Source organism: Miniopterus schreibersii (genome assembly GCF_964146895.1).
Source record: "Miniopterus schreibersii genome assembly, chromosome: 14".
Classification (NCBI taxonomy): Eukaryota; Metazoa; Chordata; class Mammalia; order Chiroptera; family Miniopteridae; genus Miniopterus; species Miniopterus schreibersii.
In genome coordinates, this window is record NC_138114.1 from 1,685,568 (window position 1) to 1,755,328 (window position 69,761).

At 49.8% G+C, this 69,761-nt stretch overlaps 4 protein-coding genes across 5 annotated transcripts; 2 read left to right on the plus strand and 2 right to left on the minus strand.

Moving 5' to 3' along the window:
* Window positions 1–1,503: 1,503 nt before the first annotated feature.
* On the plus strand, window positions 1,504–17,658 carry CDHR1 (cadherin related family member 1). 2 transcript variants are annotated; one of them, XM_081157874.1, is made up of 15 exons: window positions 1,504–1,578; window positions 2,017–2,112; window positions 3,084–3,229; window positions 4,019–4,069; window positions 5,378–5,467; window positions 6,649–6,735; window positions 7,972–8,088; window positions 9,082–9,225; window positions 10,257–10,460; window positions 10,910–11,062; window positions 12,510–12,674; window positions 13,168–13,235; window positions 13,769–13,997; window positions 14,670–14,927; window positions 15,580–17,658. In XM_081157874.1, exons 1-15 carry the CDS (start codon window positions 1,533–1,535, stop codon window positions 16,111–16,113), a joined length of 2,388 nt encoding a protein of 795 aa, XP_081014000.1. In that variant the 5' UTR covers window positions 1,504–1,532; the 3' UTR covers window positions 16,114–17,658. The 2 variants fall into 2 exon arrangements, with proteins under 2 accessions (XP_081014000.1, XP_081014001.1); XM_081157875.1 differs by lacking the exon at window positions 4,019–4,069.
* A 1,212-nt stretch (window positions 17,659–18,870) lies between these two features.
* LRIT2 (leucine rich repeat, Ig-like and transmembrane domains 2) lies at window positions 18,871–25,920 on the minus strand (the record flags this gene model as incomplete). Its single annotated transcript, XM_081158574.1, is given in 10 exon segments — window positions 18,871–18,876; window positions 22,029–22,287; window positions 22,289–22,371; window positions 22,374–22,486; window positions 22,489–22,701; window positions 24,734–25,442; window positions 25,446–25,499; window positions 25,502–25,517; window positions 25,811–25,857; window positions 25,861–25,920. Coding segments are annotated over 10 exon segments (1,560 nt in total).
* Window positions 25,921–30,123: 4,203 nt separating this feature from the next.
* On the minus strand, window positions 30,124–37,684 carry LRIT1 (leucine rich repeat, Ig-like and transmembrane domains 1). Its single transcript, XM_081157876.1, has 3 exons — window positions 37,203–37,684; window positions 34,565–34,870; window positions 30,124–33,325 (listed from the first exon to the last, which is right to left on the minus strand). Exons 1-3 carry the CDS (start codon window positions 37,639–37,641, stop codon window positions 32,352–32,354), a joined length of 1,719 nt encoding a protein of 572 aa, XP_081014002.1. The 5' UTR covers window positions 37,642–37,684; the 3' UTR covers window positions 30,124–32,351.
* A 19,131-nt stretch (window positions 37,685–56,815) lies between these two features.
* RGR (retinal G protein coupled receptor) lies at window positions 56,816–62,113 on the plus strand (the record flags this gene model as incomplete). The annotated part of the gene is given in 5 exon segments (XM_081158481.1): window positions 56,816–56,894; window positions 58,585–58,618; window positions 58,620–58,739; window positions 59,706–59,877; window positions 61,973–62,113. Coding segments are annotated over 5 exon segments (546 nt in total).
* Between the last annotated feature and the right edge of the window lie 7,648 nt (window positions 62,114–69,761).

Here is a 69,761-nt window from a genome sequence, read left to right on the forward strand (position 1 = left end):
TTGGAACCAGCCCAAACTGGATGTGACTCCAGGCTCTGTCCCCTCACTGACTGTGTGAGCCTAAGCAAGTGACTTGCCCTCTCTGCGCTCTAATTTCCTCCTTTCTCAAGCAGGGACAGTCATCCCAGGAGAGGCCGTGCCGGCTACAGGAGATGACATGAGTGACAGCCACGCACACGCACACGCACACGCACACGCACACGCACACGCACACGCACACGCTGCGTGGGGCACCCCTCTAGCCCTCTCCGTGCAAGTCTGTTGGCTGAATGAACGGAGAGGAGTCAGACTGCAGACCCCGACTGGGTCTTCTCAGCACCTGGCGAGACCCCCGCCTCAGGAAACTGGCTGCGCCCCCCGTTCCCGGGCGGCCGCGGGGCCCGTCTTCGCCTCTCCGCGGGACTGCGGGACGGTGGCCTCGGCTTTGTCCCGCACTTAGTGACACAAAGACGCAGAAGTGTCTGTGCCATTGAAAGTGCAGCTTCCCAGCGAAAGGGCCAAGCCCAAGGGTTCGGCAGGAGGAGTCATGGCTGCGCATGAACGCGGCCAGGCTCTGGGCCCCGGCTCGTCGTTCCGGGGGAGCCCCTAGCTCTGCAGCGCCCCGCGGGCGGCGGGGGGCGCCCGCGCCCTGAGCTCCGGCCGCCCGCCCGCCTCCGCGGCGCCTCGACCGCCCCCTGCTGCCCAACGCGCGCGGACCCGCTGGGGACGGGAGTGGTGGCGGCACCCCTGGGCGCCCCTCCTGCGGCGGGCGGGCGGCCCGAGGGGCAGTGCCCGGGCCCACCCTCCGCCTCCCGGGCCTCGCCCTCCTCTCCCCTCCGCCTCCGGGGCGCCACCCCGAAGCCTAGTGTTTGTCTGGAGGGCAGCCCGCCCGAGCCCCCGCGTTTCTCCCCAGGGAGGGGCCTCTGTTTGGGGCCGGCGGACAGTCCCGACCGCTCAGGCCCCGAGGGGCATCGACCTCCCTGGAAGTCACGGGCGTCCCTTAAGGGGAAGCGCGAGGGGAGCCCGCCCCACAGGGGCTTGGGGACTCCGGGAAGCCCCAATTTTCCAGCCTCCTCCTCGCGGAACCCTTGGGGAAAGACTCCTGCCCCCCCACAGCGCTTCCACCTGGCACCTCTGGGCCCCCGCTCCCGCTGCAGCCCAAGCAAGGGGTGGGCGCCCCGCCCCCCTCCCCTCCCCGCCCCTCCCCCACCCTCCCTCCCCGCCCCTCCCCCACCCTCCCTCCCCCTCCCTCCCTTCCCCCGCCCCCTCCCCCGCCCCCACCCCGCCCCTCCCACACCCTCCCCTCCCACACCCCGCCCCTACCCTCCCCCCCTCCCCCCCCACCCCGCCCCTACCCTCCCCCTCCCGGAGCGGGCCCGGCCCCCGCGCACTAATCCGTCTCCTCGGGCGCCGACCGGCGCGCAGCGCCAGACCCGAGCCCGGCTCCGCTGGGCGCCCTCCGCCCGCCCGCGCCCCCCGCCCCCCGCGTCGCCTCCGCGCTCCCGCCGGCCCTGCGCTCTCGGGGCCCCGGGGCGCTGCCCGCCCGCGGAGACATGGGGCGCGGCGCCCTGGCCCTGGGGCTGCTGCGCCTCTGCCTGGGTGAGCGCCGCGCCGGGCCGGGGAGCGGGGGCGGGGGCAGCTCTGGCCGCCCCTGCGGAGGGGGCTCGGCCACGCGAGGGCGGGGCGGGGGGTCGGGCTCTGCCCGCGGCCCCGCGCGGCCGGTCCACTCCCGGGGCGCTTCCCCAAGCCCGGACGCTGGAGACCCGGGGCGGCCCGGGACCCGCCCCCCGCGGCCCCGCGGGCTGCTGCGCCCGGTGCGGCCTGGGCCGGGGCACCCCCCCTTTCGGGCTCGGGTTCCCCATTACCCGCGGGTGGGTTTTGTTTGGCCGCTACCTGAGTGCGGCCGGAGCCGGCGGGGCGGGGGCGGGGAGACCCCTGAGGCCCCGGGGCCCGGGAGCGCGGCGGGCGCGCATCGCGCGGGGGAGGCTGCCCCCTCCCGCGCCGGGGTGTCCATCTGTCTGTCTGTTTTCTTCCTAGCCCAGACCAACTTCGCCCCCCACTTCTTCGACACATGGGTCGGCAGCACTGATGGGAACATGGCTCTATTCAGCCTCCCAGAGGACACCCCTGTCGGTGAGGAGCCCTGGCACCGGCCTTCATTCCCCTGGGCATGGCACCTGGTTCCCCTGGGCGTGGCACCTGGTTCCCCTGGGCGTGGCACCTGGTTCCCCTGGACATGGCACTCAACCATGATCTCCCAAATCTAGGGAGACCGGAGCACCAGGTTGCCTGGGGGGGGGGCGGGCGGGCGCCGGCTGTGCCCCGAATTCCCCAGGGGTGTTGCTGGCACCTCAGGGCTGCCAGGGAGACCTGAGCTGGGCCAGTCCCAGAAGACTCGCTGGGGGCGCAAAGACAGAGCTGGCTCTAGGCGGCAGCAGGGCTGGGCAGCATGGCGGTTCCTGCTGGGCTTTGGTGCCCAGCACCCACTGCTGTGACCTTGAGCAAAGGTACTGACTCCCAGAGTCGCAGATCTTCAGGCTTAAAAATGGCCCAAGAACAGCAACTGCCTGGGATAGGCAGAAAGAGAGGAGAGGAGAAAGGGGAGAGATTTGCACTCCCCTCTCTCCGGTGGCTTGCGGAGCCCGAGCGGAGAGGTGGCAGTGTAAGGAGCCACCTGCTGGGAAGTCCCGAGGGACTAATCTGGGTGTGGGGACACCTGCCCCTGCTGCCCCAGGAGCCACCCCTCCCGCCTTAATGGTGCATCCCTTTCCCACCCCCACCTGGAGCGTTCAGCTTTGGGCTCCTGGAGTCATTACCAGCCATTACCAGCCGGCCCAGCAGCCTGAGGCTCCTCTGCAGTCTGTCCCTAGCCGAGGATCTGCAGAGTGGCTGACCTAGTGCCTCACTGACCGCAGTAAGAATGCGGGTGGAGGGGAGGCAGCCAGCAGGGCTGAGGCCAGCAGCCGGCACCAGCTCAGGGCTGTACCTTAGGCACTGAATTGCATGTTTGCTGTTTAAACAGTCAAATCCTTGGTTCTAAGCAGCTGCCACTTCTAGGAGAATTTGGGTCCCAGATTCTAGGTCTCCCCTGTGTCTCCTTCCAGGTTCTCATGTGTACACCCTGAATGGGACAGACCCCGAGGGAGACCCTGTCTCCTACAACATCCGCTTTGACTCCAGCGCTAGAAGCATCTTTTCCATTGACCCCAATTTTGGAAACATCACACTGGTTGAAGAGCTGGACAGGGAGGTAGGGGCAGTGTGAGGCGTATGGCCTGTTGCCCTGCAGACCAGCATCTGTGGGCTGGAAGGTCCCCTCAAGATCGGCCCTCGAGAAGTCCCATAAGCAAAACCTCAGAGGGCAGAGCAGGGCTGGTAAGCATGGTTTAGAGTAGGTCTGAGTCTGGTAAGACTCTACCCTTCTGCACTCTTGCACCTGCGAGGTGACAGGGCACGGCCCCCACACTAGGCTGGTGGGCGTGGCTGTCCATGTAACTGCACCTCAGCTGTGGGGCTGCTGCCAGCTCGGGTCTGATGGCTGGCTGCCCAGCCATTGGCCAGGGTGGAGAAGGAAGGTGTGGGTCTCAGAGACTGCAGGGAAAGTGTGACTGGGCTGTGCCTACCTGGGGAACTGGGGACCTCAACACCTTTCCTCACTGAAGCCCTGCTGTGTCCTGGGGAGTGATTGAGATGCCACAGACCTGGACCTCTGCAGAACTGTGGAATAGGGAGAGGCATGGGGGAGAGGCAGAGAAAAAGAAAGAAAAGGGAATAAAACCTGCTTCCTGGGACCTCCAGCACACTAGCGTCTCTACTCGTTCTAGCCAGGGGGCACTCTCCTGGCTCCTCAGCAATCCCTCTGGGTTTAGGAGAACCCAGGTGTGCAGAGCACTGAAGGAAGGCATGGCCAGAGGTGGCTTTTGGGCACCCCGCCCTACTCCTTGCCTTCTCTCCGGCTCAATGGAGCTGGGAGAGCTCCCTGGCCTTGGGACTCTAAGGTAGGTCACTCGTGGACACTCACTCGGTCCTTGCTTCGCAGAGGGAGGATGAGATTGAAGCCATCATCAGCATTTCTGACGGCCTCAATCTGGTGAGTGCAGAGCTGAGCTGGCTCCCGGGCAGCACAGCCTGAGCAGCATTTCCTCCCCCAACCTCCTGCGAGTGTGGGGACTCCCTGGCAATCCCAAGCTGAGGCCCAGCAAGACCTGCCCCAAGGTGCCCACAGGAGGGTCCACCGGAGAGGGCTGCAGTGAGTGAGACCAGTGGGAAAGGGAGGGAAAGAGAGAGAACAGGGAGAGAATGGAGAGAGCGAGACCTGCCAGCTGCACTTCCAATGGAGGACACCCATGTTCCACAGCATCTCCTCAAGTTTGCTTTCCCATCTGCCTCCTCCAGCCTGGTTCTTGGCTCTGCCATCCAGTCACCCAAGCTGAATTCCTGGGCACCCAGATCCAGCTCCTTCCTTACCTCCTTCCCCACGGCCACCACTCTCCCCAGCCCTCATCAGTGCTTCCCTGGCAGCCACAGAGCTTCCTGCTTGCAGTCTTCTAGACCCAATCCACCCCAGAATGGGGCCAGAGCCCTCACTGTAGAAACAGGCCTGGCCACAGCCTGCTCAGAAGCACTAACAGCTGCCCCCACTACACTCAGGATGAAACCCCAGCTTCAGTCTGGCATTCAGGGCCTCCCCGTTGGGCCCTATTGGCCTTACCCACTTTTTCTCCCAGATTCATCCCACCAACATCTAGTCATAAATCTACTTACATTTTCTGAACACATCCTGTGGCTCATTCCTCTTTGCATTTGCACATGTTGCTTCTTTACCTCTTCCCCTCTCACATGACAAACTGCTGCAGAGCTTAATTCTCACCCTACAAAGCCTCCCTGCTGTCCACCACCACAGGCTGGTTAGATGCCTCTTCTGGGGCCTCTGAATGCAGCCTCCTGCATTGTGCATCCACAGTCACAGGGATGCATGTACCTGGGCCATGGTGTACATGGTGCTCCTGGAGTCATCAGAATTGCGCCATGCAGGCAGTGCCTGGCATGCCACTGTCATCACCCCGAATGATATCACTACCCGTCTTTTAGATGCTGATCTTTGCTCTGCCATCTCATCTTGCAAAATACACACCACCAGACTATCTTCTGCTTCTGAGGGGAACACAGTGCTTGGCACCAAGCAGTTGCTTAATAATATTGTTGCATGAATGAATAAAAGAAAGAAAAGGGAGGGAGGGAGGGAGGGAGGGAGGGAGGGAGGGAGGGAGGGAGGGAGGGAGGGAGGGAGGGAGGGAGGATGGCTAGAGACATATACCTGGGACATTAGGGGCCACTGTCCCTTTATCTCCCAGAAGGTCTCACTGCCCCAATTCCTGTCCCGTTTGCCTCTTCTCAGGTGTCAGAAAAAGTCATGATCCTAGTGACGGATGCCAATGATGAGGCACCCAGGTTCATCCAGGAGCCTTACACTGTCCAGGTTCCTGAGGTGAGCTAGGAGCCGCTTGGCAGGGCCCATGCATTCCCACCCTAGACCCATGGCCTGCCCTCTTGGACTGCCCTGTGGCTTGGCCAAGGCGACGTGACATCAGTGTGCAGAGCACCTCTCCATCCCTCACTGCCCTCTGGAGAGCCCTTCCCTCTGTCCTCCCCCCACCTCCATTGCCATGCCTCACACATTCATTTTTTTTCCCAAAGGAATGCTTATTTACCATTTCCCAAATCATAATGTATGTTTATTGTGGAAATGTAAAATATGTAGAAAAGTAGAGTAAAAAAGTTTCAAGATCACTCAAAACCCTTCCTGGTTGAAACAGCATTGTTAAATTTTAGTGTCTTTCTTTCTAGTCATTTTTGTGATTATTGGATTTATTTTCTGCATGTTTTACATAGTTGGGACTACACTAAACCTGCTCTGTATACTTTTTTCATTTAATTTACAAGCATTTCTCTCATTACTTTTAAAATTTGCATAATTATTTTAAGTAGCTTCCATTAGTGAGCATATAAATGGTGGCATTTATGGGACTGCTCCCCTATATTTAGATATTTAAGATACTTTAAATTTTTGCTGTCATAAGAAACATCAAATTCTGAACATAACAGTTCTTTCTCTCTAATTAGAATTGTTTCCTTAAGAAACAGTCCAAGATTTGAAGTTACTAGGTGGAAAGCATGAATGCCTGCAGGTGTTATTGCTTTTCCAGAATAGCCTGATAAGGTCTTTCCCCCAGGACGTGGGAGAGGGCTGGTTTCCCTGTCACCTGTCAACACTGGGAATTTTCAGATATTTATGTTTGTTTTAGTAGGAGAAAAATATTTTACTCTGATTCTAAATTGTCCATATTTTATTCCTAGTGATGCTGAGTATGTGTGTGTTTATTAACCCTTTTCTCAGTTCATGTTTAAACAGTTTATCTCCCTGAAGTCTTAGTTTTCCTCTCTCCTGGAAGCCATCCTCAGGGGAACACATCTGTCCCTCCCTTGCTCTTCTTTCCTGCACTCTGGGCTGTGTCCCTCCCCTGCGGAGGCTCCCTGGGTTAATCCCCACCTTCTCACCTCTTCTTAGCCCTTCACTCCCTTGACCCCACTTTTCCATGGCCCTCCGTACCTGCTCCCTGAGCATTCTGCCACTGCCCAGGGCTGACCTCTGTGGCCACAACCCCTCAGGACACACCTGCTGGGAGCAGCATCTTCAAGGTTCATGCTGTGGACAGGGACACAGGTTCCGGAGGAAGCGTCACCTACTTCCTACAGGTGAGGCAGCGCACACAAGGCATAACCAGAGGCATGGGCCAGGAGGGACGTCGAGCTGGCTCCACCTCCATCACCAAGGCCCTAGGTCAGTGCCTGTACTATTTCCCAAAATTGTCAGAGATGCCACATCAGGTCCCAAGGAGAACTCAGTAAATGCAGGGGAAGGACAGACAGGTGAGGACATGGGAAGGGCTTGGGCGGAAGCTGTCTTCCCCTGGCTGGCCCACCCTGGCTTCCTCTGAGTTGGTCTGCCTACCTTTCCCCAGATCTCCAGGGCCCTTAATTCTCCACCCCCAAACACTTTGCAACCATACAAGGTGGAAGAAAGCTGCCTATAGAAAAGGGGGTAGAAGGGGCAGCTCTCAGGAGCAGAGCTATGATGCCCCAGCCCTGTGCCTGTCCATCCATCCCACCCTGTCAGAGGTGAGACCCTCCTTGCCCCCCACCTCCCTGGGCACCCAGGCACCGACCAGCTGCCCTCCTGCGCATGCTACTGTTTCCATAACATTCTTTACACATTTACTCTCTTGCTCTCACGGTTTTCAAGGCAATACAACTTGGTGGTTAAAAACACAGGTTATAGAGAAATCTCTTGGGATCCACAGATACTGAAAAAATCTAACCACTTCCCACCCATGAGGCCTTCAAACGTAATATAATGTTCCCAGCTAGTTCCCTTGCCTGTAAAATGGGAAAGATAAAAGTGCATCGTCAATGGGTCGCTGTGAGGATTAAATCCATGCAAAGCTCAGTAACAGCTTCTGACACACAGTTACCCTCTTTTAGATTGTGGATCATCTAATTCCCTCCTCACTCCCCCACCCCAAATGCTGCCTAGGACTGGCCTACACTCACTCACTTGCAGGGTTTGAAGAGCCCCCCCCCCCCCCCCCCCCCCCCCCCCGCCCCAGGTTAGAGCACTATGCTGACATTTCTATCTGCTGGAACCTGCAGGCAGAGTTCAGCCCAAAGCTGGACCTAGCTGTTTTCTAGATGAGTGGAAGGGAGAGCTAAGGCCCTCTGGAAGGGGCCTTCTTGGTTCTGACTGAGGGAGACCAAAGGGAACCTAGAACTCTAACAAGGGGGACCTTGGAGGCCAGAAACATGAACTTTAGCCTTGAGGCTGGAGGTCCTATGACCAAGGACAGTGAGGACCCCCCTGTCAGTAAGCAGAATAGGCATTCTGGGCCTGGCCTGGGTTCCTCCCCAGGCCAAGCTTGCCCCTCACTCTTACAGAACATGCAGCCCACCAGATTTTCCGTGGACCGCCACAGTGGCGTGCTGCGCCTCCAAGCTGGGGCCACCCTGGACTATGAGAAGGCCCAGGCCCATTTCATCACCTTGGTTGCCAAGGTAATGGGGAGGGATGGAGGGCACTCAGTCTTTCCTCAGCCTTTGTCAGGGGAAACTGCACTTGGGTGACTACAGAGTTGGACTCTACAGTAGAGTGGGGCAGTTTGGAGAGCAGATGGTTGGGTCGGGGTTGAGGGTGGCAGGGTGTAGCTGTGATGTCTGTTTTCAGTGGACCCTGCCCAGACATGGACATATTCTCCAGGGTGGCTGCTGTGGGCTGCTATCGTCATGTTCCTTCCCGGGGACTGACAGGCCATGTCCCCCTCAATAGGCCTGGAGACTCATGTCCCATCACATCCCCCACAGCCTGGCCTCTGCCCATCTCCTAGGTTTGCTCACCCCACCTCTTCCGCTCTGAGTGACCAGTTACCCTCTTTGAGCCTCAGTTTCCTCATCAGCCCATCCCTGAGGCTTAACTAAGTTCCTCTTATTTCTAAAGTGTGTGGTGTGGGGCCTGCAACTCAGCAAGTGCTTCGTCAAAGTTGCTACTCCTTGAGGGAAGTAAACCCCAACCTTCTAGGCCCAGAGTTTAATTTCCAGGAAGGCCCCTGCTGGTCACTTGTGGGCTACGGCTATCCTGGTCCAGCTGTGCCAGGAGACCAGAGCTGGCCCCACCTGCAGTTTCTCCATCAGGGCTGGGCTCGGCACACAGCTCCATTCCACACTGGGTGCAGCCGAGCCACACTTGGGGGTCCTCGAGGTGTTGAGGTTTGGTTCCTGGCTGGGAGAAGAGTTGACTTGGATTCCTTCCTTTGCCACTTGTCTGACATGATTTCCCTGGAGAGAAAACTAACCCTGTTTCCAAAAGAACCTTTTTGAGTGTCTACTGCATACCAGACATGGACTGAAGACCATGCATCACCTCAGTTCATGTTCCCAACACTCCTGAAGGGGGAGTGATCTCAGCTGTCTCTTGTAAGCAGCAGGAGCCCTATTCCACCGAAGCCGGTGCAGCTCCAGAGCCAACCTCTCCTGATGCCGATTCCTCTGCAGGATGGCGGAGGGAGGCTGCGAGGGGCTGAGGTGGTGTTCTCTGCCACCACCACGGTCACAGTCAGCGTGCAGGACATGCAGGACATGGTCCCTGTCTTCGTGGGCACACCCTTCTATGACTATGTGTATGAGGACACCATTCCGGTGGGTGACTGTGCCCCTCAGCCCAGGTCCCCTCCTGGTGCTTCCTGCCCTGTCTTCAAGCTGCCCTGGGGCCCTTGCTGATGTGAAGTAGGAAATGGAGAGGTGTAGGCATCAGAGCTCAGAGAGTTAAGAGGCAGGTACGGTGTGAGAAAGCAGGGCCCAAGGAGGGAACTGTTACGACAACTGAGACCAGGCGCGCTCACAGAACAAGGGGAGGGGTCCTTGAAGGGTCTCCTGAGATGTTTGCCATGTGGTTCACGAGGTGCTTATGGACTCTTGGCCCTGGCTTTGCAGCCTGTGTTAGGTACCTGTTGCTGTGTCTCCACACTTCCCTCCCCGCCGCCTACCCCTGGCCAAGGGACCCGGGACAGAGCGGGTAAAGCTAGGGTTTGAACCCATGTCCTGCTGCAGAGCGAGTAGTGCAGTGAGGTGGAAAGAGTCCTAAGGATCAGACGCATCTGCTGCTCACTGGCTGTGGCTCCAGGTGCTGCCTCAGCCCTCTGGGTTAGTAGTAGCACTGTGTTAGTCTCTGATGGCTGTTGTAATAGATTATCACAGACCTAATGGCTTTAAAAAACACACATTTCTGTCCTGCAGTTTCTGTGGGTCAGGCGTCCAGGCTGAGCTTAGCCGGGTCCTCAGTTTTACAGTCTCGCAAGTGGCTGCCTAGTATTGGCAGGGTTTGGCAGGATTTATTCCTTTAGGCTGATTGGCTCAGAGCCTCAGGTTCTTTCTGGCTGTTGACTAAAGGTCACTACTAGTTTTTTGAGACATGGGCCTCTCTGTAGGTGCTGCTTGCTTCATCAAAGCCAGCGAGAGAGTTGTTAGAAGACGGTAGTTATAATCTCTTGTAATCTGATCGCCAAGTAGTCTCTCATCACCTTTGCCACATTCTGTAAGTCAGAAGCAAGTCACCAGGCCAGACCACACTCCAGGAGAGGGGACCACTTAAAAATAAGTACCAGGAGGTGGGGTCACTGGAGCCTGGAGTTATCCTATCACACAGCCATGGTCACTTGCTCCCATCCTAGGTGACTGAGGTCAGCTCTGCAGGGAGCCCAGCTGCCCCGGCCACAGTCCCTGTCACCATAAGGACTGTGGACTTCAACAACCACCCACCTACATTCTATGGAGAGAGTGGACCCCAGACCAGATTCAAGCTGTCCATGTATGAGCACCCGCCACAGGGGGAAATCCTGCAGGGCCTCAGGATCACTGTCCATGACTCAGACGAGGTTTGTGACTCTGCCCTTCACCTTGTCTTCTTGAAAATCATATGGGGTCAAGGTCCCAAAGCTGAGTCTGCAGCAGCCTTCACTGTTTATGTCACAGGGGCCTGGTGGGAGAGTAATCAAAGACTGCTTGGCCTAAAGACACTCACAATCAATTAAAAAGTAAAAGTCAGTCAAACAAAAGCACCTCTGCATCTGACCGGCCAGACAGGCATTTGTGGATGTGTCCTGTCGCCTCCCATGCCCAGCACAGGGTGAGGCCTCTGCACTTCTCTCCTTTGTGGTCCTCGTTGTCTGTCAACCCTTCCTGATCCTTGATGGCCTCACCTTCACAAGGAAGGAAATGCTTACCTCCCGAGGTTCAGGGCCTAGGGAGGCTCCTCGCTCGGCACTGCTGTACATGAGTCTCTCTTCTCACCCATCTTCCTTGTTCCCTCTCCAAACTACTGCAGGAAGCCAATGCCACATTCAACCTGCAGCTGGTGGGAATCGGGCATGTCTTCCGAGTGGTACCACAGACAGTCCTGAATAAAGCCCAAGTCAGAATCATCGTGGAGAATTCAGCTGCCATTGACTTTGAAAAGTTCCAGGTGTTAACCTTCAAGGTATGTGATGCTTTGCATTGTCCTGAATGGGGCCTGGGCCCCAGCAGCTCACAGCAGCACCTGGGTTCCTTCCTGAGGGGTCCCTTATCACTCCTGCCCCTCCTAGTCCTACTACTCCCTTTCTCTCAGTCCCTGTGCCCCAGCTGCTGATTCGGGGAGAGAGCGGGGCAGGGAGAGAGGGTGATAGAGAGCCTTCCCTGACTGCTCACGTAGCCTCTCTGAGCTCCAGCTTCTGAACGACAGCTGTCCCGGGACTGCAGGGAGGTTCAGAGGGAAACTACAGTGTGCAAGCTGCTGTGTTAATAGGCAGAGAAAGAAGCTATTTGTCAGGACAAATCCTTTTCTCATGTGCATTTGACATGTCATCTATTCTGATAAAAACTTTAGCAGAACATAAAAAATACTCTTTGTATTTGTAATTATTAGAAGTTATCAACATATAAACAATGCCTATTGTACATAAACATATAAATATTAATAAAAAGGAAAAAATAAACATTTGTTGATGTTATTTAAATTGTTAAAATTACTTATAATTATACATGTATACAGAGTGAACATCATTCTTAAACATGGACTTCTAAAGCATTCTGTGAAGCCAGGAACAAAATGTGGACACCTGCTATGACCACTGTTATTTTGCACTATTGCAGGGATAATGGTATTCCTGGATACGTAAAGGAAATAAGGGGTATAAACATTAGAAAGGAAAACTTGAATTATCATTATTTTTAAGTGATGTGATTGTTTGCTTAGAAAAACCTAAGGGGAATTGAAAAATAGTTAGAAACATAGCAAAGTTGTTAACATGATTGGTTACAAAATTAATACACGAAATCCAGTAGTTTTCCTACATACAAAAAATATCAGTGAAAATAATAGAATAAAATAGTTTCTTTTATAATGACAACTAACAGAAAAAGTTCTTAGGAATTACTATAACAAGAAATGGGCAACATCTAAATGACAAAAAATGCAAAAATTTTACAAAAGGATATGAAGAAGGGACCCCTATTAAAAATGCCAATTCTCATTAATAAAGAATCCAGTGCCATCTCAATTAAGTCTTACCTAGAATTTCCTTCAGAGAGCTGGTGAGGGGACTCAACACATCTCGACACAACCTGTAAGAGTAGTCAGGAAAATTCAGGAAAAAGAACGAGGCAGGAACTTGCTCTAACAAATATTAAATTATATCATAAAGCACAATACATTTAAAAATTGGAACTAAGGAGTATGCAAATCAGTGGAACAAAAGAAATGGGCAGCAATGCAGGTGGAACTATAAGAAAGCTGGCATTTCAAGTTGGCGGGGTGCCCCCTGTGGATGGTCGCAGGAAGAGCAGCTGACAGTAAGAACTGAGAAGAGGCAGGTGGGTCCTGAGCCAGGGCTGGGACAGGGAGTGATTGCCACCTAGACAAGTCCTTGCTTTTCTGCCTCCCCCAGCTCCTGGCCATTGAAGCAAACACTCCGGAGAAGTTCAGCTCCACAGCAGATGTCGTGATTCAGCTCCTGGACACCAATGACAATGTCCCCAAGTTCACCTCTCACTACTATATTGCCAGGATTCCTGAGGATGCCCCAGGGGGCTCCAACGTGGTGGCTGTCACAGTGGGTTGGGGTCTGGCCCAGGGACTGAGGGTCGGGTTGGGAGCTCCACCAACGGAGACATTACAAAGTCAGGCAAATCTGGGCTCCAATCTGAATCACCCATACTCATTAGCTTGTCCTTGGACAGGCTGTCTGCCCTCAGGGAAACTCCATTTTTTCTTCTTCACAATGGGGACAGCACCTCACAGGACTATAAGGGGGTATAAGTGTTAACCCCAAGCTCAGGGCACAGGACTTGCCCCCTTTCCCTTTCTCATTTACAAAGAAGGAATAGAATGCATGCCTTCCAGGTATAGACCTTTTGGAACCTGTAACACTTGAGATTCCTGGGCAGAAAACTAAGGCTTCAGGGCAGGCCTCCAGATCATTTTCTACCGGAGCCCGACAACCCCCCAAGTCCCTTGTTTTGCCATTGAAAACAACCCTCAGACACATGAGCTGCTGATGTGCGCGAACAAAGGGCAGGTGCCACTAGGAGCTTTCTCTCTTCCAGGCTGTGGATCCAGACACAGGTCCTTGGGGTGAAGTCAAATACTCCCTGTATGGGCCAGGGGCAGACCTGTAAGTAGATCCAATCTCAGACAGGGCCTTGGGCAAGGGGCTTGGGAGACTGAGGGTAGATGGGGTCTATGCTGAAGTCAGGAGCAACCTGGAAAGGGTGAGACCTGGGTCGTGAAGGTGAGCATGGGTCAAGGAGCAGAGGGAAGCAGCGGAGAGCCTGAGGCAGAGGCACTGGGCACGCTCCGTGAGGTGCTTGGATCTGAGAGAAGGGTTGTCATGATGGCCTGGAGCTGAGGCCATGACCTCAGGAGCCAGGCAAGCAGTGCTGGCTAGGGAGGAACAGACCATGGGAGGAGACGGAAGTCTGTGACTCAGGTCATTAATGTAATGTTGATGGGTAGGTGAGTAGTTGGTCGGACCTGCCTACCTCAGTCAGACTGCAGGGATGGGGAGAAGGGCGTGTGGGATGCCTTAGAGGAGCTGCATAAGGTGTTACTTCTTGGAGGCAGCTCATTACAGCAGGCATGCAGTGTGTCCGTGTGCATGTGCATGTCCTTGTGCATACCCCGGCCTGTTCCCTCTGTGCCTGGCAGCTTTCTGATTCACTCACCCACTGGGATCATCTACACCCAGCCCTGGGCCAGCCTGGATGCTGAGGCCACTGCGAGGTACCACTTCTATGTGAAAGCCGAGGACATGGAAGGCAGGTACAGCCTGGCGGAGGTGATCGTCACTCTGAATGATGTCAATGACCACTACCCCCAGTTTGGACAGAGAATCCAGGAGAAGACGATGGTGCTGGGGACCCCAGTGAAAATTGAGGTGGGCTTCAAAGACAACTCAGTTCCCCTAAAAGCTTTGTTCTAGCAGCTGCAAGAGACAATGTGGCATAAGAATTTATTTTAAAATAAAATGTATTGGATTCTCACTCTTGGCAAGGGTTTTTTAAGATACCTGATCTATTCCCATCCTCACCTCAACCCAGAGGTGGCTCCTGTGCCACCAAACACAGAAATGACCTCTGAAAAGATATTGCCACTTGACAAAATGGAAGATTGAGTCCCAAGTGGGTTAGGTGCTGCTTTACCTTAGCTCACAGAGCTGGCCTCCTGCTCTCAGAGCAATGCCCCTCCCTCTGCAGGCAGGCCTCCCATGTGGGAGCACGACCCCAAGGCCCAGCAGACTTGACTCTCAGCTCCCTCCTCTACCTGTCTATCCTCAGACAAGTCACTCAGTATCCAAGCTTTTGTTTTTCAGCACTACCTCCTGCCTAGATTGTTCTGAGAATGGAGTGGCACAGCACACATAGCAGGCCTGGCACTGGCCTGGTTCATAGTAGGGCACACCTTCAACTTCTCTCCCAGCTCCAGTCCACTCAATAGGACCAGGACCATGTCCTATCCATCCAGCAAGCCCCATATGACATGTTGGTGTAGATGGGGGGCACAGCACTATCCTAGAAGCCCAGCCATGCCTGTCTCTCCCTGTGCACAGGCCACAGACCAGGATGCGGAGGAGCCCAGCAACCTGGTGGACTATTCCATCATCCGGGCAGAGCCAGCCAACGTGTTCAACATCGATGCACACACGGGGGAGATCCGACTCAAGAACTCCATCCGCTCCCTGGATGCTCTGCATAATATCACGCACAACAGAGGGTGCACATGGTCCCTAGAGGTGCAGGCCAAGGACCGTGGCTCCCCGTCCCTCAGCACCACGGCCTTACTCAAAATTGACATCACAGACCCTGAGGTGGGTAGGAAGCTCGCTGGGGCAGAGGCTCCGATGGCCAGCTCAGGCCTTGCTGCCCCAGGGCCAGAGGGAGGGACCGCCCTCCTTCAAAAGGCCCTCCGCACTGACAGGCTCCTGTGCCACCAAACACATAGGCTTTGGAGTCAGGTTGAAATCCCAGTTTTAATATCATAATGGTGTGACTTTGGATTTTGCCAAGCCCCCACTTCCTTTTTTGTAAAATGGGAGTAGTGATGCCGCCTTGTCACGGGTGTTGAAAAGCAGGAGTGAAATCATTATGCATCGTTCTCAGATCAGTGCCAGGAAGAAAGTTTTAAGAGCTCCTGTTACAGTTGAGCAGATGTGGCGCCTGCAGTGAAAGATAAGTGACATCCTCCTTCCTGGAGAAGTCCAGGTACGGAGGAAGCCTTAAGTCAGGAAAGGTGTTTGCGGCATGCTTCCTCTGTGCATGTTTTCTGGTGAGTTGCATGCATTGTGTTTTCCTCTCTGGGTGCATTGTTCTGTGATGAAGCCCGTAGTGTTCATCAGATTCTCAAAGGATAGCTGACCCCAGAAAGTTAAAAAAAATATCAGGCTTAAAGGAGCTCACAACCCCTGCTCTGTCTTCCAACGACCCGACAGGGGAAGCTGACTGTAGGGCTCTCTCTTCCAGATGCTGTCCCGAAGCCCCATGGACACCCTCCTGATGCAGACCAGAGACAACCCAATGAAGGCTGTGGGGGTGCTGGCCGGCATCATGGTCATAATCGTGGCCATAACAGTCCTTGTCTCCACTGCCACCTTCTGGTGCAACAAGAAATCCAACAAGGTCCTGCCGGTGCGGCGAGTGCTCCGCAGGCGGCCCAGCCCTGCTCCCTGTGCTGTCCACACCAGGGAGATCCAGTCCAGCAGGGCCGAGGCTGCTGCCAAGTTTGTTCCCCAGGAGAACCCTCCCACCGAGAGCTGCAGCAGCGGCCCAGGAAGGGCCCCATCCCCCAGAGCCCCAGCTCTCCCTCCTCCACCCAGAATGGCGCTCAGCACAGGGGCAGCCCCCTGGACTGTGCCTGTGGTCTCTGGCTCACTCACCTCTCTGCAACCTCAATGGTCACCCAAACCCAAAGCCCTGGGAAGCCCCATCCGGTCAGCTCTGGTCTCTGAGCTCAGGCAAAAGTTTGAGAAGAGAACAGCTAATGCGGCTGATTTATAGAGTGCAGCCCACAGCCCCTCCCTTCCCCACCTCACCCTCCCCAGCTCTGCCCCTTAAGGCCACCCCTGTTTTGTACAGCGCTGTAACCTCCATATTCAGGGCTCTGGACAGCACCTTGGGCAAGGGATTTCCCTGGTTCTGGATGCAGTTGGACAGTACTTTCCATGCCCAGGTCCTTGGCACAGCTACAATGTTCTCCATTCTGCAGAAGCTTGGATCAACAAGGAGCTGCTCTGTCCGTCCTTGACTCACCAGCCCCAGATCTCACAGTCCCTCAGGTTCTCCTGGGCCTCCGCAGCATTAGGCGAGGAGCAGGGCCCTGGCCACACGAGACAAGGCTGTCTAGAACCTGGATCCCGAAGCCTCCAGCTCAGAGCAAGTGCAGACAAAGGAGGGTCAGTGCTGGCGAAGGTTGGAGGCCAGCAAACCTTGCAGGCTAAGGGAGAGCGAATGCGGCAGGAAAGGGCAAAGGTGCCCTGAAAACATGCTGTGTGGGCTGTGGCTGAATGCCGCTGGGAGGGTGGGGTATCAGGGCTGAGGAGACCTCTTCTCTCATGTGCTGTAAACTTGTGAAAGCTGCTTAGACCCCCTGGTCGTCCCCTCCCTCACTTGTGAAATGAAGAAAGTAAATCCTGTCTGCTGCACTCAGGTCTGGGGTGAGGGACAGAGTAACTCGCAGCGAAGAGGAGTCAGCCCAGTGCAAGCAGCACACATGCTTTCTGCAGGCTCCTCTCAGGGTTCAGCAGCACCAGAAACCACTAAGACCCTCTCAGCTACTCCAAGCACCCCAGGAAGTGCTGAGCTGGGTTGGGTGCTGCTGCTGGCCCATGGCAGCCAGAGCTTTGCCCTTGATTCATGCACCTCCCCTTCCATCCCCTGCCGCCGCCACCACATCCCTGGTGCAGCCTGGGCGGCCACCAGCACAAAGCTCAGAGCTGGGCAGCACATCCACCCAGCCTCCACTTGTCAAGATGACAAAACAGCTTCCCAAGAATGACCCCCGGAGGCCTCACGGGGCAGGTCAGAGACCTGGTCTGAGGGCTTCTGGCTCCGCAGTCTTGTTCTCTAGCCAGGACCCAACTTGGAAACTTGTGACCACTTCCCTCAGGAGAGGAGATGTGCAGGTCTCTGTGGCTAGGACCAAGAAGTTCTGTCTGACTTTAAGGAAACCTGCTGTAAGGAAATCTAGCCATGTACACAGAGAGAGTTCTTTGCATTTTGCTCCACTCATTAATAACCCTCTAGGATCTGTCAATGATTTTATTTAAGCAAATGATATGCACATGTGGTTTTCTTGATTTCTGAGTGTGTGTTTTGGGGTGTTACTCAGATGTGCCACTGTGCAGGGTCCTTGCTGGGGTGTGTGCAGCCCAGACCCAGAGAGTAGTAAGAGGAGGGCTGTAAGGAGCTGGGTGCCCAGACTGAACAGACAGGTCCTTGCACTCTGTGTTTCAGGAGGGGGCTGCGCTGGATCACACTGGATCTCCAGTTTGCACGCAGCCCACCTCTTTTGTAAATGGGAAATAAAATGTGTTAACCCACAGTCAAGCTGACCTCTGCTCCCTGCTGATGCTCACGTTCACTGATTCACAGAGACCAATTCCTGATATGCATCCAAGCTCATCCTACCTCCTGGCTTGCCGATGGATCTGTCCTTCAACCCCCAGATCTGACTCTTTGGGTGGCTGCAAAATTTTGTTCAATTTGCCACGCGGACACCTCAAACAGCAGCCAATTTGCAGGACATGTCTCCCTGTGTGTGCCATGTCCTGGGTCTGGACAAGTCCTGGCAGGGCTGGGGAGGGATGGAGTCTGGGGCTAGAACTAATTGTCCCCAATCCAGCCCAGCAAGGGCAGGAATCAGGAGACCTGACATGAGCATGAACACCGGAGAAGCACTCACCGCTGACCCTTGGGACAGTCATGAAGGCCTCCAGGTTGGGGACTCAGGCCAGCATCGGGGCCCTGGGAGGGTACAAGCCCAGGAACTTGAACCGCAGAGCCAATTTTGAAAACTGGGCATGTGGGAAACTCTTGCACTAGGAAGTATGGGGAAAGTGTGCATTTGCCAGCATGAGTGACACTGAGAAAGAGGAGGAGGGTGCCACCAAATATAAGGGACCGGCACATGTGTTTGGCATTGGAGGGACCCCAGCCTGTGTGAGTGAGGCCAGGCTAATTTCACCACTGTAAGGAATGGTGGAGGCCAAGGGACTGCTTGCTCAGTGGCACTGGGCAAGGTCTAGACTACAACTGGCACAATGTTAGGCCACCAAGTGAGGACCTAGAAGGCAGGGGTGACAGACTGGGCAGGCTCACCCCTCCTGGGCCCTGAGAATGGAGCTTTAGACCCTGGATAACCAACAGATGTGGCTCAAAGAAGTCTGCAGAATACTGTGTGTTTCTTCTTGTGGCTGAGCTCAGACTTTCTAATTATATAAAACAATATAGTGTTTTACAGTCTGATAGCCCCAGGTCTGCATCCTGGTTCTGCCACTTAGGTGTGACTTTGGATCTCACTTTCCTCATCAATACAGGGCACAAAGACTTGTTCCCTCGAGGATGACAGGAGCTAATGCATGTAAAGCGCCTGCCACCAGCTTTGCATCAGCCAACACAAGCTCCGGAGACAGTTGCTATTCTTAGTTGTACAAGAGGGTGTTTGAGGATAGCCGACAGTCCCCATGCTTGAGCACTATGTCCTGGAGGAGAGGGCTCCTCCATGCACCCTTATCTCCAGGACTTTTCCATCCACTGCTAGATCTGGGGGAGAAGACAGAGGCCAAGGAGGGTCAGTCCACCTAACATGGACGTCTGCCGCTGCTGGCAGGCAGGGAGGCTTCCCAGTAGTCTTCAAGGGCCCTGGCCATGGGAGGGTGGACAAGGGAAGCAGGGAAGACGCCACGTGAGGATTAAGGCTGCCAAACTGGCATGTGGCCACATGAAAGACCCCTTCGGAAATTCACAGAAATAACTTGGAGGGAGATGGTTCTTTGAAGGGACTAGTTTCCAGAATGAGGTGGTGATGGCTAAGTGACCATAATTTGTGACCAATAAAGTAAGTGACCTTGTGTTGCAGCTACAGGCTGATGACATTGGGTACATTTGCATGACACTATGAATCCTACAAATGCATCTCTTTGGCTGAGTAAGACCCACTCCCAATCACTCCTTCAATAGCACAGTCTCAGGATATCATCTGTGCCAGGCCCCCTGCTAGGTGTTAAGGATACAGGCTCTTGTAAGCCAGAGAAAGAAAAGAGAAAAAAATCCCTCCCTTCAGGTCTAGCAGCAGAGGCTGGGACTAGCAGTGGCTTCGTTCTGAAAGTGAGGAGCCCTGCTAACCCATTTCTCCTGCATCAGATGTACTTGCCTTAAAAGTGCCTGGTAGAAACTCTGAACAGATAAGTTTCCCAAGAGCATGACAATTGAATCTCAAACTATAGCATCTTTTAGACATTAATTAAACAGAGCATGTGAAAGATATTAGCAGAGATATCATGTCATTACATATATATTTATACCTGTGCACACATGTGATCCTAATAAGACCTGATATTCCAAATGGCTCAGTCTGTACACAGAGTCACATCCCACACATACGCGCACACACCCTGACACAGGCCTCATAGATGGTGACAGCATTTATTGTGGTGATGTTTCCTGAGGGCTTATTATGTGACAGGCATTGTTCTGAGCTTTACATGTAAAAACTCTCAGGGTCACCCAGACAACCCTATGAGGTAAGGACAATTATTATTCCCATTTTACGGATGAGGAAAGTAAGGCACAGAACAATACGGCAATGTGCCCGATGTCCCAAAGCAAGTAAAAAGCAAAGCCAACATTTAGGCAAGAAACTGGTTCCGGAGCCTATGGCCTTCCTCACACTGTCACGGGGCCCACAGGGTGAGAAGCACAGCTTCCCTCTGGGATTTTTGAAGGGGAGTCTAAGGGTCCTAAAGAATCAGACTCCCAGAAACCCTCTGTAGGCCTCAGGAAATCCTGCTTCCTGAATTCCCGCATTCACAGGAGCGGCCGAGCTCTGCCCCGCTCCCTGGCATCCTCTTGCCCTCAGAGGCCACGGGAAGTACAAGTTCTTGCCCTGCTCCAATCGCTATTCTTCAAAATGTATCACGAGACGTTTCACAGGAACAAATTGTCACATACATGTACGGATGTGTTGTTTGCACACATATAACTATATGTAGATAAAACTTAAAAATATATGTTCTTAGATGTGATAATGGCATTTTTAAAAAAACTTTATCTGTTATAGCTAAAACTAAAATATTCACAGGTGAGCTGTAGAGCTTTGTGTTTGCCTTTAAATACTCCAGTTTTTAAAAAAAGTTGAAATAAGACTGGAAAATGTTAAAAAATTATTGAAGCTGCCCTGGCAGGTGTGGCTCAGTGGCTAGAGAATCAGCCCCCACACCAAAGGGTCACTGGTTCAGTTACTGGTCAAGGGCATGTACCTGGGCTGTAGGTTCAAACCCCAGCTCTGGTCGGGGTGCGTGTGGGAGGCAACCAGTCAATGTGTCTCTCTCACATTGATGGTTCTTTCACTCTCTCTCTCCCCTCTTTCTCTTCCACTCTCTCTAAAAGTCAGTGGAGGACATGTCCTCGGGAAGGATGAGAAGGAATTCACAAGGAAGGTGGGAAGGAGGGTGCTGCAGGAGGCTGGCTCACACAGCCTCCGGGGCATTTCCCTGTGGCCAGTGGGAGAAGCTGTGGGGAGAGAGATGTGGGTTTAAATCCTAGTCTTCACCAGCTGGGCTTCTCAGAGGGACGGTGAGCTGTCTCTGGGATTCGTGGGGACCCCTCCATCCCACAAGAGCTCAGATAAAGGAAAGGAGCACCTCTCTGGGATTTTATAGGAAACACTGACTAGGGGAAGGGGAAGGGATTCTATTGTCATTTGTGAAACAATATTTGTCATGCTCAGCACTGAGATTTTAGCGAGGGACACAGGGCTGAAAACAAGCCTGACGCTCACAATCTCTCGGGACTAGGGGAGAATCAGGACTGTGTACTTACCCTTTGCAAAATAAAAAATTAAAAAAAATGAGAGAATCATATAACTTTATATAGATTCTTTCCTTCTGGCTCTGTCTCGAAACTCTGCCTCCAGCAGCCTCTGGAGCCTGAGCCCTGGGCTGCAGCCAATGCCTGTCACTTGGTGCTGATGGCAGTGCTCTCAGGAGCACCGAAGACCGCTCATGGGACACAGGCACCCTCAAACAGAGACATGCATCACCCGCCAGGCTTTTCCCACTCAAAGGACAGCTTTTTGAAACATCAAACTTACAGATCTCATTGGAAGTTTGCCATTAAGAGGGAGAGTAATATCACTTTCTGAACAACAGGAGACACAGGATGCTGCAGAGCAGACAGAGAAACGGAATTAGAGCCTCTTCTGAGTGCTGCCTCACTGCCTGCTAGATGGGTGGCTTTGAGTAAGTCATTGGAATCCTCTGGGCATCCGTTTTTTCACCTGTAAAAAGGGGTAGAATTCTACCTTTCTTTAGTAGGATAACACATGTGAAACGTCATATGTGAATGTTAAGTGTAAACATGTAAATGTTATAGGGCTATATATGTGGACAGAGTAACATTTATTAATTTCCATACGCTGAGTGTAATAAAATGACTGGGCGGGACAAAGCTTCTCCGGCATCAGCTCCATAGAAATAAGAATGTGTCTCCTGTTCACGGTGTCAAGCTCAGTGCCAGGAACACAGGAGGTGCTCAATAAATAATTGTTGAATAAATGGATCAAGGCAGCTGAGCTGCCAGAGGGTCAGTGTAGGGACTGGAAGCCCGTGCCCTGCCGCAGCTTCGTCCAGGTGTTCAGCCACCTCTCCCCCTCTTTCTTCCCCCTCCTCAGTGTCTCTGTCCTGGGCGGTCCTCACAGACAGGGGTGTGGTCTCTGCGCTGTGGGGCTGCATGGGGGCACCTGCGGGCTTTCCTACTGTGAGGACAGCAGAGCAGACCCACTCCCTGCAGGTGCAGGGGGCTTGGGCTGCCCAGACGTAGGCAGCCACGGGCACGGCAAGAAACACCGCACACAGGACCGCCGTGACATGCAGGGGGCACTCCCGCTCCGCCGGCCCCCGGCAGCCCCTGCCCGGCACAAAGACCACACACTGGCCCTGGTGTGGCAGCTGCCCCCAGGCTGAGACGTGCCTTGTGTTTTGTGCCTGGGAGGAGGCCATCCATAAGGTGTGAGTTTATTCCAGGGCTGATGTGTATCATCACTGTTTCCTGAGAGCTACATCTGACGCAACGGAGAGGGTGAACCACTTCTCCTCAGAGGTGCCGGCCACCATGAACCGCTCCGGGAGGATCCCACGCACTGTCTGCTTGACAACCGCAGGTCAATGTAGGCATTGCCCCCCAAGGGGAAGGAAAGAGAATGGGGTGCAGACAGGATTGGGACAGGCTGGACATGGAGGGACATGACAACCGTGCTCCTGACGGTGGAGTTGAAAGCCACACAGGTGTAATTGCCCCTGTCTTTTAGATGGGCAGCAGGTATGACCAGCTCTGACAGAGCAGCATCTTCCGTGGCAGATGAGGTCAACACTGAGGAGAGAGAGCAGAACAGCTGTGCATTTCTCTGATGGACACCTGGAGTATCCAGCAGTGCACTTTTTGTTAAAAGGTGGTGGTTACCATTCATTAGCCATGCAGGTTGTGTCAGGCGTTTGCCTCTCAGCAACCCTGAAGGGCAGTACCCAGTTTTTACACATAGGAAGTTGAGGACTGGAGCGATTAAGTAACTTGCCCAGAGGCAGCAATTGGTCTGAAACCTTGTTCTTCTGTTTGTGGAGTCCTTCAGCTGTGCCGGCTGCTCCCGCCAAATACCTTGGCCTTGCTGAGCTCCCACCAGGGCTTCCAGATCTCTCACAGCTGTGTGACTGTGCAGTGCTGTGAGCTGTGAGAAGTGCTCTCTCACCCCAGGATGTGGAGTGACTTAGAACCTGGAGCCAAAAGCCTGGGTTCTGTCCCTTACTAGATATATGGTTTTGGACAAGTTGTTTGGATTCTCTTAGCCTCAATTTCCTCATCAATAAAATGGGATGATAACAGTGTTCACTCCACAAGATTGACAGTAAGTGGCCTATGGGTGTTAGCTGTTATTACTGCTGAGAGAGTAAATATAATGTGGTGCCAAGGAGACTGATTACGGAGCTCACAAAAGTTAGTATCTGGATGCATTTCACTGTTCTCAAAGGGGCTACAATAATAAACCCTATATTTCTCTTTCATTGGTGTTTAACCTCAAGCCAATAAAATGTGATCAAAATGATAAGAAAAAGTCAAAATTTCAGTCAATTTAGCATTTTTGATCATTCAGAGGTTTGTCACCATGTATACAAATATCTGGGTGACTGTATTTCTTAGGTTTTATTTTTTTTAAGGGTTTTTGTTGATTTCAGAGAGAGGAAGGGAGAGGGAGAGGGAGATAGAAACAAAGATGAGAGAGAGTCATTGATTGGCTGCCTTCTGCACACCCCCTACTGGGGATCGAGCCCAAAACCCAGGCATGTGCCTTGACCGGGAATTGAACAGTGACCTCCTGGTTCACAGGTGGGCAGTCAACCACTGAGCCCCTGGGCTGGGATATTTCTCAAGTTTTACTCAGATATTTCTAGTTGTCTTCTGAACCACTTCAAGATACCCCTGGGAGGCCATCCTGGTTTTGTGATGTGCCCCATCCCTCAGGGTGGCATTAAAGCAGAGCAAGCACAGAGCTCCAGAAAATGAGAGGCAGGTATGAATCCCAGCTGTGGGGCCACCAGCCCACCTCTCCCTGAGTCCTAGTTTTACAGCTTCAAATCAATAAGGTCAGTAAAGTGGTGGGAAGTGTAAAATTCCATCAATTGCTAAGGCTTCCCACCCTTTTCTAATCTTAAGAATTAGCTGGGGGGGGGGGAGGTGGGGGAGAGGGGAATACTTGTTAAAATATATTCTTAGGTCTTCCCTTGGATTCACTTAATCCAAACTTCCAGGGCAGGGGCCTGGAGATCTTATTTCAAACAAGCATCCCAGGTGAGTCTTCCCAGGCAAATTTAGGAAATAAGTAATGGATAATCTCTAGAATTAGTCCTAGTCAGAAATTTCTATGATTTAAAAATACACAATATAGTGTTTTACATCTAGAAGACCTTCAAAAATTAATTTGTTCATATAATTTTACACTTCCCACCACTTTACTGACCTTTTCTCTGAGAATATATTTTAACAAGTATTCCCCTCTCCCCCACCTCTCCCCCCCCCCCCCAGCTAATTCTTAAGATTAGAAAAGGGTGGGAAGACTTAGCAATTGATGGAATTTTACACTTCCCACCACTTTACTCACCTTTTCTCTAATATTTATAGAATATGTTAAGTGAACTCCAAGATATATATTTACACATATATGTCTTATAGAGATCTGTATGCAACCATTTAAAAAAAATGCCAATAGTGGAACACTACCTTATTGTGGTGTGTATAATTCAGGCCTGTCTCAATCTTACCCACTCCCAGTTTAGAGCCTCTCTATTGAGGACAGGGTTGCTACAGACCTCCCCACTCTCCCAGATATGTTAACAGGGTGCATGTGGCTTACCATCAAATTCCCTCCACATGCTCAGGGGATACATCCATATAATGGTTGGTGAAGGGCTGACCTGTGCCAGGCATTGCAGAGTTACATTTTGTCCCACGTTGATGGTGACATTGGCAGTGGGGGTTGAGATCTGGGACTTCACACAAGCACTGAGCTCAGTTTCATGAAAAAACTGCCCCGCCTTGGAGAGAGGGCCTCGGCACATCAAGTAGGGATTCACCAGGATGACTGGAAGGCTGATGGACTTTACAAACTGGATGAGTCCCCTTAGGTGACAATCACATAGCCAGGGGTTACTGTGCAGCGCCAGCACCATGCTGGAGAGAGTCCTGGCCCCGCAGCCAGGATGCTGGCGTTTCTGGTAGGCCAGCCAGTTCAAGAAGACATTCCTGGATACAACTGTAAGCCTGTTGGAAGATAGGTCAAGGTAGGTCAGATTTACCAAGAACTGAAGAGCCAGCTCAGGGAGTACATCGATCCTGCTGTGCTGGAGATCCAAGAGCCTCAGGACTCGGGTGGCGAGGAACGCTGTCCACGGTACCGAACGGAGCTTGTTCCCCTCCAGTCTCAGCTCTTTCAGTTCTGGCAGGTGCTCCAAGGCTCCTGTGTGGATCACAATGACATTGTTAAAATTGAGCCAAAGGTATTCCAAGATACTCATGTTGACAAAAGACCCTCGGAGCAGCTCAAATAAGAATGAATGTTCAATTCACACTTGCTCAAACTCTTCAGGAAGTTTCTCTGGGATCTTTTCCAGAGAGAGAGAGACGTGCACTGTAGAGTCCTGCACAAGAAACCAGAAGAGCCTTAAGATGAACATCATGGAACTGGGAAGTGGGATCAGGCTTATCCTGGCATCAGATGTATGAATTAGAAAAAATATTATTCACTTGAAATAAAAGAGTTAGACCTATTTTGGTAAAAGTTCACAGTTCATAAAAATTCAGTACCAGCTAGAATGAATCTCAGAGATATTTTGCTTATTTCCTGAAAATTCTAGGCCTACTCTCATTCCAAATTATCCCCAAAGAAACCCCATCCCCTACAGCCCTTTGGCATCTTGCCACCACAGGGCACCTGCCAAAATTCTCCTCTGAGCAGGCACACCCTGGCCACCAGCATGGCTAAGCTGCATGTGGATCCAGAACGATCAGAACTAGCAGGAAATAGTGAGAAATGGAAGCCATTTTCCTCTGTAAGAAACTGCCTTGGGAGTTTTGAATAATATAGTCCCAGCTTCTGAGCGGCAAATCCTGTTATTGGTAATCCTCGGTGACATAGGTCAGCGCAGCAGTTGAAAAGCCTCTGGACACTATGAGGTCTACTGTGGCCCAGACCACAAGCTCCGTAAGATAGACCTCATGGTCAGGGAGCCATGTCTCTTAAATAAGGTAGGAAAACCCACCCTTTGTCTCGTTCTTGAGTTCAGAAAGCAAACTCTAAGCCAGTTGTCCAATTCTGTCTTGGTGCTGCCTTCCCTCAGTCTCTTGCAAAAGGATCTGAGACACCAGCAGGCGCACTATGCTGGGCAAGATGCCAGGGCGCTGTAAGAGGGTGGGCTTTCTTTGCGGATGATTTGGAATGAGAGTAGGCCTAGAATCCTGAGCACCATGGTTCAGGTGATTTGGCCAAAATTAATCTAATCTTTCATCAATCACAATTGGCTCCTGAAACCTAGAATTTCCAAGCATACTCTAAAAATGAGTGCAGATGATGGGTGACAAGTACCCCTGCGCCCAAGCTGAGGAGTGGTTCTCTCCACCACCACCTGTGGAGGGGTCAGTCTCGCCTCCACTGCGAAGGCAGCTGGAGAAGCGTCACGGTGCAGCAGGGAAACCACAAGACTGTTTTCTGATTAAAGTGAACATATATATATATATATACATATATGTATAAATCTTGGATCTCACAACTTTTCCTGAATGCTGTGTATTTCCCATAATAAAAAGGAAAGGCCTACATTTTAAAGTAATTTTTGGATGCTCACTCTGCCACCCATCATTCAGTCAACAAGTATTTATTGGTCATCTGCTTTACGCCACACACTTACTAGGTGCAGGAAATGCAGTGTGAGCAAAACTGTCATCGACCCCGTCCCAGGGGGTCTCCCCAGCTCAGGTTCCCTGTCTCAACATCTTTGAAAGGCATTTAATCTCTATGAGCATCACTCCCTCCTCTGCAAAGTGAGGAAATTAATTCATACTTCACAGTGCTTCTAGGTAATTTTGGGATTATGTAAAATATAGCACCTAACATACAGTAGTGTCCAATAATTTTTTTAAAATACATAATCTGCATACTGTATGTGTATTCACCACCTCAAGTCATAAATTTTAATTCACCTCCCACACCAACAGGTTCTGGAAGAGCCACAAAGCCTACTCCTTGTTACTCGGGTACTTCCTGGTGAGTATTGAAATTCCATCCGTCCCGCTAAGACTTGTGATGTGTATTATCCCCTGCAAAGGCCTCAAGGAAGAAAATCCTCTTAGTAACTAGCCAGTGAGGGGAGAAATGGGTCACAACTAAGCTGATTACACTTCAGCTTTCCATCCAAGCCAGACACATGTGCTGGAGTTTTCATAGTCTAACCCTACAATCTGCCTAGATCTCTGGAGTTCCTCCTGAGATGAAAATCAAAACAAGGACATGCAGTGGGTACAAAGCTTATGGTGGACACGGGGCTATGCCACCTAGACCCCTTCAGGGAATGAGTGGATGCTCACCTGCGCACAGAGTTTGCAGGAGGCCACTCCCCTTCTAATGCAGCCCACATGCAGTAACTGAGGGTGGTGAAGGCACAAGACTTGGACAGTTTGGCCTGACGGGAACAACACTGATACTGATGGGTGATTCTCATTCCAGAGTCCCCACCAGCTTGGCCAAGATTTTGTCAGGTTTGCTTCACGGAAAAGAAAGTGTTTTAATCCACGGGTATCACAAACCACTAATGAATTATGTTCTCACCACAAAATATAAGGGCCTAAATAACTCTCCACCTCCCCAATTTCTTCTCTGTTTATCTCTTATTAGTCTCTTGAGATGAGTCTAGCTCAACCCAACTTCACAGTGTGAATCTGGAATAGCTTGCCCACTTCCGCAGTGCTCCTCTCCTGACGCCTCACCCTCTGGTTTCCTTATGTGGCATATGGGCATAAGGAGTAGTTATGTTGTCAGTTAAGGCAGGAGACTAAGACAATTAAAGTTACTTGGGTCATATTATTTTTCTTAAATAACTAGTGGTTAAGTGGTGTCTCTAAACTCAGTAGATTTAACAACAAAGGGAAGGAGTCTGAGTATATTGCACTCCCATCCCTCTTCCTGCAAGATGCTTTTAGGAATTGGGCTCTTAGAGTGGTAGAGACAGACTCATAAGAAAGAACTTACTCTGTGTTTATGAAATAATTAGATACAAATGACTTCTGGGTGGCAACTCCCTGGCTTGTCTTAGAATATTAACCAGAGAGCTTCTATCTACTCAACTGGCAGAACTTTGGGAAACAGACACACTGCCTTTCCTCTTCTCAAACTGACGCTCTTCCAGCCCTCCTCCACCTGCTGCCAATCATGTCTGAGGAGGGGCCCTTGCTGGCCCATGCTCTGTGGCTTGCCTGTGATGGACACACACAAGACTGTCTTCCCAACCCCCTTGAAATAGGTGGGTTGTGGGACCAACATTTGTGCTAATAAAATGTTAGAGCAAAAGATGTTTTTAAATCCTCTACATGATTCTCCAGTTTCTTTTCCCTTGTTGCAGCAATTGTTGACATTCCAGGTGGTGGGACTTCTTCAGGCTGAGTCCCTGAATGAGTGAATGGAGCAGAGCCCTCCCTTCGCCCACATTTCCCACTGACTCAGGTCGACTCCGTGAGAGCAAAAGTAAATATTTCTATGTTAAACCACTGGGAAAGATAAGCACAGCATAAGCATAACCTATTCTGGCTAAAAAAGCTCCTGTAATCAAATAAAATATGCTCAAGTGCTTGTAAATTGAGTTTGTCTGTACTGGCTTATGTGATGGTCAAAACAAACATTTCCAGCTCTAGCCCTGGCTGGTGTGCTCAGTTGGTTGGAGCATTGTCCCATAGGTCAGAGGGTGGTGGGCTCGATTCCTGGTCAGGGCACTTTCCCAGGCTGCAGGGTTTGAACCCCTTTTGGGACCTGTGAAGGGGGCAACTGATCAATGTTTCTTTCTTTCTCTTTCTTTCCTTTCTTTCTTTCTTTCTTTCTTTCTTTCTTTCTTTCTTTCTTTCTTTCTTTCTTTCTTTCTTTCTTTCTTTCTTCTTTCTTTCTTTCTTTCTTTTTCTTTCTTTCTTCTTTCTTTCTTTCCTTCCTTCCTTCTTTCCTTCCTTCTTTCCTTCCTTCTTTCCTTCCTTCCTTCCTTCCTTCCTTCCTTCCTTCCTTCCTTCCTTCTTTCCTTCCTTCCTCTTTCCTTCCTTCCTTCCTCTTTCCTTCCTTCCTTCTTCCTTCCTTCTTCCTCCCTTCTTCCTCCCTTCTTTCTTCTTTCTTTTTCTTTCTTTCTTCTTTCTTTCTTTCTTTCTTTCTTTCTTTCTTTCTTTCTTTCTTTCTTTCTTTCTTCTTTCTTTCTTTCTCTTTCTTTCTCTTCTCTTCTCTTCTCTTCTCTTCTCTTCTCTTCTCTTCTCTTCTCTTCTCTTCTCTTTTCTCTTCTCTTCTCCTCTTCTTTCTTCTTCTTCTCTCTCTCTCTCTCTCTCTCCCTTCCTCTGTCTAAAATCAATAAAAACATTTCCCAGCTCTAGTCTTCTAAATACACTGCTTTCGGTGTCCCTTTATTGATAGCCCACAGCTACTTCTAAGGATATAGTTTCCTTTCTTTTTTTTTAATCCTCACCTGAGGGTATTTTTTCATTGCTTTTCAGACAGAGCGGAAGGGGGAGAGAGAGAAACATGATATGAGAGACACATCAACTGGTTGCCTCCCACATGAGCCCCAACTGGGGCCAAGGATTGGGCCTGCAACCAAGGTACGTGCCCTTGGCTGGAATCGAACCAGGGACCCTTCAGTCCACAGGCCGAAGCTCTAACCACTGAGCCAAATGCCAGGCCAGGATATAGTTTCTTTTACTTCCCTTTTCATACCCTTCAACTCAGACATGCAATTAGAGATAAGTAACATCAGGCATAGCTTCCGCCTAGGTAGAGAGGACATAACCATGTAGCAGTCAGAAAAGACATGGTGGAGATGCTGTCATTCCAACCACCCTTCCAACAAGGCTTCCGAAGGCAGCAAGCTATGGGATCACCACAATGTAGGCAGGGCTTCAGCACTGGGCAACCAGAAATTCTTTTCCAGGGATTCTAAAAAGACATTAGGTTTTCAGGAACTGACTCACACTAACCAGACTCATAAACCAAAAGACCAATATATAAACAAGACATCATTTTATTTTTTACAACAGGGATGTGCTTTTTCCAATGACTTGAATATTCATGAGCACAGTCCAGCCTGAGTGTTCTCTGTGAGAGCAAACCAACGAAGGCAGAGCACACAAAGAAAAGATGGTTACAAATGGGTATTGAGGGGCTGGCCATCTGGGAGCTATTTCACCCAGACCACCAAGGTAGTTCTTAATGAATCATTGGAAAGTTTGAATCTTCTCTCTCTCTCTCTCTCTCTCTCTCTCTCTCACACACACACTCACACACACACACACACACACACACACACACACTGGATAGATACTAACATATTAAAACTACTTGCTTTTAAGTCCCAGGTGATGGGCAAAAAATATCTATGTATGGACATTCTGTGTTCATGTGCACCACTGCTCTCATGGTTCTGATCCTGGGTTCTAGTGGCACAAAAAAATCCATTTATGTAGTGAATCCACTGAGAATTGCATTTCAGAGATCAACACTGAATACAGACCTTCAGCCTAGCCAGAAAGTTATCAAAGACTTGTATCCTCCAAGAAAATCCATTGCAACCCTCTATAAGTGATTCCACTCCTTGGACTTCAGTTTTCTAGTCTATACAATCAAATAGCAGCCTCTATAATTAATTGTTGTGGGAGTAAAATAAGAGAAAACAGGAAAATACATTGTAAGGTCATATGTTTTAAGGTCTTCTGTAAATGTGAGAGGGAATATAGTAACTTCAGAAATCACTGCACCATACTGGTTATTTCTGGCAAGTATTCAACACCATATGGAGTCTTTTAGGTGATATTAGCCAAGTAGTGTCCTTGGATTACTTGTTACTCCAAAATCTCCTCAGCTGTTGTTACCCAAAGGTTTGGCATCAAATACCCTGGATGCTCTTTTCATAGAGCTCAGTCCAGCAGACAAGATACAGCACGGGTCCTTCCACAGGAGTTCTTGCCTGCTCCTGCACCCAGAGGCATCTCAGGAGTTTCCCAGCTTTAAGCAAACTGAAACAGAATCCTCTTAAGTGGCTTACTGAGTGGCTGGGAAGTCGTTGAGACACTCTCAGGAGCCCAGATAAGTTTTAGGAAGAATCACAGACTCTGCTCCATGGGGACAGAGGTGAGCCGTGCACTGGACAGCACTGGGTGCACTGTGCCCCACGCCACAGAGCGTCTGCCACAGCCCTCCGACTGACATTCTCAGAGTCAATGAGCAGTAGTCTCTTGGACATCATTCAAACCTCTAGAATTTATTGAAAATCAAATGATTATCTCTAGGCAGAATGGCATCCAGAGGGGAAAATGTTAGCATCGGTGAGTGTACACAGGGAGGAAGGTGTGTGTGTGTGTGTGTGACTGCACAGAGTGGCTACTGCATCAGGAGGCTGGGTGCCCATGAGTTAGCTTCAATGTCATCAAGATGCAGTAGATGAGAGTTGTGAGGACTCTCAACTCTGGAACCAACTGCCTGGTCCAACTTCCAGAGCAGCCACTTCCCAGCTATGCAGTTGTGAGCAATAAAGTAGATTAGATCACTGTTCAGCCAGGACGCTTTGCCCACCATGACCTCCAGGGGAGAAATGTCTCCTTCTCTGCCCTTTTAAAGTTGGGTTTGGCCATGGCACTGGCTTTGGCAGATAGAATGTGGGCAGAAATGGCAGTGTGCCAGGTCTAAGCCAAGAGCTTGAGAAGCATCCCATGTGTTCGCTCATTTCTCTAATATCATCTGACTTGTCCATGAAAGGAGCCTGCCCCCAGTAGCCAGTGACTCTCCATCCTGAGCCCCAAATAAGACATATAGGACAGAACCATCTGTGAACTCACAGACCTGTGGGCTGTGTAAAAATAAGTGCCTGTTGTTCTAAGCCACTGAGATTTTGCTTTTACTTGTTTCACAGCAAAAACTGACTGATGTAGGCAAGTTACTTAAACGGTGTTTCTCTCCAGGAGAATGGGGAGAAAACTTCAGTGATGTCTGCTGCAAAAGACTGTTATAAAAATTAAATGAGTTAATGCGTATAAAGCACTTGGAACACTTCCTGGCACATAGTAAGTGCTTTAATGAGTGTTGGTTGTGGTTGTTGCTGTGTGTACGTGGGTGAGTAAGCAGGTACCCAAGTGGGCAAGAGTAGGTGAGCATGACTCAGGTGTCAGAGTGAGCACGTGGGAGTAGAAGGTGGTCGGAATAGGCAGGTGGGCATCTGTGCGCATGGTGGTGGGGAGCAGACCCCTCAGCAGAGGTACTCATTGACCCGTCTGCCCCCCCTGGCCTCTAGGAGCTGAGAGTCCAGGCTAGAACGGGCGGAGAGGAGCCTGTCAGTCTCGCTGAGGCTGTGCCGGGACAGCTCCTCGGAGCTATCTTCGCTGTGGCCCAGCCTCTCCAGGTTGACATGGGCACCGGTGGCCTCAATGGAGCCCCCTGTGTGGCACTTGTGGCAGCGCCTCTGGAGAGCACTGCAGCAGACGAGCAGCGTGAGGGGCAGGGCGATGACAGCGGCCACACTGACCACCACCACATTGATGAGCCTCTGAGTGGCCTCAGCATCCACCACCTCATTGGTGGAGAAGATGACACACTGCTCTTTCTGGGGTGCCAGGCCCCACACACAGACACATGCCACATACTTGGTCTTGGGCACCAGCCCATGGACGGTGACCCTGGTCTTCCCAGGCTGCACAGCCACCCGCCGCATGTCGTGCTGCCCAAAGACAGCATAAAGGACACTGAAAGCAGTTGTGTTCCCAGCCAGGGGGGCCTTCCACACCAAGGTCACACTCTGGTAAGTGTCCCCCACCACCTTGAGAGACCTCACCACTCGGGCCTCCTGAGGCCCCATCTGCCCATGCGAGCGCTCTCCAGGGGCCCCCATCTGGAAGTACTGGAGCATCAGCTCCTCCTTTGAGCCAGGCACTGGGGGGCCAGTGGCCAGGATAGCAGGCTCAGGGATGTGGGGCACATGTCTGGCCACCAGCTTGTTGTATGCAGCAGCTTTTGCCCCCTTGCCTGTCCTTGCCCACAGTGCCTCTGGGCTCCCACTGTGTTCTGTGGAAGTCTGGGGCTCAGTGACCACTAGGGAGATGATAGTCTCAGAGGCTCCCAGGAAGTTTTTGGCCTGGCAGATGTAGTCTCCAGAGTCAAGGTGGGACACAGCAGGAAGGCCCAGCAGAGTCCAGCTTGTGCCGTCACTGGAGACTTCCTGGTGCACTGGGGGGAAAGAGGCATATGTGAGAATAAATGGACCCATCTGCCCAAGCTTCCTTCCAGGGCAAGTTCACAGCCCCTGGACCGCACACTCTACTAAAGACCCTGTCACCCCAAGAAAACACTGGGACTCATTCAACTTTTCTTAGACTAGCCAAGGAGATTGAGATCAGCTAGGTTCAAATTTGGGAAGACCCAGGTTGAATCAGAGCCTAAGAATGATCTGCCTTCTAAATTCGAGATGTTCAAACTGTGTTCCTCAGGGCTCTGGAGTCTGCAGAGCTGACCCCTCAGGGGTGGCGGGTGCTTTGGAGGGACGGTGGGTTGGGGTGGATGTGAGGCAGAAGCCCATCTGGAAGTGCTTTGCCCATTGCTGTCCAGCCCCACTGCCAATCAGTCAGAACACCTTCAACTTCCTGCTTGTGATACGGAGGTCCTTACACAATTTTGTTTGTAAATTGATTTCAAACCCATAGTTCTGGAGCAATGCTTGCCAACCTAGTTGAAGGAGACAGAAAACAGCTGGGAGGAACATGAGCTGTTCTGGTCAGACACTGAGAAGTTATTCCTCATCAACTCTTCCTGCATGAGGGTCAGCTCTGGCTCCGGCAGCTCCACTCCCAGCCCCGCCCAGTGCCAGGGGAACCGCTCTGTCTGCACAGCAAAAAGGGCACACACTGTGTGGTCGACCAGGCTGCATTATATTCCCAGCTCCTCCTTGTAGGGGCTGGGTGATGCAAGCCAAGCATTAGCCTCTCAAAAATCTCAGTTTACTTATATAGAAAATAAGAAGGACATTCTGCTTGTTCTTCAAAGTTTGACAACATTATGCACATAATACATTTAACAAATGAAGAATACATAAATGGTAGCTCCTCATTAGTTACTCCTAGTGCTGCCAGCTTAATATTTACAACTGGGAAACTTGCTATAAATATTAAAAACACTAAGAGAGTATCTTCTATTGAAAGTCAGCACTTTGTTCCTCTCGGTGGGTCCAGAGTCTCTGATAAAGTGGCTGGTGGAATACGATAGGACAGGCTGAGACCCATAATTGAAGTCACTGTCCCCATGTCCTCTCTCTGGGTGGAGCCTGCCCAATCCATTCAGACAAAATGGGAGTGAACAGCCTCGTTTAGCCCACCCCCTACTCCGTGGCAAACCTGGCTCTGCCCATTTGGGACACTAACCCACCCGCCCTACTCTGGGGTCTCAACACAGCAGTCCCTGTAGCTCACACACCTGTGCCATTGAGTGGGTACCCATTGACCCTCCTCCAGCTCATCTCGGGCCCAGGGACCCCAGTGGCTCCACAACGTAGCAGCACTGTGCTGCCCCAAGGAGACCTGATGCTGGCCACCTCCTGACGGAGCTCCGGACTCTGGCACTTCCTCAGTTCCAGCTGGTCAAAGGCCACTCCGGCCAGACTGCGTGGGCTGGCACACCTCAGTCTGGCCTCTATGAAGGCCAGGTTTGGGGCCCAGCCTCCCAGGAAATGGACCAGGTCATAGAGTCGGCAGTCACACACCCAGGGGTTGTCTTGCAGCCCTGCAGGCATGAGAGGCAAGAGGTCAGCCCTAGCGATTCAGATCCCTAGGCCCACTTCCCCTCCCCCCCTCAGGGAGGACAAGGCAGGTCCTGAGCTCAGAGTCAGCAGAACTGGCCTCCACGCCCAGCTCCTTGCCTCGTGGGCTATGCAAACTTAAGCCTGGTTCTTCATCTCTAATGATCACGCAACTTCTTTTTCAGGGTTGTCATAAGCATAAATAAAGAAAAATCATGTTAAGCATTGGGTAGGCCATACAGCACACCAACACGATTAGCAATCACTGCTGCCATTCTTAGGCTGACACTTTCAGACTACTGGCCAGCAAGTACTTCTGCAATACTTGCAATATGCAAAAACCCATGGCCAGGAATGCTTATGACCTCTGTCCTCCCAGCACAAGTGGCGCTTTCAGTATCACCCCAGCAGTGAGGGTGGTTGTACTGAGCCATAGTTCCTTTGACAAAGGCTCAAAAGGAGAGAAGAGAGACAGGAATCAAATCCCATGTCACAGCCTGCGCTCTGGACGTGAACACTGAACATTCTTACAGAGCTAAAAGCAGGTCACTGCACCCACCCTGTCAAAAACCTTCAACAGGGGGAGGGTGGCATGTGTCCTCAATTCTAAGGCACAAATCCTCTTTGTATGTTGGTGTTTCTGAAATGCAAAATAGATGTATTTAATGTGATGTCCTTTTTATCCCCCAAAGACTGTTATTAAATTTGATAGTGTGTCTGATAATCAGTGGCATCTTGTACATTTATATATATATATATATATATATATATATGTATATATATAGGTATATATACTTGATTTATTTGGAAGGGGGGCGTGAGTGTTAGAAAGGCTGCATTCAGATCTGCTGCATATTCATAACTCTCAGGTCCTTTTGAGAACTAGCTAGGAGGGTGTTAGTTCCTCCTCCCACCCCACCCCTCCCCATCCAACTGGTGGCTACTACCCTGTGTCACTGGTTAAATGCATGTAATGGTATATCTGAACCCCAAGATTCATCACTGCCTGCTTCTGGTGGTGAGCTGTCTAGCTTTCACCTGTTACAACAGAGTCCCCAATAAATGAATGTAAAAGGCGAAGTTAGAGGACAGTGAAACGTCCATCCGTCACATTGGAAAAAGTTAAACATTTTGGCCACTTTAACCATTAGCTTCATGAGAAAATAGATGTTCATCAGTTTTACTCAGTGCTGCATTCCCAGCACTTAGAACTGTGCGCACACATTCACAGACACTCAAATAAACATGCAGCGTGAACACACACATGGGTCTCACACACACCTGGTGGGGGACAAGAACTGGCTCAGCCACTTTAGAGACTATCAGATTGATATTAAAACATCTAACGGGCACACTCCATGAGCTAGGTGTTAATAAAATAATGAAAACAACCTAAAGGTCCATTAGAGGGGAAATGTCTAAATAAGCTGTAGTATAACTATGCTATGAAATATTATGCACTACTTGAAAAACACGAAGTTAACCCACTTGTAGTAACTAACGAAAATTTCCAAGACATACTACTGGGTGAAAAAAATCAGTGCTGGTTGATACTTACAATCTGATAAAATTGTACGTAAAGCACAGAGATGAGCTGTCTGTGCGTGTCTGTGTGTACGTACATGTGTGCGTAGGTGTGCGGTAGAAGATGGGGCACGCACATAAACCCAACAGTGGCTACCATTGAGGAGGGGAGAAGGAACTGGAATTGGAAGAGGGGCCTTTAGCTTTTCTAAAATATTCAGGAATATTTAGAGAGCAGGAGAGAGGCAGGGAGCTCTGATGCAGGGCCGGTACAGTCCTTGGAGGGAGGGGTCTGGAGCTGAAATAACCCATCAGAATCGTCCCTGCCGGCTGGGCCCTTAGAGCCCCATCTGACAGGTCTTTGCGTGGACTGTCCTCAGAAAGGGTGTGTGGCCTCGGGGGAGGCTGCTCTGCAGCTGAGGCTGTCCCTGACGGGGCTGACGGCACCCAGAAGCCGGGCAGCCAGAGCAACGTGGACGAGGTCCTGGGCGGCACATGCACCTGCTGTGTGTTGAGCACTGTCTTTACGCCCACGGGCCAACCTTTTTGAGACAGATCTTTTTATCAGCCTCTCTTCTCAAAAGGAAACCCAGGCCCAGAGAAGCTGAGCCGAGGACACAGCTAGGGAGAGGCAGGCTGGGGCCTGAGCTCCTAAGCTGCCAGTGTGCCCCTCGCTCAGTCCTCACTCAGGCCCAGACGGGCGCGATTTCTGTTGTCCGTAAAGAATCCAAACCCAGAGCTCGGCCGCCGCCCGAGACCCCGAGGGGCCCGCGGGAAGGGCGCGGCGCCTACCTAGCACCAGCCGGGCGCGCGGGCTCGCGGCGAGGGGCGCGGCCTGCAGGGGCGCCCAGGCGGCGGGCAGCGCGGGCGGCAGCCTCCGGAGCCGGTTGCCGGACAGGTCCAGGAAGGTCAGGTGCCGCAGGAAGCGCGCGGCCGCGGGCGGCACGTCCGAGAGGCGGTTGGCGCGCAGGTCCAGCAGCCGCAGGCGGGGCGCGTCGGCCAGCGCGGCCCAGGGGAAGGCGGCCAGGCGGTTGCCCGGCAGGCGCAGCTCGCGCAGGCGGCGCAGGCCCCGCAGCACCCCCGCGCCCAGCCGGCGCAGGGCGTTGTAGGGCAGCCAGAGCTGCTCCAGGCGGCGCAGCGGCGCGAAGGCGGCGGCGGGCACGCGGCGGATGGCCGTGCGCTCCAGGCGCAGCCGCGCGGTGTCGGGCGGGACCGCCGGCGGCAGCGTCATGGCCGGGTCGTCGCACAGCACCGTCCTGGGCAGAAACGGGGCGCTGAGCGCGGGCCGGCAGCCCCAGCCCCCGCCTCCCTCCCGGGCCTCCCCCCCCCGGGGCCTCCCTCCCCCGGGGCCTCCCCCCCCCGGGGCCTCCCCCCCCCGGGGCCTCCCCCCCCGGGCCTCCCCCCCCCCGGGCCTCCCCCTCCCCCCGGGCCTCCCCTCCCCCCGGGCCTCCCCCCCCCCGGGGCCTCTCCCCCCCGGGGCCTCCCCCCCCCCGGGGCCTCCCTCCGGGGCCTCCCTCCGGGGCCTCCCCCCCCCGGGGCCTCCCCCCCCCGGGGCCTCCCTCCGGGGCCTCCCTCTGGGCCCTGCTGTTCTGCGCCGCCAGAGGCCAGACCCGCCCCGGCCCCGGCCGAGCCCGCGGCGCACGGTTTCCCGGGGGCTGCGCCCTCCTCCAGGGCCTGCGCGGTCCCGGGACGGCCGCTCGGTCCCTGCCACTGGTCCGCGGACCCCGAGCTTCGACCGCTGCCCCGCGACAGCCGCCCCGCCGCGCAGCGCTCGCCCCGGGGTGGCGCGGGGACCGTCCCTTTGCGAACGCGCCAAAGCGCCGATTGTTAAATTATTCCTCGGCTTTTGTAACCATTTTGGCTTTTCTTCATTTTAAAATACACACACCAAGCGCATCACACTGGGAGCCGCGCGCAGGCGCCTCCGCCCCTCCGACCGCGCGCGCCCCGGGCCCGTGTGACCTGGGCCCGCGCCCCGCGCGTCGCGGAACCTTCGCTGTCCCGTTTCCCCGGGTCGGCGGGCTCCGCTCCACAGGGGCTGCGTGGGGGCCCCGCGCCGCCCGACCCCGCAGCCGCCCGGCGGGGCCGAGCGGGCCGTCCCACCGGCCCCTCCCGCGCGCCCTCCGCCCGAACTGCGGCGACTTAACCCCGCTCGGCCGCGGCGCGCTGCAGGGGAGCTGGAGCGCGACCCCACGCGGCGGCGCTTCCAGGCCGCCCCGCGCCCCGGGGCCACGAGCTCTGCTCCGGACTGCAGGAGTGGGGGCTGGGCCCTGAGGGGCTCTGGGGAGAGGCGGAGCTGGGGAAGGCATCTGAGGTGGACAGAGCCTGGCCTGGGCCTGTGCCGTTGGGGGCCTCAGGTCCTTACAGCTGTGCGTGGCCTCATTCCCCTCGCAGGACACTCCATGCCCACGGGCTGGTGAGATCAGCGGTGCGGCTGTCAGGCAGTGGGCTGATGGTGAGAGCTCTGGCTTCAGAGGAAGGATGGCCACTGGCTGACATTAGAGGCCCCAGACACTGCCCTTGGGATGTCATTTTCCACCCTAAGGTTGACCTTCTTCTAGAAGACTTCTGGAAACGGAACCAAAGCCCTGGGCTCCAGCACCGGGTTGCCCCTAATGCTGTGTGGCTCAGCCCTGTGCTTTCTGTGGGTGGGAGGGGAGGCTCTTGGTCAGCGTGGTCACGCTGTCCTCGGCCACAGGCTATTGCCTGGCCTGCTCAGAGCTCAGGCCTGGCTTCACTTTGGAAGAGGACCCTTACCTCTGATGATCTGTATGAGTTGATGCATCAGGGATTTGGGCTCTTCCTGTTCCTCAGACCACGTGGAGTATCCTTTCTTGGGGGCTCTCCCTCTTCTCTGCACCCCCCTCCTCATCAACTCAGCACCCATTGCCAGGATCATTGAAAGAGCCACAGTGATAACACTGATAACAGTGCTGCCTGATGAGAAACCACCGTGGCTCCCCAGCACCCTCCTGAGGTGTGGGAGGAAGGGAGGGTGGAGTTCTGAAAGTTTGGAGAGACTGGGGCCCTGGGCCAGGGCTGGCATCCTCCAGCAAGGTGAGTTTGGTGCTCTGAATGGGTAAGCTGAAGGTGTCAGAGGAAAGGTGGTTTGAAGACAGCTGAACAGAGAGAGCAAGCTGCAGCAGAACAGCAGCTACACAAACCCAGGGGCCTGGGAGTGTCCATGGAGAGGGAGGAGAAGGTGGAGATGCTCTCAGAGCTCAGGTGGGGATGGGGAAAGTCAAAGAGGGGCCGAGGAGGAAGGGGCGTTTGTCTGCAAAGGAATGGAGACTCCTGGCTTTTCGGAGAGCCCCTAGAAAGAGGTCAAGCCTGAGGCCACTGAGGACTTCTCCAGAGGACACCCAGGAGGGCAGTGGAGGCAGGTCGTCCATCCAAGGTAGAGTGGTAAGAAATAACTGGGATGTGAGTGGGTACTTCTGGGAGGTGAGGGAAGAGACTAGGAAAGGGCTGGGAAAGAAGACGCTGAGTCGTGATACAGAGGGAGAGAGGGAAGGAGGGAGGAAGGGAGGGAGGAAGGAGGAAGGAAGGAGGAAAGAAGAGGTAAGGGGGAGTCTTCCTGGGCCCTTAAGGAGGCTCCTGTCCACCAGGATCCTGGAGGATTCAGGAAGGATTTCCTGGAGCTGGCATACCTATGCCCACCCCCACCCCAAGTGTAAAGTTACCTGGTACTTCCAAGGCAGAGCCATGCCCTGCTGGCTAGACAATGATTCAGCACAGACCAGCCCCATAGGGCCCCTCAGCCAGGGGGATGGAGGACTTACCTGTCCACACTCTGAGGGTGGCCCTGCATCCAATCCTCCCAACCCAGCCTTGCTGGTAGAGCAGAGGGGGCTGGGCTACCCATCCCACACACCTGGTGCCATACCTGGCCTTGCTGCCATCTCCCAGGATGTGGAGGCTGCAGCTGCATGGAGGGGGACAAGAGCTCCAGGCCTGGGGGGATCCCCTAAGGGCCAGAACCCAGAGCATGCCCAATGCCACCCTCATGGCTCCTGGCTTCTCTGTAGCCCAGCAAGTCCTGCAGCTCCCCACAGGCTCCAGCCCCCCGCCTAAGGCCATCAGATAAACATGGACAGGCTAGGGATTAAGGAAGGGAGCTCAGCCACAGCACTCAGCCGCTTATTGCTCCCTGAAATCACCCAGTCTTCAGAGTGGGGGTGGGGGATCCCCTCTTGTAACAATAGGCACAGGACCAGAGAGGCCAGGCCTTGGCAGGGTGGGGCAAGTGGGTGGCCACCCAGGGGCAAGCAACTGCTGGACCAGCTGCCTAGGGTGCCCACCTACAAGGCCACCCCAGGCCAGCAGGGCTGTGGGCAGCACAGACCCACAAGGGTGCCTGGGCTTAGAGGAGATGAACAGACCTGGATCTGATAAAGGCCATTGGAAATTATTTTCTGTGATGCTATTTTGTAGTGAAAAAACAATGAGATGAAGACAGTGGTGACATTAGAAAGAGCCCAAGCTCCAGGACCTTGGTGCCTGGGTTCAAATCCCGGCTCTTCCATTCATGGGCTGTGACTTTGGATAAGTCACATGATTCCTCTTGGCCTCTGTGTCCTCATTTGTCAAAGGGAAGTAATGTTACTTTACTCGGGGTGTTTATGAAAATTAAACCATCCAAGTTTCCCAGAGCTCACAGCCTGTGAAAACAGAAAGTCATAAGTAGTAAGGACCCAATTTTGTTGGCACTTACAAATACCTGATCATTGAGGAGTCGGGAAGAGTCAGATATTTTGGAAGGACCTCGGAAGTGTCTCCCATGGCCTCATGAACTTTCATTGCCTGACAAGCAAGCAGCTGCCTCCCTGAACACCCAGTCTCAGAAGACTGCTGTCTGAGCTGAGCCCCTCTGGCCATTACCACCAATGCCAAAGGTGTGAGTTGTCTCAATGTGAGGACAGAGAGGCCCCCTCTCCTGAAGTCGTCATACTCTGAGTCGGGTCCCACAGCAGGATCTCTGAGTTTTTGGAGAAGGTACTTTCAGTTTTTACAGATTGTCTCCTACCCCCAACTTCATCCCATCATAGATATCACCTTTCACTCACTCGTTCTTTTTTTTTTAAGTTTCTTTATTGTTGAGAATATTACAGATGTCCCCTTTTTATCCCCATTGATCCCCTCCACCCCACATCCATCCCACCTCCAGGCTTTCCCTATACCAGTGTCTGTGTCCATGGGTTATGCTTATAAACATATAAGCTCTTTGATTAATCTCTCCCCACCCACAGCCCCCTCCCTGCCTTCCCTCTGAGATCCCTCAGTCTGTGCCATGCTTCTATGTCTCTGGATCCACTTTGTTCATCAGTTTATTTTGTTTATTATAGTCCACATATAAGTGAGATCATGTGGCACTTGTCTCTCTCTTCCTGGTTTATTTCACTTAGCATAATACTTGCTAGTTCCCTCTATGCTGTGCCAAAGGATAAAAGGTCCTTCCTCTTTACAGCTGCGTAGTATCCATGGTGTAAATGTGTCGCAGCTTTTTTATCCACTCATCTGCTGCTGGGCACTTGGGCTGTTTCCAGATCTTAGCTATTGTAAACTGTGCTGCTATGAACATCGGGGAGCATAAGTTCTTTCTGATGGGTGTTTCGGGTTCCTTAGGATATATTCCTAGAAGTGGGATCACTGGGTCAAATGGTTGGTCAATTTTTAACCTTTTGAGGAGCCTCCACACTGTTTTCCACAGTGGCTGCCCCAGTCTGCATTCCCACCAGCAGTGCACTAGGTTCCGTTTTCTCCACACCCTCACCAGCACTTGTCATTTGTTGATTTGTTGATGGAGCCATTCTGACAGGTGTGAGGTGATACCTCATTGTGGGTTTAATTTGCACCTCTGATGATTAGCAATGTTGAGCATTTTTTCATATGTTTCTTGTCCATCTGTGTGTCCTCTTTGGAGAAGTGTCTATTTAGGTCCTTTGCCCATTTTTTAATTGGGTTGTTTGTCTTCCTTTTGTTAAGTTGTATGAGTTCCTTATATATTTTGGATATTAACCCTTTATCAGACGTGTCGTTGGCAAATATGTTCTCCCACACCGTGGGCTCCCTCTTCGTTTTGTTGATGGTTTCTTTTCCTGTGCAGAAACTTTTTATTTTGATGCCGTCCCATTTGTTTATTTTCTCCTTAGTTTCTCTTGCCCTAGGAGATGTATCAGCAAACATATTGCTAAGAGAGATGGCTGAGATTTTGCTGCCTGTGTTTTCCTCTAGGATTTTTATGGTTTCATGTCTTACATTTAAGTCTTTTATCCATTTTGAATTTACTTTTGTGTATAGTGTAAGTTGGTGTCTAGTTTCACTTTTTTGTATGTACCTGTCCAATTTTCCCAACACCATTTATTAAAAAGACTGCCTTTACTCCATTGTATGCTCCTGCCTCCTTTGTCAAATATTAATTGATCGTAGTGACATGGGTCAATTTCTGGGTTCTCTGTTCTGTTCCACTGATCTATATGTCTGTTCTTGTGCCTACCAAGCTGTTTGATTACAGTGGCTTTCTAGTACAACTTGATACCTGGTAATGTGATCCCTCCAACTTTGTTCTTCTTTCTCAAGATTGCCATGGCTATTCGGGGTGTTTTTTGGTTCCATATAAATTTTCAAAGTGTTTGTTCTAAATCTGTGAAATATGCTGTTGGTATTTTAATTGAGATTGCATTAAATTTATAGATTGCTTTGGGTAGTATGGACATTTTAATGATGTTAATTCTTCCAGTCCATGAACATGGTATATTTTTCCATTTGTTCATAGCTTCCTCTATTTCTTTTTTCAAAGTCCTATAGTTTTCTGAGTAAAGGTCTTTTACATCTTTGGTTAAGTTTATTCCTAGGTATCTTATTTTTTTAGTTGCACTGGTAAATGGGATTTTTTTTTAGTTTCTCTTTCTGAGAGTTCATTATTGGTATATAAAAATGCCATCGATTTCTGAGTGTTAATTTTGTATCCTGCTACCTTGCTGAATTCATTTATTAAATCTAGTAGTTTCTTGGTGGAGCCTTTAAGATTCTCTATGTACAATATAATGTCATCTGCAAATGATGACAGTTTTACTTCCTCTTTTCCAATTTCGATACCCTTTATGTTTTCTTCTTGTCTGATCGCAGTCGCTAGGACTTCTAGTAGTATGTTGAATAAGAGTGGTGAAAGTGGACACCTCTGTCTTGTTCCTGCTCTTAGGGGAAAGGGTTTTATATTTGGCCCACTGAGTATAATGTTGACTGTAGGTTTGTCACATATGGCCTTTATTACGTTGAGGTATGATCCCTCTATTCTCACTTTGCTGAGAATTTTTATCAAAAATGAGTGTTGGATTTTATCCAATGCTTTTTCTGCATCTATTGATATGATCATGTGATTTTTGTCTTTCAATTTGTTTATGTGATGTATCATGTTTATTGATTTGCAAATATTGTACCAGCCTTGCATCCCTGGAACAAATCCCACTTGGTCATGGTGTATGATCTTTTTAATATATTGCTAGATCTGATTTGTTAATATTTTGTTGAGAATTTTAGCATCTATGTTCATCAGTGATATTGGCCTGTAATTCTCTTTCTTTGTAGTGTCTTTATCTGGTTTTGGAATTAGGCTAATGCTGGCCTCATAAAAAGAGTTTGGGAGTGTTCCTTTCTCTTGGATTTTTTGAAATAGTTTGAGGAGGATAGGTGTTAATTCTTCTTTGAATGTTTGGTTAAACTCCCCTGTGAAGCCATCGGGACCAGGGCTTTTGTGTGCTCGGAGCCCTTTGATTACTGCTTCAACTTCATCAGCAGTTATCGGCCTATTTAGACCTTCTGACTCTTCCTGATTGAGTTTTGGAAGGTTTTATTTTTCTAGGATTTTGTCCATTTTGTCCTGATTGACCAGCTTGGTGGCATATAGTTGTTCATAGTATTTTCTTACAATCCTTTGTATTTCTGTTGGGTCAGTTGTTACTTCACCTCTTTCATTTCTGATTTTATTTATCTGGGTCCTCTCTCTTTGTTTCTTGATGAGTCTGGCTAAGGTTCATCAATCTTGTTTATCTTTTCAAAGAACCAGCTCTTGGTTTCATTGATCTTTTGTATTATTATTTTTTTTTTGGTCTCTCTGTCATTTATTTCTGCTCTGATCTTTATTATTTCTTTCCTTCTACTTACTCTGAGCTTTTCTTGTTGTTCTCTTTCTAAGTTTTTAAGTTGTAGGTTAGAGAGTTTATTAGAAGTTGTTCTTGTTTTTTGAGGTAGGCTTGTAGTGCTATGAACTTTCCTCTCAGGACTGCTTTCATTGTGTCCCATAGATTTGGAGTTGTTATGTGTTCATTCTCATTTGTTTCCAGGAAATTTTTTATTTCTTTCTTGATTTCTTTGGTAACCCATTCATTGTTTAAAAATATGCTTTTCAACCTCCATGTGTTGAAATGTCTTTTAGTGTTTTTATTGTAGTTGATTTCTAATGTCATGCCACTGTGGTCCTAGAAGATGCTTGATATGATTTCAGTCTTCTTGAACTTGTAGAGACTTGTTTTGTGTCCTAACATGTGGTCTATCTTTGAGAATCACCCATGTGCACTTGAGAAGAATATATATTCTGCAGCTTTGGGGTAGAATGTTTTGTAAATGTCAGTTAAATCCATCTGATCTAGTGTGTCATTTAGGGTCACTGTTTTCTTGTTGATTTTTTTGTCTGGAAGACCTACCCAGTGAAGTGAGTGGGGTGTTAAAGTCCCCTAGTATGACTGTATTGCTGTCGATCTCTCCCTTAAAGTCCTCTAAAAGTTTATTTATAAATTTAGGTGCTCCTATATTGGGTGCATATATGTATATCAGGGTTATATCCTCTTGTTGGATTGATCCCTTTAGTATTATGTAATGACTTTTCTTGTCATTATGGTCTTCATTTTAATGTCCATTTTGCCCAATATGAGTATTGCTACCACAGCTTTTTTTTCATTTCCATTTACATAGAAAATTTTTTCCATCCCTTTACTCTCATCCTATGTGAATATTTTGTTCTGAGGTGGGTCTCTTGTAGACAGCATATATTTGGGTCATGTTTTCTTATCCATTCAACCACCTTATATCTTTTTATTGGGGTATTTAATCCACTTATTTTTAAGGTTATTATTGAAAGATACGGAGGAGAGGGAAGATGGCGGCCCTGTGAGAAGGAGCAGCGCCTCCGCTCCAGCCATGGACTTGATTTCCTCCTAAACTCCTACGTAACCAGCTTGAAAAAAACAGGGAAACATACCTGAGTGGACGGAGTGTGAGTGGGGAGCACTGAGGAACCATCACGGAGTCCGGTAAGACAGGGGGCCCTTGGAAGGGGGAGTCCCCGTGAAGCCTGTGCTGGGCTCCAAGCCTGGAGGCTTGGAGGCTGCAAAGCTCCGCGGACGGCATCCAAAAGCAGGGATCCCACACCCGGAGCAGAGAGGGGAAGGAGGGCCTTGCACACAGGGCAGAGGGACCCAGGGGAGCGGTGAGACTGGGAGGGGACGGCGCCTTCCCAGGAAACAAAGCATCTAAGGGTGGACAGCGCCTTTCTAGGAAACAAAGCCTCTAGGGACGGCTGCGACCCGCGTCTGGTGCTCTGGGTGCCGACCATAGGGAAGGCTGTCCCAAGGCCTGTGGCAGCCAAGTAGTGAGGGGCCAGAGGACTGCACTGAGCACCCACACATGGGGACCCTCTGCCTCCCTGTGGGGCACTGTGTTGAGCACCAGAAAGAGCTGAATATGCATGGCTAGGGGGAGGGGAGGAGCCCTCCTGCCCTGAGCTCCCGGTGCTGAGAGGCTGGGATCTGTGACCAGCTCTGAGGGGCCCTGTGGTGGCGCATGAAGCCACCCCAGCTTTGCTGAGACCAGCGGTGTGGAGAGCTGCGTGGAGCTGACTTTGGGTCCCCTCCTGCTGGGTGCCTGGAGCAAGGTCGGCAGGACCTTGCAGGGCGGACTATCTGCCTGTGTGTTGCTTTGTGCATTTGCAAGTTTGATTGCAGAACTGGTTCCCACCTTCCAGGCGTGCACTGCGGAGGCTGCCATTGGGGTCTGCGCAGTAGACCATCTGAGGGGCGGGCCTGGTGCGACCAGCCAACCAGAGCTGAGCAGGGAGGGGCGGAGCCCGCTGGCATCTCCTGCAGCCTGGAGCACCACCCCCAACAGGAAAGGGGCGGGTCCTGCTCAATGAAGCCCCAGACACACCCGCAGGGCACAGTCCTGAGGGGAAGGGAGAGCAGCTCACAGGAGGACATTACAAGAATAAGACTTTCAGGGACTGTTGTTTGGGAGCTGGAGAAAAAGCTGAAAACCCCTGCTAGGGGCTGGGCAGGCTAAGGGCTCACCAGAATGTGTTCTTAATCAAACCCACTGAGCCCAGGCTGCTGAAACGGCCCACACAGAAAAGGGAACAGGCAGAAATCAATCTGAAGCTACAGCAGGCCAGAGCTTGGGGAGCTAGAATCAGAGAACAGGGTAGGGGCTGAGGAGCTGGCGGGGGAGCAGAGACTAACTCCCTCAGAGTGAGTGCCTGACAGCGACACCTCTAAGGGGAGTGACACCCTGGGCTACACTAGCCACCCTGCACCCTAAAGACTCTACAGAAGACTCTGGAGCAAGACCAGGCAACTACAAGGCTGCAAAATAGCTGACAAGAGGAGGTGGTCCACAGAGAACCTCAGATCAACCATCTACCTAAGGACACCAGAGCCAAACCTAGACGGCTCCTCACTTTGGGTGATACACAAGCACCTCCCAGGAGAACTGAAATCACAAAAAACAGTGACCTTCAGACAACATAAGTTGCCCAGAAGAAACTCACCTGATTGACTACCTTTTTTCCTGCTGTTTTTTTGTTTTGTTTGGTTTTGGGATTTTGATTTTGGGGGGTTTTTTGTTTGTTTTTTGTTTGTGAGTTTGTTTATTTTTTCTCTTTTTTTCCTTAGGAAGAAGAGAAAGGGGAGAAAATTTGTTTTTTCTTCTTTTTTAAATTATATAAAAATCTTTTTTTCCCCTTTTTAAAATTTTTTTTAAACATTTTTTTAACTAATTTTTTTTTTTTTATAAAAGAATTTTGTCTTGCTTAGCTTGTTTTTGGTTTTGTTTTGGTTATTTGTTTTGTTTTGTTTTATCCTTGCTTCTATTATCAAGACTTTCTTGATATCCCTGCTTAACGACTGGGACTTTATCATTATAACCAAGTTTACTGCTTTCCTCTATAGTTCCCACCAAATCTTTTACCAGACTCCCTGCCTGCCTGGGCTTTATATCTCTCTCTCTCCTCTCAATCCATTGGCATAACTTTTTTCTTCTTTTTCTACTTTTCTTTCATTCTTTCATTATGCCCCCTTCTGTCTTCCTGTCTGATTGTTAGTTTCTCTTATTCTCTTTATTGTATTTTTGTTTTCTCATTTTCAACTATTATCCTATTCCTATTCTCTCCCTTAATTTTTTGCTGGCCCTTCTTTTAGAATCTTTTCTCTGCTTCTGTTATCTCCCAGTAGCTTCTCTATTTTTTACATTTTAGTTTATTATTATTTTCTAAATTTTCACCAGTATTAACAATAATATACACCTCTGGGCTCCACTGGACCCACAAGACAAAATCCCATCCCACAAGACTAGGACACAGCAAATATATCTAATATATAGATATAAGCACTAAGACCTACCAAAATGGGGAGACAAAGAAACAACCCCCAAATTAAAGAAAAGGAAACATCGCCAGAAAAAGACGTTGATGAGATGGAGTTAAGCAAGTTATCAGAAATGGAATTTAGAGTATGGATGATGAAGGTGTTCAAGGAACTTAAGAAGACTATAGATGATAAGATGGAGGACCTCAGTGAAAACATGAAAAAAGAGATACATACCATAAACAAAACTCAGACAGAGATAAAGAATGCTGTATCTGATATCAAGAATGCACTGGAAGGAATTAAAAGCAGGCTCAATGAAGCAGAGGATAGAATAAGTGACTTAGAAGACAAAGTAGAGAAAATCATACAATCAGAGCAGCAAAAAGAAAAAGCACTTAAAAAGCATGAGGACAGTCTAAGGGAGATTTGGGACAACATGAAGAGAAACAACATTCACATTATAGGAGCCAGAGGGGGAGGAAAGAGAGCAAGGGATAGAGAACTTGGTGGAAGAAATAATTATAGAAAACTTCCCTAGGCTGGCAAAGGAGAAAGCCACACAAGTTCAGGAAGCACAGAGGGTTCCAAACCAGAGGGACCCAAAGAAACCCACTCCGAGACACAACATAATTAAAATGGCAAATGTCAAGGACAAAGAGAAAATATTAAGGGCTGCAAGAGAGAGACAAGCAGTGACCTACAAGGGAACCCCCATAAGGCTGACAGCTGATTTCTCAACAGAGACTCTTCAGGCCAGAAGGGAGTGGCATGAAGTTCTGCAAGTAATGAAAAGCAAGAACATGCAACCAAGATTGCTTTATCCAGCAAGGCTATCATTTAAATTTGAAGGTGAAATAAAGAGCTTCCCAGACAAAAAAAAAGGCTAAAAGAGTTCAGTACCACTAAACCAGCATTGCAAGAAATGCTAAAAGGACTGCTTTAAGAAAAAAGAAGGAATAGTGAGAGAAAGGTACATCAGCATAAAGGGGGAAAATGGCATTAAATAAGTTGATATCAATAGTAACCTTAAATGTAAATGGAATAAATGGTCCAGTCAAAAGACAAAGGGTAGCTGAATGGATAAGAAAACAGGACCCAAATATATGCTGTCTACAAGAGACCCACCTGAGAGCAAAACACTCACACAGGCTGTGTGAAGGGATGGAGTAAAATATTCCATGCAAATGGAAAGGAAAAGAAAGCTGGAGTAGCAATTCTTATTTCTGACAAAACAGACTTCAAAATAAAGACCATAATGAGAGACAAAGATGGTCACTACATATTACTAAAGGGATCAATCCAACAGGAGGAAATAACCCTTATGAACATTTATGCACCCAATATAGGAGCACCTAAATATATAAAAAATTTCTTGGGGGACTTCAAAGGGGAGATTGACAGCAACACAATCATAGTGGGGGACTTTAACAACCCACTGTCAGCATTAGACAGATCATCAAGACAAAAAATCAACAGGGAAATGCAGACCTTAAATGAATCACTAGACCTAATGGATTTAATTGACATTTATAGAACATTTCATCCCAAAGCAGCAGAATACACATTCTTCTCAAGTGCACATGGAACATTCTCAAAAATAGCCCACATGTTAGAGCACAAGGCAAATCTCTACAAATATAAGAAGATTGAAATCATATCAAGCATCTTCTCGGATCACAATGCCATGAAACTAGAAATCAACCTTTATAAAAAAACTCAAAAATATTCAAACACACGGAGGCCAAATAGCATGTTATTAAACAATGAATGGGTTACCAAGGAGATCAAAGGAGAAATCAAACACTTCATGGAAAGTAACAAAAATGAACAGACAACAACCCAAAACCTATGGGACACGGCAAAAGCAGTCCTGAGAGGAAAATTCATAGCATCACAGGCCTATCTCAAGAAACAAGAAAAAGATCTAATGAACCATCTAACACAACAACTAAAGGAACTAGAATGAGAACAGCAAGAAAAGCCCGAGGTAGTAGAAGGAAGGAAATAATAAAAATCAGAGCAGAGATTAATGACATAGAGACTAAAAAAAAACAATACAAAAAAATCAATGAAACCAAGAGCTGGTTCTTTGAAAAGGTAAATAAGATTGATGCACTGTTAGCCAGACTCACTAAGAAACAAAAAGAGAGGACCCAAATAAATAAAATCAGAAATGAAAGAGGCGATATAACAACTGATCCAACAGAAATACAAAGCATTGTAAGAAAATATTATGAGCAACTATATGCCAACAAATTGGACAACATGGATGAAATGGACAAATTCCTAGAAGCATACAACCTTCCAAAGCTGAATCGAGAAGAGGCAGAAAACCTGAATAGGCCAATAACAACTAATGAAATGGAAGCAGTAATCAAAAAACTACCAGCAAACAAAAATCCTGGACCAGATGATTTACAGGCAAGTTTTACCAAACATTCAAAGAAGAATTAATGCCTATTCTATTCAAACTATTCCAGAAAATTCAAGAGGAGAGAAAACTCCCAAGTTCTTTTTATGAGGCCAGCATCATCTTACTCCCAAAACCAGATAAAGATACTACAAAGAAAGAAAATTACAGGCCAATATCCCGGATGAACATAGATGCTAAAATCCTCACTAAAATACTAGCAAACCGGATCCAGCAATATATTAAAAAGATCATATATCATGAACAAGTGGGATTTATCCCGGGGATGCAAGGCTGGTACAACATCTGCAAATCAATAAATGTGATACATCACATAAACAAAATGAAGGACAAAAATCATATGGTCATATCAATAGACGCAGAAAAAGCATTTGACAAAATCCAGCACCCATTTCTCATAAAAACTCTCAGCAAAGTGGGAATAGAGGGATCATACCTCAAGATAATAAAGGCCATAAATGACAGACCTGCAGCCAACATCCTACTCAATGGGCAAAAACTAAAACCATTTCCATTAAAAACTGGAACAAGACAGGGATGTCCACTTTCACCCTCTTATTCAACATAGTACTGGAAGTCCTCGCCACAGCCATCAGACAGGAGGAAAACATAAAAGGTATCCAAATTGGAAAGGAGGAGGTAAAACTGTCATTATTTGCAGATGACATGATACTGTACATAGAAAACCCTAAAAACTCCAACAAAGTACTACTAGGTTTGATACACGAATTTGGCAAGGTAGCTGGATACAAAATCAACATCCGGAAATCAATGGCATTCTTATACACCAACAATGAACTTTCAGAGAGAGAAAGTCAAAAAGCAATACCATTTACCAATGCAACTAAAAAAATAAGATACCTAGGAATAAACTTAACCAAAGATGTAAAAGACCTGTACTCAGAAAACTACAGGACACTGAAAAAAGAAATAGAGGAAGATTTAAACAAGTGGAAGAAGATACCATGCTCATGGATTTGAAGAATTAATATCATTAAAATGTCCATACTACCCAAAGCAATTTATAAATTTAATGCAATGCCTATGAAAATACCAACAGCATATTGCACAGGCCTAGAACAAACATTTCAAAAATTTATATGGAACCAAAAAAGACCCCAAATAGCTGTAGCCATCTTGAGAAAAAAGAACAGAGTGGGAGGGATCACATTACCAGACTTCAAACTATATTACAAAGCCACTGTAATCAAAATGGCCTGGTACTGGTACAAGAACAGGCATATAGATCAATGGAACAGAACAGAGACCCCAGAAATAGACCCACGACATTATGGTCAGTTAATATTTGACAAAGGAAGCAAGAGTATCCAATGGAGTAAGGACAGTTTCTTCAATAAGTGGTTCTGGGAAAATTGGACAGATACATGCAAAAGAATGAAACTAGACCACCAACTTTCACCATACACAAAAATAAACTGAAAATGGATAAAAGACTTAAATGTAAGTCACGAAACCATAAAAATCCTGGAAGAAAACATAAGCAGTAAAGTCACAGACATCCCACATAGTGGACTTTTCACTGATACATCTCCTAGGGCAAGAGAAACAAAGGAAAAAATAAACATATGGGGCTACATCAAACTAAAAAGCTTCTGCTCAGCAAAAGAAAACAGCCTCAAAATACAAAGGAACCCCACGGTCTGGGAAAACATATTTGCCAAGGATGAATCTGATAAGGGGCTAATTTCCAAAGTGTACAAAGAACTCATAGCACTCAGCAAGAGGAAGACAAACAACCCAATTAAGAAATGGGCAAAGGACTTAAATAGACACTTCTCCAAAGAGGACATACGAATGGCCAAGAGACACATGAGAGAATGTTCGACGTTGCTAATCATCAGAGAGATGCAAATTAAACCACAATGAGGTGTCACCTCACACCTGTCAGAATGGCTCCATCAACAAATCAACAAACAACATGTGCTGGTGAGGGTGTGGAGAAAGGGGAACCTAGTGCACTGCTGGTGGGAATGCAGACTGGTGCAACCACTATGGAAAACAGTATGGAGGTTCCTCAAAAAACTAAAAATGGAGCTGCGGTTTGACCCAGTGATTCCACTCCTAGGAATGTATCCTAAGAATCCTGAAACATTCATCAGAAAGGATATATGTACCCCGATGTTCATAGCAGCACAATTTACAATAGCTAAGATCTGGAAACAGCCCAAGTGCCCATCAGTAGATGAGTGGATAAAAAAGCTGTGGGACATTTACACCATGGATACTATGCAGCTGTAAAGAAGAAGAATCTCGTACCCTTTGGGACAGTATGGATGGACCTTGAGAATATTATGCTAAGTGAGATAAGCCAGGCAGCAAAAGACAAATATCAAATGATCTCACTTATATGTGGAATCTAAAGAACTTAATAAACCGATGAACAGAATAGATTCAATGACATGGAAGCATAGATGAGAGTGACGAATGTCAGAGGGATGGAGGAGGGCGGGTGGGTGGAGGGGGAGAGAGTAACTAAAGAATTTATGTGCATATATGCAGAACCCAAGGACATGGACAATGGTGGGGAGAGGGACTGGGGAGGGGGAAGGAACTGGGTGGAACGGATCATTGGGGAGAAAAAGGGACATTTGTAATATTTTAAACAATAATAAAATTTAAAAAAGAAAGGAAGATACTTATCTACTGCCATTTTGTTTCTTTACACCTATGTTTCTCCTCTTTATTTCTACTTCTAAATACAGCAGTCCCTTTAACATTTCCTGTAATGCTGGTTTTGTAGTGATAAAGCCTTTTAGCCTTTTTTTTTTTTCTTGGAAACTGTTTATTTCACCACCCAGTTTGATTAATAATCTTGCTGGATAGAGTAGTCTTGGTTTCAAATCCTTGTTTTGCATTACCTTGAATACTTAATGCCGTTCCTTTCTAGTCTGTAGAGTTTCTGATGAGAAGTCAGATGACAGCCTTATGGGAGCTCCTTTGTAGGTAACAGGTTGCTTTACTCTAGCTTCCTTTAAGATTCTCTCTTTGTCTTGGATTCTTGGCATTTTAATTATGATGTGCCTGGGCATGGGCCTCTTTGGGTTCTTCTTGTTTGGGACTCTCTGTACCTCCTGAACGTATGTGACTTTTTCCTTGATCAGATTAGGGAAGTTTTCTGCCGTTATTTCTTCAAACAGGTTCTCTATCCCTTGCTTACTTTCAACCTCCTCTGTTACTCCTATGATAAAAATATTGTTAGATATCATGTTGTTCCACAGCTCCTTTAGACTGCCCTCCTGTTTTTTAATTGTATTTTCTTTTGGGGTCTCTGATTGAGTGATTTTTTCCTACCCTGTCTTCTAATTCACTGATCCGATCCTCACCTTCCTCTAATGTGCTGTTTATTCCTTCCAATGTATTCTTTATTCCTGCTATGTCATTCTTCATTTCTGACTGGTCATTTTCATAGTTTTCATATCTTTTTTCATGCTGTTGAGCATCCTTATGATCAGTATTCTGAACTCTATATCTGATAGGTTGCTTATCTCCATTTCTTTTAGCTTTTTTTCTGGAGACTTCTCTTATTCTTTCATTTTGGGCTTGTTTTTTGGTCTCCCCATTTTGGCTACTTTTTTGGGGTTCTTTTTAAGTGTTAGGTAGATCTGCTAGCACTCTGTCTTTTTGGAGGGTCTCTGGTACAGGCCAATTTCAGATGCAATTTGTGACTGGTCCTGAGTATCCTCTTTGGGGCTATCAACAACCTCAGGCTTGAGATCTCCACTGCGAGGGGTGGGTATATTAGGACAGGGCCAAAATGCACACCAAAGTCTGCTTTTCTAAGGCCCAGGTCCCAAAGCAGATCAAGCAAAGACTCAAAGCACCCTGAGGTCTGCCTAATCTGATTCTCTTAATGAGTTTCAGGCTGTAGAAACTCCACGGGGGCGGGGGGGGGGGGGGGGGGCTGGTTGTTATCAGTCTCTTAACAAGCCTCAGTCTGTAGAAACTCCTTTGGGCAGGGAGAGAGGCTCTCCAGCAGGGTTGGGCAATTGCTTCTCCCCTCAGGCAAAAGCCAAGAATTCACCTCCCGAGAAAGATGTCCTCCACAGTCTGCGGGAATGACTCTTTCCAGACTCCCCACACACAGCTCCAGTCCACTCCACTCCCCCTTAGCCGGAGCCCAAGATGAGTGGCTGCACACAAAACTCTGTGTGTTGGCCCTTTAAGAGGGGCTTGCATTTCCAGCCATTTCTCCCTGGCAGACAGAAACACGGCTGCTTTTCACAGCCAGATGTTATGTGGGCACCTTTCTCAGTTCTGGTGCTGTGGGCTGGGGAGCCCAGCTTGGGGGTTAGACCCCAGAGTCCTCAGTGGGCTCCCTCCACAGCTGAGATCTCTCCCTGGACCTTTAGCTGCTGCCTGTGGGAGTCCAGCCCGCCCTCTCGCGCCTGCACTTCCTACCCGTCTCTATGTGGTCTCCCCTTTTCCTCCTTGGTTGTGAAGGTGCTCTCCAGCTTGTCTTCAGTTGTTTTTTTAGGATGGCTTTTCTATGTTTTAGTTGTAAATCCAGATTGGTCCTGGGAGAGTGTCAGTGTAGTTCCCACTCAGTTTGCCGCCCTCTTGGATCCCCCCACTCATTCATTCTTCACATTTGACCCCAAGGCTTTACCCCTTGGACCAGCATGCCCTAGCTGTTTCCCTTGGCTTTTCCAGAAGGTTCCTTACTCCCTTATGTGCATGGGTCTAGGCAGACCCAGACCAGTGAGAAGAGACCAAGCAGGCACTTGGTCTGAGTGCAGGCAGGAAAGTCCTGACACTGTGCCAGGCCTGTTTTGACATCAGCTTCAAGGAAGAGTTAGCTCCCATCCCTTCCTCTCTTGCCATCCAACCAATATGATTTTCTCAGTGCTTCCTCCTCCAGCTCATCTTCCCCACACCAAAGGCCAGCCCAGCCCAGCCCATTGCTACATCTCTGCCTCTCTCTGTTCCTGTTGGGGATGCTTTCCAGTCTGTCTAACCCGGCTGGGCTCCACCCAGATTCCCAGCCCTGCCCTGCTCTCCCTTCTCCCTTGAAGTCTTTTGCAACCTTTCTGGCATGAAAAACCCAATATATATATTAGCCAGTAATGAAAGATAGAAATTGGAAAAGAGCAGAGAAGAATCTGTGGAAACTGGGTTATAAGGGAGGCTTCCAGGAATATGCGATGACAGCTCAGTCCTGAGGGTGCGTAGGCTGGCCCATAAGTGGGGACCACAAGAGAAAAGTCATGCGAAATGAACATTTACAAAATAAAACTAGCTGCTTGACCAGGAGCCCCAGATTAGGAGGGGAGCCTTTGTGACCTACTGCATGGCCTCAGGCTGGTCCTCAGCTGCTTTGCACCTCAGTTTGCTCCTGTGAAGTGGAGAGGAGGATGGTGTCTGGTTCTTGGAGCTGCTGCAGGAATCATCATAAGGTCCGTCAGTACAGTGCCTGGCCCTTAGTGAGCACTCCATAAACATTAACTATATTGCTGATAGCTCTCTTAGTGTTTCCTGATGTAAATTTTACCATAAGCCAGTGTGTAACTTGTAACAGGATCTCATTTGTAGAAGCCAAAGCTCATAGCGGGTTGTTGACCACGTACAAGAGGACAGCAGCCCCTCTGTCCCAAGCCAGTGCCTTGGGAGACTCAGATGCTTGTGTAGCTGAAGTGCTCTATGGGAGTCAGGAAGTGCAGCCCTGAAGGCTGTATCCATGAGGGATTCTTCTAACCAGGATGTGCACAGGCCACGCAAAAAGGTGCTCACATTGCAAAAGAGGAAGCAGAGACCCCAGGGGGCCCACCCCAGGGCACACAGCTAGTTAAGGGCAGATTCAGAACCAGAACCCAAGTCTCTAGTCCCAGTTGGGGTTCTTTCTAGGGCAGCAGATGACTTCCCAGCCTGTGAATACATGCATGTGCCCATGTGGACACATATGTGCACACACATGCACACAGCACTCAGCTTGTCAGCACCTACACACATGTCAGGTCCTGACTCAGGCACAGCTGCAGCTTCAAATCCCTCCTTTTGTTTCCCATCTCTCCCTTGGTTATGCAACTCTTCTAATTCAGCAGTCAACCACACACACATTTGTTCTGTGTCCTTAATCCTGCCTGGTGGGGCTGAAATGAATAAGACATGACTCGATTCTGGTTTCACAAAGGTTGCACTGTGCAACCGGTGAATGGGTTCCTTCTGCTTGGGCCAAGAGAGAGATTTGGAAGGAGGGGCAGCAAGAAGGAGCCCACAGTCTAACATAATCATCTGCATGTGCAGCTCGTGTATGGCCCTTTGAAAGGGAAGATCCTGGTTTTGGGAGCCAGAGAAGAGCTGGGCCAGCTAGGAGGAAGGCAAGAATGGCAGAGTCCAGGTCCCTGCCCATAGAACTTGCGGAACTGGAGGTGCTGACCGTGGGGATGGTACTGCTGGTGGAAGGTGAGCCAGGCAGGACCTGAGGTGAAGCAGGGGCCCAGTGGTCTCCCAGAACCTAGGCCACAGCTCTGAAGCTGGCAAGGAGAGGTCCCCAAACCTTATTCTTCTGTGCTTGGATCCATGGGGGCTTTGATGGCTGCACCTTTGGGATGCAACCTGCAGGCTGGGAGCCAAGAGACAGAAACCACACAAGGGTCAGGGAGGGAGGGACTTTGAGAGGGGACAGCTACCCAGGGCATGACCAAAAAACAGGGTTTGAGCCTTTACACTGTCCCTCTAGCAAGAAAAATGTTTAATCTGCTCCCTGGAAATTCTGTTAAGAATCTTGTATTCAGGCCCCTGGTAGGCTCTAGAGACAGTTCTGCCACCTGTGTGCCTATAAACAAGTCACTCGAGCTCTCTGACCCTCGGCGCCTGGACATTCCAAGTGTGTGGTGATGAAGGTTAGGTGGGATCATGGGTATAGAGTGCTAGCTGAGGTAGATATCCAAGGATTATAGTTCATTCACTCCCAGCCTCTCCAGCACCCCCATTACTGCCACATCTCCATTCTCTCGTGCCTAAGCATTTCCATTCTAGGGGTGACCTGGGTCCATGAGGTGCCAGCCTCAACCCCAAATCCTTAAGATGCTCACTGAAGCCAGAGCTGGGACTCTAGACTGTGGAGCTGGGCCAGCCCAAGACTAGGTTGGTGGGGATGCCACCCTAGTTCAGAGCAGATCAGAGAAATAACCTGCATATTTTCTCACCCAACAAGAACAAACAGTGGAGAGGAAGCAACAGCCATGAGGCTGGCCCTGGTGGCCCAGGCTCTTTTCCTCTCAGCTGGGAACCCTACAATCTAGGGTCCCTCCAAGTCCTTAAACACGCCTTGAAATTTTACCACTATATATCTTTGCACATGCTGTACCTCTTTCTAGAATGCTCTTCCTGCACCCTGTCTTCCTGGTAAATACTCAGTTTTGAAGACAGGATGCTTCCCCATTCCCCACTTTAGATGGGAGAGGCCGAGGCTCAGTGAGCATAAGGAGAGACCAGGCTGAAAGTCAAGGTCGTGTCTGTCTGCCACCTGAGACCACCTCCCAGCTCTTACGAAGCCCCCTCCTCTCTGAGGTGCTGCCTGACATTGCCCCAAGCACTTAGGGAAGGCATTCTGGAACTTGGAAAGCTTGGGCTCGACTCCCAGCTCCACCACTTACTAGCTACGTATTCAGGGAAAGTTAGCTAGCATCTCCGAGCCTCAGTTTCCCAGCCATAAATTGAGAGGACAGCATCCAAGAGAAGACTGAATGAGAGGATTTGTGTAAGTGCTGAGCACCGTGCTCAGGGACGCCCCTGGTGATGATGCCCTAGCATGAACCATGCTGTGCTTTATTTGTTTTCTCCCATTTCTGTCTTCTCATTAGACTGCAAGTGGTGGAGAGCAGGATGGGGGGAGGGCAGGGACAGAGGGGAGAGGTCACTGCCGGGTCTCCACAGGTGCTGGCCCTGTGGTTCAATGGCTGCCAAGCTAGGCAGCAGTGGCAAGGAGAGTGGCCTCCTCATAGGTGCAGGATGAGCTTCACTGAGAGTCTTGCTGACCACGAAGGGTTAGGGGTGGAGGGTTGTTTAAGCTCTGTCCAACCCACGCTCCTGGTTCTGACCCCAGCTGAGCCTCACAAGCCCCCTATGCCAGCCCCTACCTTCCTTTCAGCTCTCTCCGGACTCAGCCTCAATAGCCTGACCATCCTCTTTCTGCAAGAACCTGGAGCTTCAGACCCCTAGCCACTTGCTGGTGTTGAGCTTGGCTCTGGCAGACAGTGGGATCAGCCTAAATGCCCTTGTTGCAGCCATATCCAGCCTCCTCCGGTACTAGCCCCTCCCCAGTCCCTGGGCCCTGAAGTCCTGCCTAGGGCCTGACCTCTGGACGCTGAGCATTCTTCCTACCAACAGAAAACTGACCCTGGGGGTGGGAGCAGCTGAACTAGGTTAGCTCCAAATCCCAGACCCCCCAAAGAACCACAGCCAACTTCTGGAACACAAGAATTGCTCAAACCTGACCAACAGAGCTGGCTGAATCTTGGCTCCACTATTTCTAAACTCTGGCTTCTTCTCTAGATTGGATATTATTACCTAACTCATATGGTGGTTGGAAGTACTGACTTGTTATTACTTGTAAATAACTTAAAACAATAATTGGTGCCTGGGAAGCCCCAAATAAGTGTTTGTGAAAGCAAACAGGATTTTGACAAGTGTCTAAGACCTCCTTATGGGCAAACCAGGGTCTCCCGACACAGCCTCAGGTGTTTGCAAGACTGATTCTTAAGCGGACTGCACATGGGGCACTCCAGATGGAGGCTGGAGTCATCTTGGGGTGAATGACCTATGGTCCAGATCAGTGAAGAGAGGATTCCTTGCTGTGACCCCTGCCTCTGCTCAGGTGTGGGAGGGGCAGCTGGAGCTTCTACCCTCCCTTGGCTCGCCTCGGACTTGCCTTCATCTGGTCTCTGAACTTAGCTTAGTACCTTGTCTTCCCTGAGCCTCAGTTCCCCATCTATGGATAAAGGTATTTTGACCAAGGCATTCCGTGTACTGTAATGAAGGCACCTGCTCACACAGAGACCTTTGTCCCCACCATGGTGCTGAGCCCGCAGTCTTCACAGGCTCCATACCTTCACCCCCACAAATAAAGCACAGCATGGTTCATGCTAGGCCCCAGTTTCTCACAGGAAAAACAGATAATAAAGGCCTTATCTGAAGAGCTGGCCAACATTAAGGAAGGTGCCCTCCAAGCTACTGCTGGGCAGGGGAGGGGAGGGCAGGGGCAGAGGGGAGGGTCACTGCCCAGTGTCTCCATGGGCGCGGACCCTATGGTCTGGACGGCTGCCAGGCCGAGGGCTTCCAGGGCTCTGCGGCAGCCTTGGCCAGCATCCGCAGCAGCACAGCCATCGCCTGGGGCTGCTACCATCACTCCTGCACCCATATATTTTTTGGGCACCCAGGGTGGAGGGACATCCACGCAGTGAGGGTGATCAAGGTGAAAATCTACTCAGTGTTTCCAAGTTCAAAGGAGAGTGGGTGGGGTTGAGAGTTCACAAGGGTGGGGTGTAGGCCCCCAGGAAAGGAGGAAGACTGCCTGTGCTGGAAAGGCTGCTGTGTCCTTGCTGTAGCCTCAGGTAAGTCAGGGACCCTCTCTGAACCTTACTCTCCTCTCCTGTGAGGTGATTTTTGTAACCAATCTCAGTTTTATTCTCAAAATCAAATGAGAGCATGGATACAAAAAATGTCCTTGATGACAGGTACTGTTGGGGAGCAGAAAGGTGGTGTGTGTGTGTGTGTGTGTGCGTGTGAGTGTGTGAGTGTGTGTGTGCGTGTGTGTGTGTGAGTGTGTGTGTGAGTGTGTGTGTGTGAGTGTGTGTGCGTGTGTGTGTGAGTGTGTGTGAGTGTGTGTGTGAGTGTGTGAGTGTGTGTGTGAGTGTGTGTGTGAGTGTGTGTGAGTGTGTGTGTGTGAGTGTGTGTGTGTGAGTGTGTGTGTGCGTGTGTGTGTGAGTGTGTGTGTGTGAGTGTGTGTGTGAGTGTGTGTGAGTGTGTGTGAGTGTGTGTGTGTGTGTGTGAGTGTGTGTGTGAGTGTGTGTGTGCGTGTGTGTGTGAGTGTGTGAGTGTGTGTGTGAGTGTGTGTGAGTGTGTGTGTGTGTGTGAGTGTGTGTGAGTGTGTGTGTGTGTGTGAGTGTGTGTGTGCGTGTGTGTGTGAGTGTGTGTGTGTGAGTGTGTGTGTGAGTGTGTGTGTGTGTGAGTGTGTGTGTGTGCGCTCGCACGAGCTCCTATGTCGCTGGGCATGCGCCCCACACCTCACCCTCCACAGAGCCTGTGCCATGCCTGAGCTTCACGAGCACTACACTAGCTCTAGATTTCCCAAGATATCTTGTCAAATACCATCTTCATAATTGGCCAGATTAGTGCACCACTTGCTGTTATTTACTTGATGTTTCTTTCTTGGAAGTGAGTCACTTTTAAAATTCTAAACATCTGCTTTATTATTGTTCTAAACAATATCTGTGACATCACAGTTCTTACAATTTTAATACATATTAATATAAAACACATGCTCACCCATACACTGTCTAGAACCCTACTCTCACCAGGGCGTGCAAACCTCCGTAGTGAGCTGTGGCTCGGCTAACCCTCACAGCAGCCCCACTCTACAGACTGGGAGGCAGAGGCTCAGAGAAGTTAAGGAGCTGTCTAGGGCCACACAGCCAATAGGGGCAGAGCTGGGATTAGGCACAGCCTGGGCGCCTCCAGAGGTAGTCTCTCCCTTTGTCTCCTGGTCTCCAAGTTTGGAGCTACAGATGTGCCTGGTATGGAGGCTATTGGGGGGTACATGGTCAGAATGGCCTGAAGCCCTGGGCATGGCCCCTTCAGAATCGCAGATCTTCCCCTATACACACAGCCCCTGGCCCTTGGAAAAGTCGCACGCCTCTCTCCAGGCCAAAAAATTGCCTGTAAGGGGTGCAGGTGGAGGGGTCATGAAGGAGGTCAGGTGAGTAGGATGGTCACACCACAAAATTCTGTCAGGACCTAGCCTCTGCCAGGGCACTGAGATGATGTCCTAAACCCCAAGTGGAGAGTTCTCAGAGAGTATTCTGAAAACAGAGACAGTGGCCTGCTTCTGAGCAAGAGCTGAGATGGTGGTAAGTCCAGACTCCATATTCCTCCCCCAATGACCCTCACCTGAACCGTCGTCCATGTTTCTTTCCCAACTTAGCTTTGGGAAGCATACCTGTCTCTTCACCACCCCTTCTTTTTCTGTCCTCTAAAGAAGATAGGACAGAGAGTCTACCAGGAGACTGCCCCATCATCTAGCATCTCTTACTCTTCATAACAACCCTCCAGCACAGGAACCATCACTCCTGTCAGTCGAGAAGAAAAAGGGAGACTCAGAGAAGCCCTTCGCCTGCCTGAGGCACTAAGCTGTCACGCATCAGAGCAAGATGTAGGGTCATGCTGCATGACCAGGAGGTCCATTGGGTTTCACTCTGAAAGCCATCGCCTCCTCCCAACCACCCTCCTCCTCTGTCCATGCAGGCAGCTAACTGGCATAGAACCCAGCAGTATCCTGGGTGCTCTTCATGTGGCTATCTTCTGCCTTCTGGGCAGCACTGCCCCTCCTGAGCTGGGGCCACTATGACTATGAGCCTCTGGGGACATGCTTCACCATGGACTACTCCAGGGGTGACAGGTGAGGTGGAAGGCTCCCTTCCATGGGAATCTTGCCTGTGAGCCCCTAGGACATCACTGAAAATCCAAATGGGAGAATGTCAACATTTGCCAGACAATCCCAACTCCTTAGTTATGACACCCACTTGCAGGTTGACAGTGGGACTGGGAAAAGCCCATTCTGAACACTGGCCAAGTGATGAAATATTATGCAAATTGAGTGGCAGAGTTGGCCCCAGAAGGGCCATCATCTAGTGAGCCATTAGCCTGTGTTGATTATAATAGTCTCTGAGCTCCGTGACCCCTTTGCCATCTTCAGCACAGTCAGCTGTCCAAGCTTTGATTTTATTGATTTCTACAGGGAGTCCTTGCTAAGGTCTTTGCATTAGGAGGAACCTCCTAGGCATAGTGTTCAGGTCTCTCAATTCCCTGAGCATCTGCAGGAGCCAGTCCCTGGGTCATGCCCTAGAGAGACAGGAGTGAATGCTACATGACTCCACTGTCAGGGACCCATGTCCAATACTGCCCCACCCATGGACTCTGGGAAGATCAGGACTTATGAAGACCCAGTAGAGGAGGGGTGACATGGGCTCCAGCTCCCCTCTTACTTCTACTAGAACCATGTGTCATTCACCTGCTTCACCTGTTTACTCACATTTACACATGAAGCATCTGCCCCAATGAAACATCTTTCCAGGTGAAACCCATTGAGAACCCTGGGTCTGCTCCCAGCATCCCACCATGGCACTCCTTGCAGGGGTGCTCTGGAGGGGTGGGGGGGTCCCAAAGCTTGAAGCCATTTGCTTCAGAAGCTCCAAGTCTACCCATGCCCTCTCCTCTCACTCACAAATGGGTTTAGGGAGCCTCATCGCCTTTGGGTATGTTCCAAAGTACTTTCAGCATCTCCTTTCCCTCTTGCCCACCAGCCCTCCAGCACCCTTGCCTCATCCTTCTATGGAGCGGCTCAGCAACTTCTGGGGCCAGGGGGAAAGGGAGGTGGCTGAATCCCATCTGAGGCCCACCTCTCTGTGAGCCCTTGGCACAGTCACTGGGCTGGGAATCAGAGCCGCCAGTCCCTGGATCTCAGCCAGCCCCTGACACAAACCCCCAAGGCCCAGGGACCTCCAAAGGCTCCCTTTGCTCTTTGTGGCCCCAGGGCCAGACTACACCCCTCAAACTCTGTGCTGGTTTTCTACAATGAACATGTATCACTTCTATAGTCAGAAAAGCATATGTGAAGAGAGCAGTTACTTCTGCCTCCTTGGAGCCTTTATTTCCTGACCCTTCTATGTGTCTGATTTTGGTGACACTCCTTCCTTTCTTCCCTCCCTCTCCTGCCTACAGTAAGGCTCCTGTTGAGCAAGGTCTTGCTCCTTCTTGGGCACCCCAGGTCTCTTTCCTCCATTCACTCATGTAGCCCTTAATGGCACCTAGTAGGGATAGTACCCTCCCCCCCCAGACACAATGGGCTTAGGGGGCATACCCTAGCATTCCCTCCCTCCCCCAACCATCTATCCCTGGGGCCACGACGCTCTCCCCAAGATCCTTGAGTGTCCACAGAGCTGAGGCCACATGGTGGGCAGGGGAACAGGAACCCTGAGAAGCCAGGAAAGAAAGGTGCAAGCAACAGCAACTCCGGAGCCTGGCCCACAGATCTGAGAGTGCAGGGTATCTTTACTGGACCTGGGGACTGGCCCTGTTCTTGCTTCAGCCTCACCAGCACTCCAGGCCCATTGACTCCAGCCCACACAACTGCCAGAGAGTCCAGAACAAGGTTGGAAGGGGCAGGTGAGCAACCAGAACCAGGCACTGGAAACAACAAGCAATCCCTCTAGCAGCCACTCCCTCCATTTGACCCCTAACCCCTATCTGTCACTTGGTCCTGCTCATCTACTCACTCGGCATGTACTTAATGAGCAGCTGCTGTGTGTCAGACACTGCGATGGGATGACACAGGGCCAAGATGCTTTCCAGTAACCTCAGGAGAAGTCCATGGACTCTGTCTCTTCATGGCATTTGTGACTGAAAAATAGGTGTTATCACCAACTTACCCCATACACAAGAATAAACTCAAAATGAGTAAAAGACTTTAACATTAAGTCATGAAACCATAAAGGTCGTAGAAGAAAATGTAGGCAGCAAAATCTCAGATATCTCTTGTAGCAGAATTTTCACTGATACATCTCCTAGGGCAAGAGAAACCAAGGAGAAAATAAACATATGGGACTACATCAAACTAAAAAGCTTCTGCACAGCAAAAGAAAACAGCCTCAAAATACAAAGGAACCCCACGGTCTGGGAAAACATATTTGCCAAGGATGTATCTGATAAGGGGCTAATTTCCAAAGTGTACAAAGAACTCACAGCACTAAGCAAGAGGAAGACAAACAACCCAATTAAGAAATGGGCAAAGGACCTGAATAGACACTTCTCCAAAGAGGACACACAGACGGTCAAGAGACACATGAGAAAATGCCCAATGTCGCTAATCATCAGAGAGATGCAAGTTAAAACCACAATGAGGTATCACTTCACACCTGTCAGAATGGCTCCATCAATAAATCAACAAAAGACATGTGCTGGCGAGGGTGTGGAGAAAGGGGAACCTAGTGCACTGCTGGTGGGAATGCAGACTGGGGCAGCCACTATGGAAAACAGTGTGGAGGTTCCTCAAAGAATTAAAAATGGAGCTGCCTTTTGACTCAGTGATCCCACTCCTAGGAATGTATCCTAAGAACCATGAAACATTCATCAGAAAGAACTTATGCTCCCCTATGTTCATAGCAGCACAGTTTACAATAGCCAAGATCTGGAAACAGCCCAAGTGCCCATCAGTAGCTGAGTGGATAAAAAGCTGAGGGACATTCACACCATGGAATACTACGCAGCTGTAAAGAAGAAGAATCTCGTACCCTTTGGGACAGCATGGAGGGACCTGGAGATTATTATGCTAAGTGAGATAAGCCAGGCAGAGAAAGACAAACATCAAATTATCTCACTTATATGTGGAATCTAATGAACAAAATAAACTGATGAATGGAATAGGTCCAGAGGCATAGATGCCTGGAACAGACTGATGAATCTCAGAGGAAAGGGGGTGGGGGCAGAAAGAGATTAACCAAAGAACTTATATGTATAATCCAGGGACACAGACAATAGTGTGGCAAAGGCCTGGGTTAGGGTAGGTGCTAGGTAGAGGGGGACCAAGGGAAAAGAATGGGGAACATCTGTAATACTGTCCACAATTTTTAAAAAATAAAGAATAGGTGCTAATATGGATACAAAGTTAAAAGTAGAGATCAAGGTAGAGCTATATCCAAGTTCGTGGCATTAGTCATAGTAATAAGGGTGATCAAGTTACTCGAAAGTTTCCTCCAGAATCTCCACAAGTCTTCTCTCATTCTAGGGAAATACACATGTGCTCTGAGCCTCGCTGTGCACTTGGTTTAACCGTGTGTTTAACAGAGCTGTTCCCCCGACCTTCAATACACAGTACCATTCAGCCCCATTCCAGATTTTTTTTAAGTTTCTGCAATTTGACTTGATAACCTAAATGCCATCATTACTTTTTAAACTAACTGAGGAAGGCCCCCTGCATGCACTCGTGCCCGTGGCCGGCTCCAGCCCTGTGGTCCCCTCACCTGCTGACCTCAGTGAATCACTGGACCCCTGTGGCCCATCCCTTCTCTCACCTCAATGTGAGTGGGCTCTGACAGGGAAGAAGTTTTCAAACTCTATCAAAATCTAAGTCTTTTTAAAACAAGATGTGTTAAGGAGTTGATGCTGGAGTCCTCCCAAAATTCGTGTGTTGAAGCACTAACCCCCAGTGTAACCATTTAGTAATAGTGTTTACAGAAGTGATTAAGATTAAATAAGGGCATAAGAATGGAGCCCTGGTCTGAAAAGATTAGTGTCCTTATAAGAAAGGATACTAGAGAGTTCCCTCTCCACTGCTACACACTGAAGAGAGGCCGTGTGAGGACACAGGGCCGTGCAGCCACCTGCAGTCAAAGGGGGAGCTCTCACCAGACACCAGCCCTGAGGCACCTTGCTGTCGTTTAAGGACCCAGCCTGTGGTACTTTGTTATAACAGTCCTAGCAGACTAGTACAATGTTACATCAACATTGTTTAAAAAAGATGACAGTGAAGGGAATGGAGAGCCCAGCTGGTGCCCCTGCCCTTCGCCAACCTCGTAGTGCTCAGTGCCTCGTAGTACTCTCTGCAGAACCCGGAGATTGTATGAAACCCAATTTAAAAGGCACAAAATTTGTTTTCTAAGATCGTCTCCCATTCTGGGATCCATTGATTTCAGAGTTTATGCAAGATCTTTAGCAAAGAAATATAAGTGCAATAAAATAATACCCCCATCCCACCCCATCTTCCTGTTGAGAAAGATGACTCTGCCTATTGACAAATGGACTTCAGTTAACGTTACAAATAAAGTAGCAAGTTGTCTCTGAGGTAAAGGAATGGATAGTCCCTGTCCTCCTTCCCAAGATCCCCACGGGGGCAATTTTCCTGGGGAGGAGAGTGGCTGTATGCCCAACTGAGTAGCAAAAAGGAAATATAAATTAATTATAGCTTAAAGTATATCTATATTCTCTCATTTAAAAAAAAAATGTTTTTATTGATTTTTAGAGAGAGGGAGAGGGATAGAAAGAGAAACATCGATGAGAGAGAAACATCACTGATCAGCCACGTGGGCTGGGCTCTATATTCCCTCTTAAAAGTAAGGAAATTTTGCAGATTTTTCACACAGATAAATAAATTCGACATCAAGATAGAATGCCTGGTTTCTGTGTGTCTTTGTCCTTGCCATGAAATGGATAGTGTTTCTACTACTTTCCCTGTCAGGGACACTCCTAGTTCAATTTGCTCAAGTGCAAGTTCACCCTCCCTCCTACCACACTGCTGTCGGCCTTATGTCCCCATATCAGTAAGCACCGTCACTGTGTGTCCTGTCATACAAGCTAAGTGAAGAAAAAAGGAGGGAGGAAAAAAGCAAGTGTCTGTGATGCATCGATGCTCAGCGGAAGGTCAGGATGGTTCAGTGCTCAGCTTCCACCCACGGTGGCAGTGCCACCTCAATAACAAGTTCACCTGGGCCTTGGCCTGGAGGTGCCCTTCTGAGGAGCCTGGTCCCTGGTGAGGCAGCCTGGTGAATTCTTGATCCCCACAGGATCGCAGGCAAGCTTTCTTCCCTCATCTTCACACAGAAGCCTGATGTTTAGCTGTTTTATGCCTCAAACGATAACGTGATTCCACATTTCTCCTTGAAGGGACCAGAATTGCATGCCCCTTGGCTGGAGGACTCCCAGGTAGCCCTGTAGAATCCCCTTTTCTCTGACTATAGCTACATGTAAACTTCCAGAGCCCTCCTGCACATAGGATCTGATTAGGTCTGGATCTGGGGTTTGCTCTCTAACGTGAGAAGTACGTGTAGCCTCTGAATTTTTCTGACTTGTACTGTTCATCTGGAAAGTGGGGTGATAGCACCTTTTGCTGATATTACATGTGGGAGCACACTGAACTGTGGGGTGCAGAACAGGAAGGCTTTCCAAGTGTGTTCCTGAAGAAGCAGCTGGAGCCTCAGCGATGTGCAGTCAACGGCATTTGGTGATGGCAACTTTTCTACAATAACAAGTCTGGAAAAGCCTGAGTGAAGGTCAAATCATAACCCCTAACTCCTCCCTCTCCTCCTGGTGAAGTAACTTGCTGCTCCCCTCTTAATCGTCTCCCTGTCCCTGACACCACCCACCTGTTCTTCCTTCCACCCATCCAGTTGCTCTTATGAGACAGGCTAGGAAGCCAGGGCAACTGGAACAGGGAAACTGAGACAGAGCGTTAAACGGCCAAGCAGTTTATAGCCCTCTTGTAAATCTCAAAATCCCATCTTCTCTGACCAAGGACTCTTGAGAGTAAATGGTTTACACTTCTCCTCCCCAACCAGAGGGTAAAAAGCTAAATCACCCGACTCAGGAAGAGAGACAGCAGAAATTCAAATAGTGCCATTTGTGCCAACACACCCAAGGACTGATGAAGTTAAGGGAATGAATCTCATTTTGGCGCATCAGCATACAGCTGACGAATCGTCTATTGAGATCCTCCCCAAGTCCTCCCGTAAACTCCCAGCATTTAAAAAATCCCAAAACAAAGGCCCCAGGGCCTGCTCCTTTCCCTTTTCCCTCCCCCTTAGGCATACGTCTCCTACTCTAAGGGACCCCAGGAGGCTTACGACTAGGGAAGCAATGGTCAGTGGCAATTCGTCCCAGGCTAAACCCCTGACCCTGTCTCCAAGGTCCCTTTTCTCTGACTTCTCAGTGAGCCAAAGCAGCGCAGCCTGGGCTCATTTCCCCACCTAGTCTCTCTCCTACTGCTTCTTCTATCCTAGACCCTTTCTTGTGTCACTGTCCCAAGCTTTAATAAACATCTTCTAAAAATCACCTGGACTCGTTCTGTGAGATCTCTCCTGCACAAAGTCAAGAACCCACACACTACTGGCCAGTCCCAGGCCGACTTGCTCAGGGCCAGGTCCCCTTTCCGGCAACACAGTGGCCTCCACTGTCGCCCTGCAAGGCACCCTCAGCCCAGCTGCCCTTCTCTCTGCAGCTCTCAAGGCCTATGCTCTCTAGGTGAGAGTCAGACAGCATGGCAGCTTGGAAAGCACTTAGGATTGGGTACTGCAAAGACCTGGGCATAAATCTAGGATCTGCCTTTTATTGAATGTGAGGCCAAGTTTAAACAAGTTTCTTATTTCTGAATTTGTCCCACTCTCACCAAAATGGGCTCATCAGGATGGCATATTTTAAAGCCCATGCATGTCATGGGTGTTCAATGGCATTAGAGTCCCTCCATCGAAGACTACCTCATTTACTTATCTGCAACACCCCCAAAGGCATAATTCTCAAACTTATCTGCACCTTTGAGTCATCTGGGGCCTGGTGGTTCAGTGTGGTCCCAGGACCAAACAGCTTCACCTGGGTGCTTGTCAGAAGTGTGAACTCTCAGCTCTGCCCTGACCTCTTGAATTCCAACATGCCTTTCGACATCACCCCCTCCCCAGGGGAGCTTGAGAAGCACATCAGAGCTTTACAGGCCACTGATGTCTGGGTCCTCCCACAGAGACTCTGGTGTAACTGGATGGGCTTAAGACTTTTTAGAGCTCCCAGGTGAGTCTAATGTGCAGCCAGGACTAAGAACCTCTGATTTAAGGGGATGGGGGTGTTATTAAAACTTCCAGTTCATGAAGACTGACTTGGCTGAGTTTACTGAGTCATCTCCGAGGCCATGCTTCACTGTTTCATAGGAATGTATAACACTGTACAACATACATATATGCACCTACATCTCTCTAGAAGTCCATTTCTTTTTTATGCACCCCCATCTTGTCTTATGGTTTGCTCACATCTTTCTCTTATTAATTCCCCAAATTCCAAAGATTATAGATGAGGAGGACAGCCTCAGCCCAAGGCTTTTTTTTTTTTATCTCTGTGACACCATTTACAAGATAATAGGGTAGGGTCTTGTAAGTGATGGAGACTAAGGCGTAAAGAGATCAAACACACTCGCTTAAGATCACACAGTGCATGATGGAGCCTGGCTCCTGGCTTCCAGCCCAGAGATTTTGGGGTGTCATTGTGGGTAGTCATGTGCAGGTGGTAGACAGCTGAGCT

Coding starts and splice junctions, on each gene's coding strand:
- LRIT1 (XM_081157876.1), bottom strand. CDS start 37,641: ATGACGCTGCCGCCGGCGGTCCCGCCCGACACCGCGCGGCTGCGCCTG. Junction 34,871..37,202: donor GCGCGCCCGGCTGGTGCTAG/GTAGGCGCCGCG, acceptor TCATGCCTGCAG/GGCTGCAAGACAACCCCTGG. Junction 33,326..34,564: donor GTACCCACTCAATGGCACAG/GTGTGTGAGCTA, acceptor CTTTCCCCCCAG/TGCACCAGGAAGTCTCCAGT.
- CDHR1 (XM_081157874.1), top strand. CDS start 1,533: ATGGGGCGCGGCGCCCTGGCCCTGGGGCTGCTGCGCCTCTGCCTGG. Junction 3,230..4,018: donor TTGAAGAGCTGGACAGGGAG/GTAGGGGCAGTG, acceptor CTTGCTTCGCAG/AGGGAGGATGAGATTGAAGC. Junction 10,461..10,909: donor CTGTCCATGACTCAGACGAG/GTTTGTGACTCT, acceptor AAACTACTGCAG/GAAGCCAATGCCACATTCAA.